The sequence below is a fragment of the Ruditapes philippinarum genome, unplaced genomic scaffold (assembly GCF_026571515.1).
Source record: "Ruditapes philippinarum isolate M1 unplaced genomic scaffold, ASM2657151v2 ctg1674_1_1_1_1, whole genome shotgun sequence".
Lineage (NCBI taxonomy): Eukaryota > Metazoa > Mollusca > Bivalvia > Venerida > Veneridae > Ruditapes > Ruditapes philippinarum.
In genome coordinates, this window is record NW_026863016.1 from 311,623 (window position 1) to 383,711 (window position 72,089).

General features: G+C 31.8%; 1 long non-coding RNA gene across 1 annotated transcript; it reads right to left on the reverse strand.

Moving 5' to 3' along the window:
* Nucleotides 1-35,641: 35,641 nt before the first annotated feature.
* On the reverse strand, nt 35,642-52,716 carry LOC132720879 (uncharacterized). The gene is made up of 3 exons (XR_009624395.1): nt 52,550-52,716; nt 36,114-36,543; nt 35,642-35,713 (listed from the first exon to the last, which is right to left on the reverse strand). It is a non-coding gene; the product is annotated as an uncharacterized LOC132720879 (long non-coding RNA).
* Between the last annotated feature and the right edge of the window lie 19,373 nt (nt 52,717-72,089).

Genomic DNA, 72,089 nt, shown 5'->3' on the forward strand with positions numbered 1-72,089 from the left:
CTATGTCACCTCTGTGCCACCGTATTTTTTTCTCTATTAACAATTCATATGTAATATACTTTACTTTATTAGTTTATTTAAATCTCATCCATTACATGTACATATAATACAAATATACATTCAATAAAACTTAAAATACATGTAAATGGTCATTCTTATAAAGAATTGTAAGAGTCTATATGCACGTTGTTACAATATGATAAACAAGATCAACAAGGAAAGGTGGCGTTCAATGAACGCAACCCCCAAGTTGAGCTATATTTTTGTAGCTGGAATTTTTTTCTCAGTTTATTTTTCTGCTGTTAATAAGAGTTAAGGATTGTCAATCAAAAGTATGTGTATCCATCTTGTATACTATAAATAGTACCAATATATTTACTTATGCAAGTATATGTATACATGTTATACTAAGTAAAATTGTGAAACAAAAAGTTACGCTAATGAGTAAACATGTACATATATATTAGTGATCCCGAAGGACCAAAAAATATAACAACACTGAAGTAAAGTACGGGGCAACTTTTTACAGCTGCCACGCATCACTTGACACCAGCTGTTGTAAAAATCTTGAAACAAAGTGATCCCTCGGATGCATTAGTCACAACAAAATTACAGATCCTTGAAGATCGTTCAGCACGACATTATTGTTGTGCTTGTGGTATTTTTAGTTTAAACTTTTCGGCATTTTCTATTTGGGTGGTTCCAATATTCCTACTTGAATAATGTTGAATCACCCTTAGGATATGTTGCCTGCTTTTTAAATTTGTCTTTTGACGTCTTATCTGTGATATGCAGGCTTCATAACCTCTGATCCCCTTTCAAAATTCCATTCTAATTAGTTCCGCCCATTGTTTTCTCGTTTAGGGCACACGTTTTTTATTACTTGGGGACCATACGCCGCTTTTCATGGAATGGCACGGAAGTGTCACATTGAAGGTTCCATGATAACCGCCTTATGAACACATCTGCGGATGTTTTTTAATTAAACATTTTACTATTTCATGTTTAAATGTTGAATTCTGCTTAAGCCGGTGCAAGGGGGCGTGGACGGTAACTTGCACTTTCCAGTACGGTCCATGAACAGTCTCAATCAAACCGAGCCTGCAACATTTTCAATTTTGTCGTGTTGGGCTTTCTTTAGGGATTCTGTATTTATCTATTTTATGGTCACATCTGTGTTATTTGTGCCGTGTGGCAACTGTAAAAAGTCTCCCCGTACATTAAATCAATGATGTTATATTTTCGATCCTTGAAGAACGTTCAGCACGACATTATTCTTGTGCTTGTGGTATTTTTAGTTTAAACTTTTCGGCATTTTCTAGTTGGGTGGTTCCAATATTCCTACTTGAATAATGTTGAATCACCCTTAGGATATGTTGCCTGCTTTTTAAATTTGTCTTTTGACGTCTTATCTGTGATATGCAGGCTTCATAACCTCTGACCCCCTTTCAAAATTCCGTTTAATTAGTTCCGCCATTGTTTTCTCGTTTAGGGCACACGCTTTATACTACTTGGGGACCATACGCCGCTTTTCATGGAATGGCACGGAAGTGTCACATTGAAGGTTCCATGATAACCGCCGTATGAACACATCTGCTGCGGATGTTTCTTAATTCAAAATTTTACTACTTCTTGTTTAAATGTTAAATTCTGCTTAAGCCGGTGCTAGGGGGCGTGGACGGTAACTTGCTATTTCCAGTTTCGTCCATGAACAGGCTCAATCAAACCAAGCCTGCAACATTTTCAATTTTGTCGTGTTGGCCTTTCTTTAGGGATTCTGTATTTATCTATATTACAAGAGAATTGCAGACTGGATTGAATCTGTACATGATACACTATATAAGCTGGGTATTTTCTAATTGATGTGTTTTTTTTAGCTCGACTTTTTTTTTTTTGAAAAAAAAAGAGTTGAGGTATTGTTATAGTCGCGGCGGCGTTGCCGTTGCCGTCCGCACACTTGTACCTGGATCATAACTTTTTTTATTTCTTGGTGTATTGTCTTCATACTTGGCCATAAAAACCCCTGGGACAAGACCTTTCAGTAGACCACACTTACCTTGACCTTCATCCATAAATGACCTTGACCTTCAAGGTTAAAAGTTTAAATTTTGCTTGTTCATGCTGTTATTGGCTGTAACTTTATTTTGTAATGGATTGTCTTCAAACTTGCACATAATAATCTTCAAGGATATCCCTTAAAAATAACCAGACAGACCTTGACCTTCAATTATAAATGACCTTGACTTTGAAGGTCAAATAATTGAAATTTTCATTTTTTTTTTTTGGCTATTATTGGCTGTAACTTTGTTATTTTTAAATGGATTGTCTTCAAACTTGCACATGATAATCTTCAAGGATATCCCTTAACAATAACCAGACAGATCTTAACCTTCACTCATAAATGACCTTGACTTTGAAGGTCAAATAATTGAAATTTTCATTTTTTGGCTATTATTGGCTGTAACTTTGTTATTTATGAATGGATTGTCTTCAAACTTGAACATAATAATCTTCAGGGATATCCCTTAAAAATAATCAGAAAACCTTGACCTTCACTCATTAATGACATTGTCTTTGAAGGTCAAATTATTGAAATATTCATTTTTTTGGCTGTAACTTACTGTAACTTTGCTATTATTGAAGGGATCAACTTCATATTATAACAGAACATTTTTAAGGACCAGACCTTGTTGTTTATCAAACCCAAACATGCTTGGGCTCTTAAATGACCTAGACCTTGAAGGGTTAAATTACTGAATTTTCTCAGATTTGTGCATTAAATGACCATAATTATAAATTTATTTGTGTGTGTGTATATATATATATATATAATATATATATATATATATATATATATATATATATATATATATATCTATCATCCATCAAACAACAACAACAACAACAACGTATATTGGCGTGTTTCTATTTATAGAATTGCGTGTTTCTATTTATAGAATTGCGTGTCACTATTTATAGAATTGCATGTTACTATTTATAGAATTGCGTGTTTCTATTTTTAGAATTGCGTGTTTCTATTTTTAGAATTGCGCGTTGCTATATTTAGAATTGCCCGTTTCTATTTTTAGAATTGCGTGTTACTATTTATAGAATTAAGTGTTTCTATTTTTAGAAATTGCGTGGTACTATTTATAGAATTGCGTGTTACTATTTTTAGAATTGCGTGTTTCTATTTATAGAATTGCGCGTTTCTATTTTTAGAAATGCATGTTTCTATTTTTAGAATTGCGTGTTACTATTTATAGAATTGCGTGTTTCTATTTTTAGAATTGCGTGTTTCTTTATTTTAGAATTGCGTGTTTCTATTTTTAGAATTGCGTGTTTCTATTTATAGAATTGCGTGTCACTATTTATAGAATTGCATGTTACTATTTATAGAATTGCGTGTTTCTATTTTTAGAATTGCGTGTTTCTATTTTTAGAATTGCGCGTTGCTATATTTAAAATTGCCCGTTTCTATTTTTAGAATTGCGTGTTACTATTTATAGAATTAAGTTTAGTTTAAACATATTTTATTGCATTTAATACATGTTTACAAATATAGCATACAAATAAAGTATATATATATCAAAATGCAAATGGGTTGGGCAACAAGTTCTCACAACATTAGATTAAGCCCTTCCCAGAAATTAATTTTACAAAAGAAAATACTTTAAGGCAACAATGATTATTTAAACATGCATATAAACTTAAAAATATGTATTTCATTTTTGAACAGTTCATTTATTCATTAAGATTTAATGTACAGTTTTGATTTTAAAGTGCGATCCATCCACAGGTTGCCATCCCGATCTCACTGTAGTTGTTAAAATAGTTGAAGTTTGGTTTTTGGGGAAAGATTGGTAATGAATAATGTTATTTAAGAACGCTGGATTAGAACAAAAAAGCCAATGTAATTGACGAATTTTAGTATAAACACAAAATGAAAAGTCAGATATTATCAAAACGATGAGTTGTCTTGACAAATTTTTGAACTGATTCGAAAATGACAACGTTATCTTCGTATTCTAAATTTTCACGACCGAACAATAGTGTATCAATGTTTAATGGATGGTAAGATCGAGTTTCTCGAAAGAGTATTATTCGTTGTTCGACGTAACGATTACATTTGAAAAAGAAATGCTCGGCATTTTCAATCACAATATCACATTGACAAAAAGGGGTCTTCGCGCAAATGGTTATTATATAAATCGTTATTTAAATTACTACAATTATTTCTTAGACGTGTATGCAATATTGATAAGTATCTCTGGCCATAAAAATAGTGCTTCGGAACCGTTGGTGCTTTAAAAAGATTTTTTAGTCTAGATTTAAATATGTTGAGTGTCTGAGAGTTTCGTATATTTGGGTCGAGGTTATTCCATAATTCTAACGAGGATGGTAAAAACGATGCATTATATAACTGAGTGCGTCTAGCAATAGTAACATAGTCGTTATTATTTCGCAAAGGATAAGAAGAAATTTCTGACACAGTAGGCGGAAACAAAGAAGATAAATAGTCCGGTAGTAAACCTTTTTTAGCTTTGTAAACAATTACAAGTTTTTGAATTTTTCGCCTATCAGAGAGTGAGACCCAGCCAACTTCTTTGACCAAAAAATCTATCGATACTGACCGAGTTGCACCCGTAATAATTCTAGCGGCTTCGTATTGTAATTGCTCAAGTGATTGTTTTTCATATGCAGCACATCCATCCCAAACAATTGAGGCATACTCAAGTATCGGACGCATATAAGATATATAAATCTGGTTTAAAGTAGATCTTTTAAGTTGGAATTTTAAAGCACGCATAGAGCCTAATACTTTTGACGCAGAAGCTGAAATATTATAAATATGATCGTGCCATTTCAAGTCGCAAGAAAGAGTTAATCCTAAATGTTTGTGATTATCCACGAAATCTAGAGAGATATTATCAAAAAACTAAAGAGGGTTTGATTTCATGATTTTGAGAGAGAAGAACATAACTTCTGTTTTATTTGGGTTAAAATTAATCAACCATTGTTTAGACCATTTATTTATTTTTTCAAGGTCGGAGTTGAGAGTACTTTCAATGTAATTTAGATCGTTAGAGGAAACGGATAAAGAGCTATCGTCAGCAAAAAGTCTTGTTACGCTTAATAGATTTTCAGCAATATCGTTCACATATATAAGAAATAAAAGGGGACCAAGGGCCGAGCCCTGTGGGACACCCGCTGGTATATTTAGCACTTCCGAACATTCAGGACCAATAAAAACAGATTGTTTACGATTAGATAAATAATTTTCAATCCATGTAAGAAGTTCATTATTTATACCATATTGTTTCAGTTTGAAAAGTAAACCAGAATGCCACACCCTATCGAACGCTTTTGATATATCACAAAATACAATGCAAGTAGATTGTTTTTTGTCAAACGATTCGCAAATTTGATGATACATGTCGATTAGTTGGTAAACGGTCGAATGGCCCGGAAGAAACCCTGATTGTAACGGATATATCAATTTATTACAATGCAAATGGTTATATATATGCTTAAATACAATTCTTTCCATGACTTTCCCAATGCAGCTTATTAGTGATATAGGTCTATAATTGGAGGGAATATGGGGGTCACCCTTTTTAAAAAGGGGCATAACATTTGCAAGTTTCCAGGAACTGGATATGAGCCTTCATTGAGTGATCTATTAAAAAGTACACTAAGAGGATAACAAATACTGTTTCGCGTTTCTTTTAAAATTCGATGGCTAATTTCGTCCGGCCCTGTTGCTTTATTTAAAGTTAAATTTGCAAGAATATCTTTTACCTCTTGTGATTGGATAGTGAAATTGGGTAATATGCTCTCCGTTCTAGGAAAGAAAGGCGGTAATTGGGTATTTGATGCATCAACGGTAGAAACTGAGATAAAATATTCGTTTAAACAGTCAGCTTTTTCCTTATTAGAGCAATAACATATTTCGGCGTCATTAACTTCAGAAAATAAAACTGGAATGTTATTACAATGACATTGATCGTTATTATTTTAATTAACATTTTAACGGTTTTCCAATAAAATTTCGGGTTATCTGATTTGGCTTCCTCTAATGAAAATTCAAGGTTACTATAAAATAATTCTTTAGCGTGTTTTTTTAAATTATTAACTTTATTGCGTAAATGCTTGAATCGGCTCCAGTCATTAACAGATTTAGTTCTAATAGCGATTTTTTTCGTTCTATCTCTTTTTCTTGAAAATCGCCGTATTTCCGAGTCGTACCAAGGTCGATCATATTGACGAATAGTTACATAATTAGTTGGTATGCATTGTTTTACTAATTCAGTAAGTCCTGATGTAAAATTATCGCAAGCATCATCTACAGAACGTGACAAAAGAAAAGCCCAATCATAATAAAGAATTAAGTTATTAAGTTTGTCGAAATCCGCTCTTTTGTAATTCCAAACTCGACGTTTGTATGATTTAAAAGTCTCTTTTTCGAATTTGATAAAAATGTAAGTCCCGTAGTGGTCACTTATGTTGTTTGGTGTACATGAAATACCCGAATTATATATGCTTATAGAAGAGGAAACTGCGATCGGATCTAGAAGAGTTGAAGAGTTTACCGTAACACGAGTTGGTTCATTAATTACATTTTTCAGGTCATTAATCAGAAGAATATCTCTAAATTTGTGATTATTTCTATTAAGCTGGTCTTCATTAATGTCACCTACAATAATTATTCTTTCACTGATTTCAAAAGCTTTTTCAACGCTATTACTTAGTTCTAACCAAAAAGAAGTAGGACCACTCGGCTGCCTATAAACAGTACAAAGTAAGATATTTTCATTTTTGTGTCTAAGTTCGACCCAAAGACAATCATTTAGATAAAATTCAAGTTCATATTTATGCTTAGAAATTACTTCATCGGACACATATATCAGAATTCCCCCAGAATGACACGAGACATCTTTTCTATAAAAAGAATAATTGTCTATTTTTAAACTATTATCGGATACTGAACTATCAAGATGAGTTTCCGTAAAACAAAGTATGTCGAAGTCGAGCCAGTTGTCTTTAATGTATGAAATTCTGTTACGCACGCTTCTAATATTTTGACTGTATATTGATAAACAATTAAGTTGCGATTCACTGTTAGGACCGGGATTACTTTCAATGTCTCCACTAATTATCAGTAATTGTAACATGATAGTGCCCATTATAAAAATTAGACAGTTTAAGTCAAAATTGGAATCACAACCCTGAAAGTTTCCAAAATTGAATGATTTCTCATCATATACTGACCTGTACAAACAGGTAAATACAATCATATAAAAGTATAATAAAGCTATTTGCTTGAAGTTGCCTAAAAATAGTTTTCTTGGTGAATACATATATAATTTACACATTTTCATATATCCCTGCAAACCGATATAAAACAATCCTATCGCCACCCGCCATTCATTTAAACTATTACCTATTTGGGTAACACATACATACAACAATAAATTTGACGAGTGGCGACAGAAATATTATATAAACATTAACGACAGTTAACATACATGGATCGGGAAATATGGCAACCTGTAGAAAAATGAATCGCATAATAAGAATAGATTTTAAAAAGTAACAAGTAAAGAGTGTGGTTATGAAAATTATCATAGCGATATCTGTAACATAACGGGTAAGAAAAGCGACTCGTATTAACTGAGATAAATCATGCTTTACTATCATGTAAAAACACAAACTTACTGTTATATGACAATTGATTAAATTTGCAGAAGAGATACATAAAAACGGGGAAAAACGGAAAAAACGTGCCCTAAACATTTCTAAAGGTACGCGACCTAAATTTGTTCAATAACCTATGGTACAAAAAAGTAAACTTGACACATTTACAAAGTATAACTACAAAATGTATACATTTATTATTTTTGTACATGAAGTTATGGATGAAAAAATACATTTAATTGTTGTTGCAAAAAAAAAACAACAAAAAAAAAACAACAATAAAGATTGAATACAGTAGGAAATGCATTGCATCAACCGAAATGTGTAAAAAATGTGACAATATACTGGATTAGCGCCATTTTCTAACTTATCCGCGATATTAGAACGATTAACTTTGTTTAAATATAATTACCAAAATTGATCTTTCAAAAATATTGATCAGATTTATATTTTTTTTTTGTAAAATACTACAAGCTTTGCTTCGATTTGAGATTACAATGAGTATCTTCCTTTCAAGAAAGAAAACATTTACACTCCAGCATTTCGTGTATGGATTAAAATTAATTGTTATGAGGTTACATGTGTTATAAAGATGTTTGTGAAAAATATTACATAGGAATTTACAAAAGGGATTTTACTGTTGTCAAAAAACTATAGTGATTTAATAAGAACGAAGAATTCTTTAAATAGAATACTGGATTTAAAGAGGAATGTAATTCAACAGGTAAGACTTTCAAAAAATTATACATGTATATATATAAATATATATAATATGTAAACATAAAGGTCAAGGTCAAAGTGTATATAATCACTGAATGATATATTGATTTCAATATATGTGCATTTTGAAAAATTAGACACAATATACATACATAAATGTATACATAATTTCTAGATGTATTTGTTGAAAAGCGAAATATAGTTCATAATCACTGATCATCCTATTGTTAGAGATCATTAATTGTCAGGTAATAAGTGATCGATGTCATTCACGTCTCTTATGGATTTAACCTTGCTTGTAGGAGAAGATTTGTAAAGAATTCGACCGTCGCTGGTCCAAAAACTATCGATTTTGCTGGATTTTCTGGCAAATCCAAGCTGCTGAACGAGGAACTGCCTCTTTCTTGTTAGATCCTCTGTAATGAAAACATTGACTTTGGTTCCATTATGTTTTTTGATGTTTGATTTGTTCATGTACACGTGATGTTTAGTTTTCCATGCTTTGAATTTGCAAAGAATTTGTGAATAACCATCTTTCACAGGACCAATTGTGTGGGGGCGTTCAATGTCGTTTTACACTTAAAGGCGGGTCAACTTTCATTATGTTGTTGCAAATATTCACAACTATCTCATCAATATTAATTTCAAGATTCGCTGGGCGCTTTTGGTTATTTCTACTATTTGTTTTATCAATATTAGCCTCTGACGTTTCATTAGTTTCTGGTGTGTTAATATTGACAAGATGGAAACGGAGTGGTGTTCTTCTGTCGTACTGTTCTATGTCGTCCAGGCTTCGTTCAAGGGATTTCATTCGCTCTTCTGCATTTTGTAGATCTATTGCAAGCTTTTGATTTTCGTTTTGGACTTTTGAAACAAGCTGATTTTGATCATTTAATTGAGTTGTCATCTCTGAAATATGTTTGTTTTGGGCACCAACTTTTTTTTCATTTATGGGTCGAAGCATCGACTCAAAAACAACAGTAAGTGTTGGTACCAATGCATCTGAAATTGCTGCCATAACATCTGTGCTACAAGTAGCAGATTAAACTAGTTCTGCAAGATTAATATCTTTGTCTTGATGTTCAGAGTTAACATGGGATGGTACCTCAGGAGATGTATATTCTTTTCTGCGGGTGGGGTACGGTGAATTGGCATGGTCACCTTGAGGTCCATCATATGGACTAATTGTTTCAATAATATTACGTTTTTTGTTGAAATCTGGAGTTCTAAATTCACTATTTTTGGCAGCCATAATAACTAGCTACTTGATATATTTCATATGTCGTTGATTGTCAGCAAGTTATATAAGAATGTTTTTCACAAACAAAGAAAAAAAATGGCGCCTTTCATCAACTTTCTTCAACTAGATAAATATTTGAATATAACAATTTTAAATCACAAGAAGTCCAAACAAAATATTGCACATCAATTGCTTTGTGTTTAGATACCTGGTTTTATTCAATTAAACAGCATTGCTTCACATATATCGAATTTTATTTCGCTTTTTCCACCCGACACGCTAATATCAGCTTATCATTGACGCCATCTTGAATCAAACTCAATAGAATTAAGTGTTTCTATTTTTAGAAATTGCGTGGTACTATTTATAGAATTGCGTGTTACTATTTTTAGAATTGCGTGTTTCTATTTATAGAATTGCGCGTTTCTATTTTTAGAAATGCATGTTTCTATTTTTAGAATTGCGTGTTACTATTTATAGAATTGCGTGTTTCTATTTTTAGTATTGCGTGTTTCTTTATTTTAGAATTGCGTGTTTCTATTTTTAGAAGTGCTTGTTTCTATTTATAGAATTACGTGTTACTATTTATAGAATTGCGTGTAACTATTTTTAGAATTGCGTGTTGTTATTTATAGATTTGTGCTATTTATAGAATTTCGCGTTACTATTTATAGAATTGCGTTTCTATTTATAGAATTGCGTGTTACTATTTATAGAATTGCGTGTTACTATTTATAATATTGCGTGTTATTATTTATAGAATTGCGTGTTTATATTTATAGAATTGCGTCTTTCTATTTATTGAATTTGCGTGTTTCTATTTATAGAATTGCGTGTTTCTATTCATATTATATATATATATGTATATATATATATATATATATATATATAGTATATATATATATATATATATATATACAAAATAGATAAACAAAACTAATGTGACAAGACAGACCAACTAAATTTATATAAAGCAAACGTTAACATATGTTCAAACCTTTCTATGTTTGCGTTTAGAAAAAGTAAAAAGTCGAGCGTTGCCCCCGCCCGGCGGTGGCTCTTGTTTAGTTTTGCAGTTGAAAAGTTGTTGTTGAGTTGAGTGGTTGCAGTTTAAGTTTAATTTTGTTTTTAGACTGTTGTTAAAATATAGTTATGATGCAAAATTTAATTTTAATTGATTAAAATATCACTCTTTCACTTGCAAATCTTAATAAAATAAGCATAAAGGTATAAATGATAGACATCTGTTTTTAGCTCACCTGTCACAAAGTGACAGGCTGAGCTTTTGTGATCGCTTTTCGTCCGGCGTCCGTCCGTCCGTCCGTAAACTTTTACTTTAAATGACATCTCCTCATAAACCACTAAGCCAATTTCATCCAAACTTCACAGGAATGTTCCTTTGGTGGTTACCTTTAAAAATTGTTCAAAGAATTTAATTCCATGCAGAACTCTGGTTGCCATGGCAACCGAAAGAAAAAACTTTAAATATCTTCTTTTAAAAAACCATAAGAGCTAGAGCTTAGATATTTGGCATGAAACATTTCTAGTGAGTGTCTACCAAGTTTGTTCAAATAAAAGCCCTGGGGTCAAAATTGGCCCCGCCCCGGGGGGTCATTGATTTTCCCTATATGCATATAGTAAAAACTTAAAAAATCTTCTTTTATAGAACCCAAAGAGCTAGAGCTAAGATATTTAGCATGAAACATGTTCTAATGGGTGTCTACCAAGTTTGTTCAAATAAGAGCCCTGGGGTCAAAATTGGCCCCGCCACGGGGGTCATTGATTTTCCCTGTATGCATATAGTAAAAACTTAAAAAATCTTCTTTTAAAGAACCCAAAGAGCTAGAGCTAAGATATTTAGCATGAAACATGTTCTAATGGGTGTCTACCAAGTTTGTTCAAATAAAAGCCCTGGGGTCAAAATTGGCCCCGCCCCGGGGGGTCATTGATTTTCCCTATATGCATATAGTAAAAACTTAAAAAATCTTCTTTTAAAGAACTCAAAGAGCTATGGCTAAGATATTGAGCATCAAACATGTTCTAATGGGTGTCTACCAAGTTTGTTCAATTAAAAGCCCTGGGATCAAAATTGGCCCCGCCCCAGGGGGTCATTGATTTTCCCTATATGCATATAGTAAAAACTTAAAAAATCTTCTTTTAAAGAACCAAAAGAGTTAGAGCTAAGATATTTAGCATGAAACATGTTCTAATAAGTGTCTACCAAGTTTGTTCAAATAAAAGCCCTGGGGTCAAAATTGGCCCCGTCCCTGGGGGTCATTGATTTTCCCTATATGCATATAGTAAAAACTTAAAAAATCTTCTTTTAAAGAACTCAAAGAGCTATGGCTAAGATATTTAGCATCAAACATGTTCTAATAAGTGTCTACCAAGTTTGTTCAAATAAAAGCCCTGGGGTCAAAATTGGCCCCGCCCCAGGGGTCATTGATTTTCCTTATATGTGTATAGCAAAAACTTAAAAAATCTTCTTTGAAAAAACCCAAATAGCTCGAGTTAAGACATTAAGCATGAAACATCTTTTAGTGAGTGTCTACAAAGTTTGTTCAAATAAAAGACCTGGGGTCAAAACTGGCCCGGCCTCAGGGGTGTCATTGTTTTTAACTATATGTGTATAGTAAAAACTTTTAAAAAATCTTCTTTTAAAAAGCTCAATGAGCTAGAGCTTAGATGTTTAGCATGAAACATCTTCTTATGGGTGTCTACCAAGTTTGTGCAAGTAAAAGCCCTTGGGTTAAATTGGCCCTGCAACGTTGGGGGGGGGGGAGGTTGTGGGGGGCCTTAGTAATACAGGTGAGCGATATCAGGGCCATCAAGGCCCTCTTGTTTGTTTTGTTTTGGTTTTCTGTGTGTTTTTTTCTTTTCTTTATCTTAACAGGGTAATTTTGTAACAAAATATGATAAACAAGATCAACAAGGAAAGGCGGCGTTCAATGAACGCAACCCACATACTACCCAGCAACAAGAACCAGTGGCAAAGAGCCCAGGCGGACCCCAAACAAAAAGGACAGGGCACAAGACAGAGCACGGACAGGTTAATCACTAAATGATAAATAATGAAAAAGTGATTAGGAATTCATAGAAAATAAAAAAAAATGATTGACTAATAGGCCCACAAGGTCAAAGGGCACAGGAATAGGAGACCGGGGGAAGGGGGGAGGGGGGTAATCAAGGAAATAAAAACCAGGGGTAAAGGGGGAAGATACTTACCGTAGACGGGAAAACAACAAAGGACACAAGCAAATGTGTCACCAAAACATTATGAAACAACATAAACATACATCTGAGGATCACAGAGGGGCGCCGCCTGGGAATGGTCAGCAGCATAATAATGACTGCCGGGGAGTTTAAACCGGTTAATGGTGAACCAAACCTCGCTCTTTGCCCCACCATGTTCCTATAAACGAGACAGTGTAAATAAAATGAATCCCCGCTAAGTGAAATTCTAACAGTTGTTAAATAAGTTAAAACACCAAAATGATCATGTAAAACATATAAAAGCAAACCCAATGACCATAACAAAAGTACTCAATGTCCTAAAGGAAGACAGAGCAACAAGAAAATCACCTACAAGGGCCCGACGAAGCAAGGCAATATCACCTAGTACTATTTTTTGACCCAGTGAACGGTGTGCAAATTTTGCTGTTCCTTTAACATCAGAATCCCTTATTTGAGCTTACCCTGAGACTGACTGAAACAGCCGATATGTTTCTATTGTTCGCAGATGCAATTCGACCAATCAGAAGTTCTTACTTTACCGCCATTTGAACAATTAAACAAATATTCAACGGATGCAAAAAGAATTCTCGCAACCTTCTTTTTAGAGAATCAAACTTGTTTTCTGCTCCCGTTAAAATTGCCTCCGCCTTTAATCTTAGTCTATTTCCGTGATAATGCCATACATAGAAAATTCTGGAAACAAAGTGATCCCTCGGAAGCATTAATCACAACAAAATAAGATAAGAATTGCAGACTCGGTTTGATTGAGTCTGTACATGAGGGATAATGAATAAGAGCAACATCCCTCACGCCACCTAGCACCGGCTTGAGCGGTACTCAATTCTCAACACTTAATAGTGTTGGCATCAATGAAAACCGAAGGACCAGAAAATATAACAACACTGAAGTGAAGTACGGGGCAACTTTTTACGGCTGCCACACGGCACTTGACACCTGTTGTTGTGAAGTACAAAATTCTGGAAACAAAGTGATCCATCGGAAGCATTAATCACAACAAAATAACATAAGAATTGCAGACTCGGTTTGATTGAGTCTGTACATGAGGGATAATGAATAAGTGCAACATCCCTCACGCCCCCTAGTACCGGCTTGAGCGGTACTCAATTCTCAACACTTAATAGTGTTAATCTCTCATGTACAGACTCAATCAAACCGAGTCTGCAATTCTTATGTAATTTTGTTTGGGTTTATGCTTCCGAGGGATCACTTTGTTTCCAGAATTTTGGCATCAATGATCCCGAAAAATGCAATATAGTTCACAAAATTAATGTAAAATAGATAAATACAGAATCCCTAAAGAAAACCCAACACGGCAAAATTGAAAATGTTGCAGGCGCGGTTTGATTGAGCCTGTTCATGGACCGTACTGGAAAGTGCAAGTTACCGTCCACGCCCCCTAGCACCGGCTTAAGCAGAATTCAACATTTAAACATGAGATAGTAAAATTTTGAATTTAGAAACATCCGCAGATGTGTTCATACGGCGGTTATCATGGAACCTTCAATGTGACACTTCCGTACCGTTCCATGAAAAGCGGCGTATGGTCCCCAAGTAATAAAAAGCGTGTGCCCTAAACGAGAAAACAATGGGCGGAACTAAATAAAATGGAATTTTGAAAGGGGATCAGACGTTATGATTCCTGCGTATCACAGATAAGACGTCAAAAGACAAATTTAAAAAGCAGGCAACATATCCTAAGGGTGATTCAACATTATTCTTCAAGTAGGAATATTGGAACCACCTAACTAGAAAAGGATCGGAAATATAACGTCATTTCACGGCGTCTCAACGCCGTGATATTGTGATGGGTAGTTTTCGGTAGCATGGGCAAAAGTCACGTGACAAAATTCCTTTCGATTTCTACAGCCGACATTTTATTGGCTTTTTACGCAATCATTGTACAGCCCATTTTCGTGAAAAGTTACATTGAAACATTTTCCTTTCAAATCATATACATTACAGTATTTTTATCAACACGCGAAATATCCGCGTGATATATTTACACAATTTCGCAAATCCTTTCGACACTTGAGAAATTTGAATACTAAAACCCGGATTTCGAATATCGTTGTGGTCTACATTGATGCCGTAAATGTATCCATTCGTTCATTCATTTATATATTTTCAAAATTTTCCTACAAGAAGAAAGTTCACCTGCCAATTAGTATAAGGATAGGTAATGGACTGTTATAAACGATTATCCTATTATTTTAATATATTACCTATATCTGTTGCACAGAATGGTTGTTTTTACAAGGTGTACCAGTATCCGGATGTTGAAAGCTATCCGATTTTCTGCAAAAACTGCTGTAACATGGCCATCTATTTTTTTATGAATACTTTACCATGAATTTGCATGGCTTAATAAAACTGAGCCTGCAACATTTCTTAATTTTGATGTTTGGGGTGTTCTTTTGGGTTTCAGGTTTTCTCTATTTTAAGGGGAAGTAACTCATGTTTACTTAATTATCTGTTCTTTTCTGTCTATCTTAGGTTGAAGTTAGGTATTACTTACTATTTTTGTTTCATAAATTTACCAGTTGTAAGGTATTAATCAAAAGCATAGAGGCCATGATGAGTGAATATTGATATATATTTTTTTACTGGCTTTTTAGTGTTTTACTTATTTAACCTTTTGTAACCATGACAACTGTTAGAATTTCACTTGGCGGGGATTAATTTTATTTACACTGTCTCGTTTAAAGGAACATGGTGGGGCTAAGAGCGAGGTTTGGTGCACCATTAACCGGTTTAAACTCCCCAGCAGTCATTATTATGCTGCTGACCGTTCCAAGGCGGCGCCCCACTGTGTTCCTCAGATGTATGTCTATGTTGTTTCATACTGTTTTGGTGACACTTTTGCTTGTGTCCCTTGTTGTTTTCTCGTCTACGGTAAGTATCTTCCCCATTGCCTCTAGTTTTTATTTCTTTGATTATCCCTCCCCCCTTCCCCCGGTCCCCTTCCCCTTTGTGGGCCTATTATTATTTTCTTTGAATTCTTAATCAGTTACAAATTATTTATCATTTAATGATTAACGTGTCGTTGCCCTGTCCTTTTTTTGTTTGGGGTCCGCCTGGGCTCCTTGCCATTGGTTCTTGTTGCTGGGTCATATGGGGGTTGCGTTCATTGAACGCCGCCTTTCCTTGTTGATCTTGTTTTTCATATTTTATATACCTTAGACCAGATTTTTCTAGTTTGTTCATTTAGCACATATACTATAGGTATTCTGCTAGAGGAATATTCTAATCCATATGTGAAATTATTATTTTCTATGTGTTTGTATGTAAATTGCTCATAAAATAACCTTTGGTAAAAATGAAAAGGTAGAATATTTAAGCTATACATATGGGTGCTCATTTTAAACACTTGATATATATACAGTTAGTTTTATAGTAAAGTCTAATGAGGGACAGTATTTGTTACTGTAAGAGATATGCATTTAATGTTTAGAAACTCACACAACTTAATCTTTATTATATAATTTTTATTGAGATTTTTTTTTTACTTTTATACTATACAATATCATGTATATTATAGTTTTCTTTCTACAAGATTATGAATTCCACCAAAACACCAATGTTAATAGGATGTTATATTTATTTTTAATGGAACCTGAGAATTATTTATGTAATGTTCATACTAGTGTATCATAGTATATGGATATAATGTGTATTTCTGTATTTAAAGACTTACAGTTATGATGGATGAGACTTGCATTTAAATTTATAAATGATAATACATGATCAGTCTACAGGTTAAAGATGTTTATACCCAGTGTTAGCTGGCTAATAATAGTATCTATAACAGAGTTTATATATTATAGTTTTCTTTCTACTAGATTTTGAATTCCATCCATTAGTACCAATGTTAATGTTAGGATTTCATATTTATTTAATAGAAACTGGGAATTATTAATGTTATGTGCATACATGTATATCTTAGTATATTGATATGATGAGATTTATAATATTTCTGAATTTAAAGAGTTACAGTTATGTCATTATTATTAAAGGGATGAGACTTTCATTTAAAGTTATAAATGATAATACATGCATTAATTGAAAATGTCCTGAATCTTGGATCCAGCAATATAATTGATAAAGTCTCAAAACAAATCATATTCTGAATAGTTACATTCTATTTTTTTTTAACATGTGCATAGTTTGAAATGGACAGCTTCTGCCTTATCTATTTGTAATGGAGGGACACTGGTCTCAATCTCCAGGTCTCCTGAGTCAACCCGACAACATACTTTTCATAGAGTAGATTGTTACTTGCCCTTGAATAAATTTGTACACTAGATTTTATAGTGGGTGATTTAATGTGCCACATGAAAACCAACAAAGTACAAAAAGTAACCAGGCGCCAGATGAAAACATGAAAATACAATCTACCACGAAGTGGTTCGTTGGTTGCATAATTTTCATGTTTTCGCCCGGTGCCCTCAATGATGCAAAATACAAATCAGTCTTCATAAAATTTCTTATCATAGAAAAAGGTTAGTTTTTTATCAGTACAAAAAATAGATATTGTACATGAATTAGCACAGTTATGTTCACTTTTAAATTGACCTGTTATAAATAATGGCACAACCAATAACTGTCTAAGCCCTTTTTAGTAAAAATAATTATACAATGGTATATGAAATTGTTATCTTAATTAAGACTATATGAGTATATAAGGGTTTTTTTCTTTATAATTTATTAATTAAGAATTATTTATCTGTTAATTTGAAAATCTAAATATCTGTCATGGTTTAGAACTGTTCACTATTTAGGGGAGAAAATGTGTAAGTGGCCAGATAGCTCAGTACATTATTCTGTGGGTCACATGTTTGAGTTATGGTGAAGCTGAAAGTTTTTATCATCCTGTGACTGCATATTGCCCGTACGAAAAAAACTCCTTTAAAAAACTCCTGTTTTACAACTGTAAGACGACTGAAAAGCACCTGTTTTTGTAAAAATACAGGTCTTAGGGACCTGTGTTTGCTGAATTTGACATTTTGACTAAGAAATACAGGTGTATTTTAACAATTTTACAGGTGTATTTTTGGGACAAGACCTGTGTTTTAGATGTACACATGTAATTCTGATACTTAAAAAATATTGAGCTGATATTTTGTGCTGAAAATAATCTAAGTCCAAAACTACTACTGTATTTTCAATGATACAGATGTACAATTAGGCCTACACACTTAGAAAATCTTTTTAAGAAATTGTTCTTATTTAAATACTTTAATATCTTTGATGCAATTGTACAGACTGCATGCACATTATTTACACTTAGGATTAACAACAAAAACTATAACAACAACAAACTGGTACATGTTCTTATTCAAGACTTCAAATTTGTAGACATTATGAGTTATTCTTCACTCTGTAAAGTTAATTGTGTATGAAATAAACTCATACATTAAGCTCTCTCAATCTAGTTTGTAATATAAATGACCTGTTTAAGTAGGATAAATAAATAAATTTGCCTCTACTACTCTACAATGATTTTACACAACTGACTGATTTGACCAGTCTGATAATGGTAACCACCTGTTTTCCCACCATAAATTCTGCTACAGTCCAGACTCTTCCATTTGATTTTTTCTGGGGGGAAACAACTTTAAAGATTTTAAATGAAGTCTGTTTAGAAGGACATTGCAAAGTTATCTTTAAAAACTTATTATGAATTTGAAATTCTACATTACACTTTTTTTCTCATATGTCTATATATGATTGTGAAAGTAAAATGATAGGTGCTTTGATTTAAGGAATATCCCTGTTTAACATTATGCATGATGAATCAGTCCAGTTCTACAGCTGTAAAAATTGAAATCTGAGGTATTTGTGGAAATAGTGCTCATGTATCCCCAAAGATCTTATTGATAATTAAGAAATTGTGGAGATATAAGCAATTTTCTAGGCAATATTTTGTATAAAATGTTTGGGTGTAAATTCTTTAACTTTTCAAAGTAAAAAATCAAGGCTACAGTCTTGTTAATGAAAATGACAATATTCTGGATTATGGGATATGCTGGTTGTAAATGAAATTTGAACTTTGGACAAGAAGATGAAAACCAGAATCATAAAAAAAATCAGGTATTACCCTTTGGATACATTTATGCAAAAAACAAGTATTATTTTAGGTCTGCTAGCAATTATTTTTATCAACTTTATTCTGAAAAAAAAAATTACATTCTATTTACTCAGTTGGAAAATAATTTTAAAATGTAAATTTTGTCACCAATAGCATTTAATTAGATACTACAATATACTTAACTTCTAATTTAAAAAGGGGCATAAATTTTTTTTATTTTCTTTAAAAAATGAACTATGAATTTTTTTCTTAAAAAGGGCACAGTAAAAACCCCCGAAACGTTTATTTTACCCTGAAACAAAGGGAAAAGGACTAAAAAAGACATTTGGGAAAACGAAATTGTAGTTTTAACTAATTAGAATGTTTTTTACAGAAATTCATGGGTTTTAAAAAAAAATAAGGGCTCTTTAAAAGTTGCAAACCCTTTAAAATTTAATGTTTTTAAATTTTACCATTTCCACTTTAAAAGAAACAGCCAGTAAAAATTTTTTTAACAAGCAATGCATTTAAAAGGAAAATTTAAATTTTCATTGTATTCATTAAAATTTCAAAATAAAATTTTAAAAGGTTGAAATTAAATTGGGGGAAAAATTTTTAAAAAAAAAGAATTTGGTTTTTGGGAAATGAAATATGTGCATTGATGACATTAGTACAAAATGCAAAGCATTGAAAGTTGCATGATTATCATTTAGTATTCATTTAATGATAAATTTTTGATGTTTTATTTGATTCAGGTGAAGCTGCTTTAAACAGGATCTTAAATCACAATGACAGGGACCAGTTAAGAAGAGAAAACACTTGCAAAGGATTTATTTCAAGTACCTATATATGTAGACATTAATTTGGCAAATACTGGCAATAAATTTTTACAAGAAAAAAAACTTATTAGCAATTTGTGAATTTTTCTTCAAATGAAAGGATATGCCTGCAGTGTTATTCATGACATGGTTTTATTGATGCAGTATCAGTAGTGTAAGACTGTAACAGAATGTAATAAAATATAGTAATCCATTTAAGAACAAGTGAAAATTTGTTTATACTTATCCCCATCTTTAGTGATAGTGATTCTAGTTCAGTGTATTTTCCGCTCACCTTAGCACAGAGTGTCATTGTGAAACTATTGTGATTGTATAATGTCTGCTATTTGTAACCTAAAATCTTGTAAAAAGATATTTTCTCCTCAACCTTTTCTTATTTTTAAAGATTGAGTAGCAACAAATGCACAAAATTTCTGACCAAAGTGTATTTATCCCAATGAAAAAAGATATTTGCACCAAAACATGCCAAATATGTTTGCATTTATGTGTGGTTTTCATCCTTTAAACAATAAGGGCACCTGTATTTTATTTTTGACCTGTAAAATTTTACACCTGTATTTTTGAGCTGAAAAAATTTTACACCTGTATTTTTTAGACCTGTTAAAATTTTACACCTGTATTTTAAACAGCTGTAAACAGTACAACTGTATTTTCGACCCGTAAAAAAAAACGGTTAATTTACATATTTCGTTCATAGTACAGGTGTAAAACAGGTGTTATTTTTGAAAAAACAGGTGTAATTTGCTCTATGTTTATCAAAACTGAAGAAAAATACAGCTGTAAATTTTTAAGCGAGAAAAACTAGGTGTATTTTAGGCAAAATTACAGGAGTAAAATTTCGTACAGGAACCATGAGTTTAATTCACTATGCTCTGTTTACATCCAGAAATTCAAGGACATTAATCAATATAGTGGAGAAAATATGTTGTGGTTTTTTTAGAACTGTTTCATTATTAAAGAGAAAATGTGTAGCCGGCCAGATAAGCTCTAGTTTGGTCGTCTGAAAGTCATGTGTTCGAGTCATTGGTCAGGCAGTTCAGTCAGGGTTTAGAAGTGGGTTTGCGACTGGCACATGTTTTTATTCATTTAATAAAGTGCATTTAATTTGAAATGGACAAGGCAGTATTGCAATGATACTGTTTAAGATCTAACAAAAAGCATTTGATATTAGTTGATCACACTTATACTGTCTACATGAAGAAAGTTCTTTTTCTTCTTCTTTAATGGAACTTCAAGCATCTGCCATATGTAATGACATTCTTATTTCATGGTTTTCAAGTTTTATCTCTGATAGCAGCTGATTGATGTGGCTTGGTACTTTCCTTCTACTTCTGCCTCTGAGTACCTATGGTGTCCCCCTGATGTTTCATTTTAGGTCCTCTTTTATGTCTAAAATAATTGTCAATGACATGTCTGCAACCCTAAGCAATCTAAGCTTTATTATATGCAAAGGTACAAGTTTCAGACCCCTGGGAAGAAAAAATATGATAGAGGTTCTCTTCCCAGGTTTCGATACTCATGCATGTGATTATATTGATGATGACTTTTAGGTATTCCTTGTATTCTGGTAAATTAAATCTTAAGATTGGTTAATTGACTATATAATTGTTTTTTGCATTCTTGGCAAGACAGTGTCTATTTTTTTTGGTTTAAGTTTCAACTTAAACTGGGCCTAGCCTCCCAGGTCACAATGAAAATGGTACAGCTATAAAGTACACATCTTTTTGTTAAGTATTTAGGTCAAATTTTTGGCGTTGCCCTTTGATGCTTTCATCAATGCTTTTCTTGTTGTCTTTTTTTGAATAATTTCATTTTTGCGCAATAAAACATTTTTTCCCCTAAAATGAGACTTCGTTTCCCATATGCGTTTCACAGTAAGCATTTACCATACCAAAGGTTGTACAATAACTTAATTTGGTCCGTAAATCAGTCTTTTACACAAAGTCTTCTGAACATTCAGAATTCATGTGTCTCATTATTGTGAAGCAAATTCCTGAGTTTCCTTTAGCTATAAGCTGGAAAAATTTTTAATTATCCCCCGCGAAAAAGGCGGTTGGGGATATATAAAATTAGTTCTCCGTCCGTCCGCCTGTCCTTACCTTCAGTCTGTCCTTCCGTCCTCATTTTAGTCCGGACCATAATCTGAGTATTTGAAAGGTATCAACTTGAAACTTCAATAGTGGATAAATCATATTTAGGAGAAGTGCAGTGCACAACAATGATGATTCTTACCCTACATAATTTTTCAGTTATTGCCCTTTGTTATTTTTCAAACTCATAATTTTTGTCCAGAGCAAAACTCAAAAAAGCCTTTAAGATGGATAGATCTCACTCAGGAGGTGTGCAGTGCAAAAAAGTGATAACTCTACCCCTTCATAGTTTTTGAGTAATTGCCCTTTGTAATTTTGCAATACTTTTTTTTCCACCTGAGTGGAGCTATAACTAAAAAAACAATCATTGAGATGTCAACATGAACTTCATCGGTGGATTTTGATCTTATTGAGGAGGAATGTTGTGGAGAAAGAATGATAACTGTACTGATTATAATTTTTTTAGTTATTGACATTTGTTATTTTTCATTAACTTTTTGTCCGGAGCATATCTCAAAAAGTGTAAAGGTAGATCTTACTCAGGAGGTGATAACTCTACCTTCATACATGTATTTTTTGAGTTATTGCCCTTTGTATTTTTTCATACTAAATTTTTCACCTGAGTGGAGCATATCTCAAAAAGTGTTAGAGGTAACACCTTGAAACTTCAAAGGTGGATAAGACCTCATTGAGGAGGAGTTGCTGCAAACACAAGAGTGATAATCGAGCGTGCATTACTTTTCAGTTATTGCCCTTTGTTATTTTTTCAATACAAATTTTTTGTCCAGAAGTAAATTAAACTACAAAAAAGCCTTTGAGAATATCAACATGAAACTTCATATATAGATTAGATCTCATCTCAGGAGGTTGTTCAAGTGCATAAGGGTGATAACTCTACCCCATTTCATATTTTTTTTGAGTTATTGCCCTTTTTTATTTTTCATACTAAAATTTTTTCCACCTGAGTGGAGGCATATTCTAAAAAAAGGCTTTTGGAAATGTCAAATATTGAAAACTTCCATAGGTGGATATTATTCTTTATTAAGGAGGGGAATGTTGTGGCACAAGAATGTTAACTCTTAACCCTTTATAAATTTTTGAGTTATTTGACATTTGTTATTTTTCATACTTTTTGTCCGGACTCATCCTCAAAAGTGTAAGAGGGGGAATAACTTGAAAACTTCAATAGGTGGAATAGATCTCATTGAGGAGGATTGCAGCACGCAAAAAATGATAACCTACTGTGCATTGTTTTTCAGTAATTGCCCTTTTGTTATTTTTCATACTAAATTTTTTAAAACTGAGTGGAGCAATATCTCTTAAAAAAAAGCTTTTGAAAATGTCAATATGAAACTTCATAGGTGGATATATCTTAAATTAAAGGAGGAATGTTTTGTGCACAAGAATGTTAACTCTAACCCCTTTATAATTTTGAGTTATTGGACATTTGTTATTTTTTCATAACTTTTTGTCCGGAGGCCATCTCAAAAGTGTAAGAGGGAATAACTTGAAACTTCCATAGGTGGAATAGATCTCATTGAGGAGGATTGCAGCAACGCAAAGAAGATAACCTACTGTGCATTGTTTTTTCAGTAATTGCCCTTTGTTTATTTTTCCATACTTAATTTTTTGGTCCCAGAGTAATAAACTTACAAAGGCCCTTTGCTGAGATAATAACATGAAACCATTCAATTAGGTGGATAGATCTTACTCAAGGAGGTGGAAACTCTAACCCTTCATATTTTTGAGTTATGCCCTTTGTTATTTTCATACTAAATTTTTCACCTGAGTGGAGCATATTTCTAAAAAAAGCTTGTGAAATGTCAACATGAAAAACTTCATAGGTGGATAAATCTTATTAAGGAGGAATGTTGTGACAAAAATGATAACTTTACCCATTATAATTTTTGGGGGGGGGAAGTTATAGCCCCTCTGTTTATGATAAACTTTAACCCATTATAATTTTTGAGTTTCTAGCCCTCTGTTATTTTTCATACTTTTTGTCCGGAGCTTATTTCAAAAAATTGTTAGAGGTTACAACTTCATTGCTAAAAAGCCATTGAAATATCAACATGAAACTTCATAGGTAGATAGATCTCACCTCAGGATGGTGTGCAGTGCAAAAAGAGTGATGACTATCCTTCATAGTTTTTGAGTAATTGCCCTTTGTACTTTTTCATACTTAATTTTTCAGTGAGTGGAGCATAACTCAAAAGGGTCTTTGAGATGTCAACCATGAAACTTTCATTGGTGGATTGTTCTTATTGGTGAGGAATGTTGTGCGCAAGAATGATACCCTTTATAATTTTTGAGTTATTGCCCTTTGTTATTTTTTTCAAACTTTTTGTCCCGGAACTTTATCTCAAACAGTGTTAAAGGTATTTAACGTGAAAAACTTCATTAGGTGGATAAATCTCATTGAGAGGAGTGCGGCACACACCTAACCGGGCATTTATTTTTCAGGTATTTGCCCTTTGTTACTTTTCCATACTTAAATTTCCCGTCCAGAAGCAATTTAACTACAAAAAGCCTTTGAGATAATCAACATGAAAGTTTCATATGTATGTGGATTAGATCTCACTCAAAGAGGTGTGCAGTACACAAAGAATGATAAATTATTTCTGCTCTACTACATATGCATGGCTCTTGTAACAAGTTACATTACAATACTTAAAAACCTTCTTAACAAGTTTACCTGTCAAACTCAATGCTATTTGGAGATACCTTAACATTATACTTATAACTGTTTATTTTTTGTATTTTTTCTTTTTTTTCGCCGTGACAATCACATTGCTGCATTTCCCAGCAATTTTTTACTTGTTGATTAAATGTACGGGGAGACTTTTTACAGTCGCCACACGGCACAAATAACACGGGTGTGATCATAAAATAGATAAATACAGAATACCTTAAGAAAGCCCAACACGGCAAAATGGAAAATGTTGCAGGCTCGGTTTGATTGAGCCTGTTCATGGACGGTACCGGAAAGTGCATGTTACCGTCTACGCCCCCTAGCACCGGCTTAAGCAGAATTCAACATTTAAACATGAGATAGTAAAATTTTGAATTTAGAAACATCCGCAGATGTGTTCATACGCGTGTAAATCGCGTTAGATTGTTAAAGATAAGTGTGGTGTTGTCAACCTGAGAGTGTTTACTTATGTTTCTCAACGCCATGATGTGCGGCATAAAACGTGTTGTTTACGTTCTATCGTTTATATTTCTACATGTGGCAAATTTGAAGTTATACATTTCTAAAAACAGTTTGATAAATATTTCTTTAGTTTGCAATTCATCTAAGTAGCATGTTACCAGCAATCGAGATAATCAAAACGCTTAATAACAGTGGAATATACAACTCTCGGATCGACAATTAGATTTTTACTAATCTGTTAAGCAGAACCGAAGTATGAATTGTCAAGTTCAAACGCTGGATTGTTGGCAAAGAATAGACGCCATTAATTTAATACCTATTTTACTTGAAAAGTATTTTAATAACCCCGCAGCAGACTGTGTGTTTATAATTGTAAAATATGATAAACAAGATCATCAGGGAAAGGCGGCGTTCAATGAACACAGCCCCCACCCGACCCAGCAACAAAAGTCAGCGAGGACCCAAACAAAAACAGGACAGGGCACAAGACAAACGGACAGGTCAATCACTAAAAGATAAATATTTGTAACTGATAAGGAATTCAAAGAAAACAAATAAATGATTGAACAACAGGCCCACAAAGTCAAAGGGCACAGGGGAAGGGGACCGGGGGAAGGGTGTGGGGGGTAGGTTAATCAAAGAAATAAAAACTAGGGGTAAAGGGGAAGATGTAAGGCTATTCAATGATTAAAATAGATAAATACAGAATCCCTAAAGGCTCGGTTTGATTGAGCCTGTTCATTGAAACTTAAGTGTTTCAAGCTGCTTTCAGAGTAAATCTATTCTTACAAAATGGCACTGTTAAGCTTACGAACTGACAAAGTTTAATGTAGAAATTACTAAAAGTTCTTGTAATGAAAAATCCGAACAAAATCATAAATTTTGACAGCCCAATCAGCTTTATTCATCTCTTAATCTAAACAAGAATTATGTTTTATTTTCTGCAGATGAAATCTAGGCATGAAACTTATTTGCTGGACAACAATTGTATGAAATGCAACATGAAAAATAATTCTGCATTACTGACTGTGCACTAGTGACAAGACAACTTGATGAAGTTCAATGTCATACAATATTCTATATTCATTATGTTGTTGTTTTTTTTCATGTAACAGAAGAGTAAGCAACGTTATATGCCAAATAAGACAATGAAGCGTAAACTTGAAGGTTATGCAGTTTTATTAAGACTGGGGCGGTACCTTGGCTTATTTTGAGTATACGCCGAGTTCAGGTCTTTGGTCGAGACTTATATCAAAGATAGCTCTTTGCTATTACCAGGGATTGTACTACTTAAAAATTGTCTTTATCTATAGTTATGAAAGTAACATCAAGTACATGTATTGAATGTAAGACAAAATGCACAGTCTAGCTTGTACACTGGCTTAAATGATTCATAAAAAAGTTATTTAATACCGTGTATCAGAAAAAAACTAAACATAGCCAGGTGTCTCTATTGTTATAAAGATGGGTCTAAGAAGTCTTTTTCCTTGTTAATTTTCTTTAGTTTCACCATACCGTAACATGATATATAATCAAGGAAAATATTATTTAAAATGATCTGTATAACGATAATACAAACACAATAGCTTAAATGTTTTTGATCGTATTCACATCTAAATTGTAGTATTGCGTGATCATTTAAGTCCTTTAAAAGTGTTTCCAAATGCGCATTATGTCAATGTTAAAGAAAATAATTTTTATCTTTAACAGTGTTCTTAACTATTTTGTTTCCATTTTCATCCGAAATGTTTAAATTAGTTCAGTACATTGTTAAATGACTAACGCACATAAAAGCATGTTGGTATATAATCAGAAGTCGGTGAAAATAAAAGAATCTGGACTTGACGTGTCTTATTATCTCCTATATAGGTATACATTGTTCTCATTGTATATTTATCTATGTTTTATATGTATAGATGAGACTATGTACTAGGGGTTATCCAACAATTCGTGGACTTTCATTGTTGCGTAAAATATATTTGAGATATGATTTACAATTCTTACATTACTTAGAAGAATAAATAACAAATAAACAAAGAAAAACTCATGTTAATAGCTTCTTATATGACAACAATATTTAATTCTACATCAACAGCGGCGCACACCAAATGTTATTGACGTTTACGTCATAATAACGTACTGTGCAACTTGTGCTTTAATATGTATAGATGAGACTATATATATCATTGTTTACAGTAGGTTGCAATTTATTTCTATAGTCAATAAAATAAGACGGTAGAAATAACTTTATTTATTGATATTTTTTAGGTCAAAAAATATAAGTTGACTATGGTTTGGGACGATAGATGTGGGCAATGGTTTTGAATAAAATTGATATAAGATGAAAGAATGTTACTAACTTAGAAATGATATACATGTAATAACTTATAACTATAAGGTAAAATATAAAAAAAGAATTACATATGGTCAACTCCCTTCCATTGTGTTACAGATGTCAAGTTGCAGACAAGACTTAATTTTGCATATAAATGTAAAATAATGAATTAAATGTTCAGTTTTCATTGATTTTGATTCTGCGGGAAAGATGATTGTAAATGAATTTGACTTTTTATTATCATTATTTGGGTTAATTTGCATTATAACATTGATTATTTTAATAACTCAATGTGCAGAAAGAGAAATTTCCAAAGAAATTATTCATATCATATTTTTTTACATTGTGTACGTCATTCCGTGGCTCTGTAGAAAGGCCGAACATTTTTGTTTTCGGAGTCCTTAATAGAATCCGCATACAGTAGGATGTTATAAATTAAAATCTTAAGATAATTTGAACGATACCTCCATAAAAACTTTTATTACAGGGATTCCAGACTGAAACAGCGATAGATCAATTCTCACTAAAATTGTGTATACACATTATCAAAATAGGTAACACATATTCGAATTGGGAAACATCCTCATCATACCTAAAGAATCAATTAGGAGCTACAGATATGTTGATCGATCTATGCCCGATTTGAAATTTTCTTTTTTTTTTCGTTTCATACGCCCTAGCGTATTTGGCGTATCGGTAGGTACGCCACTGTAATAAAGATAATGTAAAAATCAAAATTTGCAATTGCTAAGGATGACCTTTTTGACAGTGCATATTTCAGTCCTATTATCATCATATTAAAATCATATTTCCACTAGCGATACACCTGCACGGGGACCTCATGAGCGTGTACTTAAGTTATCGATTTGTCATGTACACCTTGCACGATAATCACGTTGAAAAGCATACCCATGAAAATTTGGTGTTTTATGGCAATGGGCTTTCACTTAAACGTGTACAAGCAGCAAGACTTCTCTCTTTTTATTGTAAAACTGTGTTCGAAATTAACCAACTATGGCAAATCGACAGGTTAGACGTCGTCTTAGTTAAGATGAGTTGAACAGGGGTATTGGAATGTTGGAGACTGGCCGTTCACAATGGCACGTTGTCCATGCCCTTGGGTATCCTAAAGGGGTTGTCTCCAGGATGTGGAACCGATTCCAAATGACTGAAAATGTCTTGCATGGCCATGCCGGAGGTCTGGAACGTTCAACGACTCAAGCCCAGGACCGATTTATTATTCTTCAGGCCAGTCGTCAACGGTTCCCGAACGCTAAAACATTACATAACGACTTCCAGTATGCAACTGGTGTGCGTGTAAGCACACAAACTATTAGAAACAGGTTGCATGATGCTGGGTTGAGGTCACGGAGGCCAGCAATTCGCATTCCTTTGACACAACGCCATATTCAAAAGCGTTTGCAATGGGCGCATACTCATGTCACATGGACAGTTAATGATTGGACCTTGGTCCTCTTCACAGAATGAGTCAAGGTTTTGTGTGGACTTCACGGACAGACGGGCTAGGGTTTTGAGAAGTCCAAATGAACGCTTAGCCCAAGCATGCATTGTAGAACAACACCGTTATGGCGGGAGTTCAGTCATGGGTAAGCGGAAATAAAAGCTCAGCGGAAAAACGGACCTACACATCATTGAATATGGTACCCTGACGGCAGTTAGGTACGTCAATGAAATCTTAGACGTCCATGTACGCATGTACGCTGGCGCAGTCGGCCATGATTTCATTCGCATGGATGACAACGCCTGTGCACACAGAACCCACATCACAAACCGATGAGGTGGCAACTATAGTCCGCATGGATTTGCCACCAAGGTCCCCGGATTTAAAACCAATTGAGCATGCTTGGGATATGCAGCAGAAAGCCATTTCTTCACGTCACGTCCAACGAACAACAAATCAGGAGCTAAGACATCCAATCATAAAGGAATGGGTCGATATTCCTCATCATAAGGCGATGATTGGCCGTAATAAATGCCCGCGGACACCATACTATGTATCAAACCCCGCACGCCAACCATTTCCTGAGTTGCAAGATTTTTTTATTCCACTATGTGATCTCAAAAATGTTGATTCTCGTCAAGCACACACTTTCCGCAACAGGCACACGTCAAGGAAAACTTTCATTGTCATTATTTTCATAAAAAACAATTCCTAACTAATTATATTTAATTCCTTTTAAACAATATTCACATTAATTACAAATACACAAATGTAACGCTCTGTAGAAAAAGTGATCCGTAGCAAATTTTGAGTAGTATAGCTGATGTGCTGTATTGAAAATGAGGTGTGATTAATTGAATTTTAGACAAACTGAATTCATATTATTCAAGGTAAAATGGCCCTAACAGTCACTGCAAGAAACTGAAAAATGACAACATAGGTCAGATATATACCTTAAATGTTACCTGTAAACAATCTTTACCATACGGACATCGAGATATGGCCACTTTTCTGAACTTAAGCTAGGATGTTGGAAGGGTTCTTTTTAGGTAATAAAGCACATTTAAATAATCTACAATATCATCTTATGAAATAAATCCCAATAATATACAAGAAAAGCATTGATGCAAAGCATCAAAAGGCGTCCAAGCAAGAAATGCAGAAAGTGAAAATGAACTAGTAGACATATGATGTCAAGATATTCTTATAAACTTTTCAATGGTTAATTGGTTTTTACCAGAATGAACGGACGGAAGACATTGTTCATTATGAACTTTGATAGGCATGCTAGAGATTAGAATATTACTTGTTATTTCTTTATGATCGTGATTATTAATAGCAACGGATATACATGTATACAATCATTTATAATCCATATTTGTAACGCATGATCAACACCACACTTGTGGAATTGTCCCTTATTATGTAATCGCTATTAGCGAAGACACCCTCTTAAGGTATCTGTTCACACTTAGTAAAAATATGACACTGGTTATATTACCATGTCATGTTGAGCATTATTGTTTATTATACAATAATTGTAATATCTATTTTAATAACTAAAATACAGATTTTATGAATATTGTTTTCCTCTCTTTTTTGTGTTTTATATGTGCTATTTTAATACTGAGTTTTTACGTTTACTACTTTTTATATTAAAATTGTAAAATAATTTTAAGAATTCAATTGTCATATTGACCGACGATTATAAGTCAAAACTTAACTGGAAAAAGTCAGTAAATTATGGTTAATCTTTCAATATACAATATTGTTTATTCTTAAACCATGTACATGTACATTGTATTTTTTATTTATCATTTTTAAATTATCAATCAATTAAATAATTAATAAAATCTAATTTGTAACTTTGAATAATTCCTCGGCATCTTTACTAAACACGAATAACAAATTAAATAAAATGTTCAAAGTTGATAGTGTCATATTAAAACCATAAAAATGTACCTTTTTTCACAATTATTGTACATATTTATTGTTTTTATCTCATATAGATAAAATGAAACATGCTATTGTTGTTGTTGTTGTTGTTGGGTTTTTTTCGAATTGTATGTTTATGTATAATAATAATCAATAAATTTGAGAGTTGTCTGTCCCATTAAAAATGGAAATGAACTTTTGCCTGGTATGAATTAATAAAAACACGTTGAATAAAAATTAAAACTTTTTTGTAAACTAAAAAAAAGTCACCCTCGAGATTTTTCAGGATTTTTCTCTAAAGTGTCTAATTTTTTTGTAAAAGCAAAGTTTCATTTCTCTACGGCAAATCTCTGTTGTTTATTTTCCGTAGCCATTGCCGAAGTACTCTTCATTTGAAGATGAACGGGAGAAAGCACGTGTCATGTTTCTAAAATGTACATGATGTTCTCGGGGTTGTTTCATGATTATTTTACAAAGCTGTATCTACAAGATGTAACAGTTTCGTTCCAATGCATGATAGAAAACTTTAAAAAATGAATAACAAGCAACAACTTGAACAAGATCATCGAGTCTGTGGAGTAGATCTAGAAATAGCACTTACTTTTAAGCTGAATAGAATCCCTATGAGTTTCGAAATAGATCTTTATAAACGTCACGACAAATTCGCATTCTGAAGATCACTTCATTGCCAGTTTATATCCAGTTCCGTAGACTTTGAAACTCCTGAATGGCATGACATTTACACTTATGATGATCCAGATTTTTTCATAATCCGTCTCATTATTAAAACATAATGTTCCATTTGTGAAGATATCTGGGTTAGCAAATGAAATATGTAAATGAAACACATCATAATCCAGTATGTTCCAAATCCATAATTCAAGAACGGCCCATAAATTTAGTTCGACAGCACAATGTTTATAACTTTTAAAAATGGATTCCTGACGAAAAAACATTATTACGTCACCAATAATTTACGAAATATATGACGTAACAAAAATGCCTCGCGCTTTTTATGGATGATTCCAGTTGCGGCATTGGCAGAGGGCGGTTAGGCATATGTAACCTCATAAAGATAATTTTAAGCGAGATAAATTTGTCTTGATGGCATTTAAAATAATTTGTGTATACAGTACCCAGATTTTGCAGTAATTGTTAAAAGTACACCTTCAATTCATATATTAACAATAAAATTTTGATAACATTTAAATAATTTTAAACACACTTAATGGCATGAATCTATATGACAGAATACAGGTCTTCCATTAATTCACATATAACCTTCGTTTTGACTTTTATGTTTTTTAAACTATTTTATATTTTCTCAGAAATAATTTCCCTACAAATTATCACGTTATTCAAGAGTTCTGTAAATCCTACTCTTTTAGCTACAAAATATACCCTATGCGGTGTTATTTTTCTCTCGCGAAAAGTATAGCTATTGTTTTTTCACTGAATATTTTCAAATTTTAGGAAGGCTATAATTATTTAGGACATCACTCTGTGTTTCTCTTTGACTCGATATCCACTTCATATTAACATAGTATGTAACACTTTGAGTCTACAAAAAAAACACTTATTGTCCCTGATTAAACGCTCCAATTCAATCTTATTCTTAATAATATCAAACACTGCCGGTATTTCTGGACATTTTGTTAAATTATGAGACGGAAAATTAATCTGTATTTACAAGCTTAAAGTGTATAGGCCAACGTTTGGTTGCTCAAACTAGAAAGCATTTTTATATTCTAATAATTTACATTTTTCCTCGCACGCGAGTTTGTGTTCTCTCATTAGCAAATGAGCTAGTTAAAGTAGACACTGTGCACAACAAAACTAAACATATAGTGAATCAGTTCCTTTTTATATATTTCTTGTCATATTTGCATGCTAATGTTATATTTGTTGGTGATTTATATACGTCAGGTTTCTGTTGTGAAAGTTAAAACCTACGAAAAGTTTTAACGCACGAACATCGCACCCGAAATAAGAAGGGTAACATATTTTTGTATCCCATCGAACCTGGTTAATTTAATTATTTTTAAATAGACGTGATACATACTAATGGACAGTATTCAGACAACTACAGAATTATGTTAATTAAACATTAGCGAAGAACCATTTTTTCAGTCTTCTAGCTAACTGTTCCCGTTCCCTTACGACGCGTTGCGGTATTCAACATACGCGCTTGATTGAAAAGCTATCTAATCAAATCACTTCATAATATTGCTCTTTTTCTCTTAAAAAGAATATTAAATATGGTAATTATATAATTATGTAAATCTTTGTGTGTTATAATTTATAAAGCGGATCAGTAAGTAAATAAGAATAATCAATTTTTTATAATTACCGAGTACATTTCTCCGAGTACATAATTGTGAGACGAACCCTAAATGACGTCTGTATGGGCGCCGCCATTTTGAAATGGACGTCACGTCAGGTTACAACGTAAGTCAATGGGAAAAAATATAATTTTAACATTTTGACCATATTACTGACTTTATGGAAAAAATGAAAAACATGCCTAGAGATATTGATGTCAGGATTAACAAGACATTAATTTAAATGATTTCACTATTATATTTAATAAAAAATGGAATGTTCAAATTTGGTGGGACAGACTATAGTATCCCGGTCAAAATAGACCGGGAGAGACCGGAATTACCGATAGGAGTACATCCCTCTATAAATAGATTTTCGGAATATTTACGTCATCAACTCATCATTCTATTTTAACATACATTTGTACCATGATAATCCACTGTGTACTACAAAATGATAAATAAAAAAAACCGAAGAGACGGAAAAGGTTATTGCATTTGAAAATGTTTGCATTGCGAAATCCTCCAGTTCGCTATTCATTGTACATATCGCGACATTTCGGAATGATCGGCTTTTATTATGACCGACTAAAAGGCTCGAGAAGTTGCTGTCGCCCTTTCACAAAATCTGATTTCATTCCATAAAGGGGCGCCGCGCTTCGGCGCGGACGCCAATTAAGGTGAGAAACAAAAAGTTCCATTCATCTAACAATTCACATAAGCAAAATAATTATTTCTACTCAAAATATATGAAATATGTATAAAATTGTTACCCTAACCCACCCATTTTTAACACGTGTTTGACCATTTTCCTACATGATGAATCTAATTACAACAATTAGTTTCTCTTTTAATAGTTTCCGAAATTTTCTCAGAAATATATGAGATGATTTTGTAAAATATTTAAAACTTTTATCGTGCAGTTTTGATTCTTGAAAAAATCAGGTACATGTACCATATTTGTTATTAGATTTAGATGTTTAGATACAAAAATAATATTGAAAGTAAAAAATAAGAAAAAACCCCTTCTGGGGTTTGAACCCACGGATCTTAGTTTCAATGTACTGTAGTTTACGGTAGTTTTAGCCTATCTAGATACTCTTTAAAGCGGAGATAATACAATGACAATAGAATGTTCATACCTTAAACTTGAATAACATGTATATATGACTCTTAAATACATTTTTATTAAAGTTTTGTTACGAATCACATTAGATTTGCAACTAAAGACACATTTTGGGGCAAGGATCTGTTGTTAGGTCAATGATATCTTGTGTATGGCTGATTCTTATATAAAATCAAATTTTGTAGTTCCTCTTTTGTGGAAATACACATCTAATCGTCAAAATTGTTTGAGTGACACACATAGGATGTGGACAAAACCGTGCACATTAAGCTACATTAAGATGAAGACATCATCAAAATAATTTGTATTGAAAACATATCACATAAAACAATAATCTGTCATCAATTGTGGCACAAAGATGAAGGCGCAGTATTTCAATATAAGTTTATAAGCTCTAAAATTGTAAAACTGATTTACGAATTAATTAAGGATAATGAAAGTAAATACAAGCACCCAGTTTAATTTCGTCGGGGTTCTCAGAACGTGCAGTATCAGGTCACCATTGTGTCACCAGTGCCGGACTCACATGACAGTAAAAAGTCAAGGTTTTCAAATCTTGAATTCACGAAGGCATAATCGTATTGTAATAAACATGAATTTCACAGTGTCGAAATAGTAAATACCTGAAGTTGATATCGTGCAGTTCAAAACGTGACGTGAATTCGTGATTTTTAGAAAAATTATGATTTCATGAAATTAAAATCAGAAAACGTGAAGTTCAAAACGTGATTTCAAAGAGTTGAATACATGAAGTTGAACTCATGGAATTAGTGAAGTTGATATCGTGAATATAAAAAGTTGAAACGTAATTTCTTGAAGTTGAATTCCTAATGTACATGTATATGAATTAAGTACGTTGAAATCGTAGATTATCAAAGTTGGAATTATCATAAATTCAGAAAGATTTAATGAAATCATGAAGTTGAAATGTTACAAGCCGTCTTGTATATATATATATACACCGACAAAACCTGGATTCATTGACAGACAATCAAACAAACAGGAGCGTATTTAGAAAAAAAGTGATGAAAAGTAAATTTTAATATATATTTTTAAAACTTTAATAATCGTTTAAACGCTTTTGTTTTCTGAAATGTTATTTGAAGTTTCTATTAGGAACCTATTATTTACATGCTTTCTGCGATGTATTATATAACAAAGAGAACGAAAGCGACCAAACGCACTGAACGAGCAGATAAGTTGTTTGTAATTTCATATGAAATAAACATATGACGTAAGGAAACACTGAATTCCAATTTTTTTATTCATTTCTAAAGGATTTAAAATATAATCACCTACTTTATTTCAAATGGAAAATAATAATTTTGGACAAATTTTAAGGGGATATGAATTGAAAGATTATACAGATAAACACTTTTCTCAAAAGCATTGAGCTCACCTGCTCGATGTCATTCCACCAATTGACAAAAACATTTGGTTGTATTTCAGTTGTTGTCTTGATATGACTTATCTGAAATGAGAATTTGCACTACAAGTTTTGTAGAAAATTCATCCCCGCATGTGTCTGTGTTATGCAGGTCATGATACATTTGAACATGTTTGAAGGAAATGCGAAGAAAATTATAAACAAAGAGAAAAATTCTGTTTATATAGCGATATCAAAGTATGTGTTTGAAAAGAACTCATAGATGCAATGAACTACACTGCAAAATATTGTTCCTGAGAATGCAATTCGACTCAAGAAAAAGTGTTTTTAATCAATGCACTTTGTCCCGATGAGATTAAATTATGAAATAATTTTTGTCAGTACCTTTAAAATAGTCGACTTGCTTTCCAGAATATATATGTTAATATACTATTTTCACAATGAAAACTTTCATATAGTAACTACTTTTTCAAAAAGAACTTACTTCATTTCGGTAATCTTTTAACCGATATAAATCTGCCTCAACTGATAGATCGGTTGATTTTGGTTTTGCTCTCCAGTCAAATTTGCCATTCAGTCGAAAACACTTCAGAGACCTTAGAAGACAAATGATAAGTGTGGTGTCCATATCTGTCGTATTTGGAATTTTCCCACCGGTTGGAAAAAATATGTCATATTGTTTCGATGAAATAATTCTTTGACTTTTCAAATATATAATTTTTGTTTTCTCTTGATTCAAACATGCATTTAGAGTTGTGCCTTGCGCAATAAGTGTCTTGTCAACAATATCTCTCAAAACAGACTGGCCTCCATCAATAATTAACATCTGCAAACGAATTAAATTGACCCGATTTTCTGGCACCTGTGTCATTTTCGTTCCTTCTTCTTTTGTCAATAATTTGTTATAGCAGCATCTGTTAATAAACAAGCAATTATCATAGTATTGCAAGCAATCCATAAGTCCCCTGCCGGTTAGAACCCCATCAACATTCTGAAGGGCCATTGGCCATTCACTAATGTTTCAATTTTTCTCTATTTTAAGTAAATTTGTCGGAAAAGTTCTTTAAAAGTGATCACAGGGAACAGTCTTTATGAACAGATAGACAGACAGACAGACGGACTGAAGGACTCTCTAAAGTTAATATTTGAAATATCCTTGTTACCAAAATATAACATTTTTAAAAGCAAAATTCTTAAAGAGGAGATAACTCTTGAATTAAAGATGCAATTTCATAAAAAAATTCAGCTCTTTTTTACTAATCACATAATATTATATTGTTATATTTGCCATGTTTTAAGCCTATTTGTTGCCAAGGCAACCAATATTTTTTCAAAATAGGAAGAAAAGATAAGACATGCATAATCTCAAGACTGCCATCTACCCATATGTCAAGTTTCATAAAAATATTTCCAGTCCTTTTTGCGTTATCACTGGATCCAGTTTATGTGTAAAGTTTGCCATATTTTCAGCCTATTTGTTGCCATAGCAACCAGAATTTTCAACATAGGAAGAAAAGAAAAAGACGTGCATAATTTCCATACTGCCATCTATCTATATATCAAGTTTCATAAAAATATTTTAAGTACTTTTCAAGTTATCGCGGGATTCAGTTTTGTGGACGGACTGACAGACAGACGGACGGAGGGTAAACCTAAAGTCCCCTCCGGTAAACCGGTAGGGGACTAATAAACATAACAATTCTCTAAAAATATTGGACAATTTGTCTACAAATTTAATAAAATATGATGCTTTGAGACAGTAGAAATCTTTAAGATAACGAACATTTAAACATGGCTATCTTAACATCGTTTTGGAAAGTAATATTAAACATCATTCACATACAATAAATGGGCATTATTAAGACGATGTAAGATATTTGGATGATATTTGGATCGATAAAAAAGAACAGCAAATCTGGATACTTATTTCTTTTTCCCCGGCAGTATCCTATTTATACTGTCCTATAAATGGTGTCACAATGAAATATAAGAAAAGGTAGCGATAAACATGGACGTTAATCAACTTTTGATTTAAATATATTTATTAATTAAATCTTCGTGACTACTAGTATTTTGCAAGGATAGCATGAAAATATAAAACAAATTTCATCAAGGAAAAGCAACTTTTACAAAATGCCAATCCCATAATGTCAGAAACAAAGGTACCAAAAGGACACTTAACGGACAGGGGAAAGCAATTGGTGCGGTTGATGGATCAAATGTGAGATGAAGTATGACCATAAGTGGAGGAATGAGTATATGGTTGGGATAGCCGAAAATATATGTGAACGCCTATACAAAATGGTTAGAATTAGTTAAGATTTAAAAAGGATCAAGATGGGCACTGCCTTAGAAAGTTTAATAGCAAAATATAACTAGGGAGTTTTAGACGGGTTGTGGCCTATCAAACCACACTCTTAGCCCCACCACGTACCTTAATACGAGCCTGTGTAAACCCCTCCAAGTGAAAGAATTACTATGGATACAGAATGCTGACACATAAAATACATAAATGATCATAATAAAAAAACCTTAAAACCACAACAGAATTTCTCAGTGGCGGAAATTGTGCAAATGTCGATTCAAGCATGAAACTTTCAAAAAATTATCTTTAGATCATGTAGATTTCAAAAATGAAGTGGGCCAAAAGATATCTATGCTCATTCAAGATGACCGATATCTTCAAAATCGCATTCATATAAATTTGACATACATTAATAACTCATTCATTTTGTAGACCAGAAATTTACATCGCATGTTAAGTGTGTCTCCTTTACAAAAATTTTAATCTTAGACTAACAAAATTCCACTTACATACCTCTTCACAATCAAAGATGGCGTCCATTGGGCCGTCGATTTTATGCAAACCTGTTACATCATATTTATAGAAAAATGTGTAGCACAAATTATGTTAATTTCGATAAAAAGGTGTTTAAACATATTTAGAAATTATCAAATTGTGTGTACCTTGTAATGAAAGTAAAGATTTTTAAGTTTATGTCTAAAAATATCTTTAAAGATATCAACAAAAATCTTATTTTTTGCATATTTCTCTATATTGATTTTCTAAATCTGTATACAAAATTTAAAAAAAATACTTTATTCCTTATTTGACATTCAATTAACAGTAGTGTTTTGTTGTAAAAATGTTATCTGTAGATTTTATATTTTGTCAAAGTGGGTGGGGTAAATTTATCCCATAATTATAAAAGAAAAACAAGAAAATTGACACTGGTCAGTTGATTACATTTCTTCTCTTTTTTCTGTGATTTCTTATGTCTAGTATGTCTATTAAAAAGTATTCTTTATTGAACAAAGGTTTTTTTGTCATCCTTTGGGTCAAGTTGGTGAATTAAATTATCAATAAATGCACATGCAATCAAATGTGTATAAACATGGTTGTGTGATAATACTTGTTTCATTATCTTTGATATTATTTATAAATTGTTTGCAGAAGAATATAAATCAACAAACATGCTTTAAATAGCAAACCTGTACATGAATGAATAGTATAAAGGTTGTACATTAACGCATATAATTACCTCCTTCACATTTTTTTTTTATGAAAATATAAAAATGGCTTTATAGCTGACCAAATGAGAAAATGATATCTGCATTCGATATCTAAATATAGTAAATATAAGGCTACTGTCACATCATCTCATCTATGCAAAGTGAAACAACTATATCAATGATATTACCTGACCTACATACAGTTTTGATGAGTTAAAAATATAAAATGACTGTATTTTTAGTTATGATTTATATCTCTTTATATAATTCATTCAGTTAGAGAACAATGATGACCCTAGATCACGCAACTAAGATTCATTGTTGGAAAAAAGTCACAATTCTTCATATAGGTAAGTAATAAGATATTAAGTGTATCAGTTTTGTCATTACATGTGATTTGTGAAATATTTGTATTCGGATGTTTTAAAAGAAACAGCTCAATATCTAGTTTCTCAGAATTGTTCCACAAATCACATGACTTAAATACCTATATTCCTATATGAGTGCATATAAACTAAGTGAGCCCTGGTGCACGATGAATTTTGACCATCTTGTTCATGATTGATAAAATATGTTAAAGACACAAGATGATGATACGTGCTGAGTATCTATGCTCTGTGCATTCTGATTTTTGCGAAAAATTCTTTAAATATTTTATTTTGTAAAATCTATCTACACTACGTGACGCAAATAGCGTTTTATGTAACTTTTAAAAAGGTATATTCTACTTGCCAATGTTATACCGGTATGTTGAATATCTAAGCTCTAAGCATTGTAGTCCTTCAAAAAGGACTGAAATATGATTCCTTATAGTCTTTCAAAATTAAGTGCTCATTGGTGCAGGCTTTTAAATCATGCTCCTGCAGTCTAAATGTTTTTTCCTGGGATGTTACTTCTGTTTTCATAGACTTAAAACTGTCTTAAAATCTTCAAAGAAATATAGTGTTAATTGAATATTCAATACATTTTAAGAGACGAAAGAACTTTTTGAGTTTTGTACATAGTCCTATTAGAAAGCCATGTTCAAGAAATAGGCAAATATTGGCTCTTTTTCTTTAATATTCATAAAGATTTTTTTTTTTTTGAAAAAAACTTAAAAAGCTTCAATTACATTGTAGTTTACATTGTAGATGACTATTTCTAATATGTTTAAACACGTTTTGTTTTTTATAAAAATATGCATCATATGTGATACAAATTAGGCTAAAAAGAGATATATCAGTTTTGCATTCAATTGACGGCCATTTTGGACGCCATCTTTAATCCTGAAGAGGTATAAAAGTGGATTTTTTAAAAGGATTTGAAATTTTATATAGTAGCAACTTTATACATGCTTTAGTGTAAGTTTCAGGTCTGTACACAAAAATTCACTGAATGAGCTATTATATACGTCGGTATTATATGGCGTCATTTTGAAAATGGCAGCCATTTTGTATGAGCAAAAGTATTTAAAGCCCACTTCACTTTTGAAATCTCCATTGTCTAAAGCTCATTTCCTAAAAGTTTCATACTTGTATCAACATTTGCACTTTTTTGACAGCAGTTACCTTATTTCCCGCCCCACTTATAAATGGAAGGCAGAGAAACATTTAAATTACCAACAAACAAAACAGAAGACAACAAATTACTTCCGGTATGTTTACAAACTACCAATCATAGTTTCCATCTTGATCTTTCATATGTTTTATCAAGGGGAAAACGTGACGTCCAACTGTAAATGGATTGAATACTAGGCATGTAGTTTGTTTAAAAATAGTTGAGTCATAATCTCTTTTACCACTAGAGATTTGTACGTCCATCATTTAGTCTAAAGGTACCATTTTTATCTTGGTGTTTCGCAAGACACACCTTCTGAACCTGTAGAAGTCATCTGCCATATACTTTGATAAAACATGAAGGAATAAAACAATAATTATAATAAACCAAAATGAAAAATGGACAAATCGAATCGAATTTGACGTTGATTCTCAAAGTCCAATTTGCAGACATAAGTCCTAAGCATGTCACATCGTCCATTATAAAAAGCAGACAGATGCCAAATAGTTTGACAAATAACAAAGTAATGACAGAGATAGAAAGCAAACAGGTTTCGAACACTGTTCTCCCAAACAGACTTTTACTTTCTAGATTCGGAGTTTGCCTTGCGACACTGAAATTGTGAAGGCATGTGTGAAATATTTTGACAGTCCGTCAAGTAATGACAGTCATAAAGCGGACAGGATTTGACCATTTACTTTTTAGATATAATTTGATTTATTTCAATTTAGATCTTGATACAGTTCTTGAGTGATAGAATACAATCCAAAAATAAATTGATACTTTCAGTTTTAATGAAAAAAAATTTATCATAGATTTAGATGTAGATTAAGTTCTTTGGATTTTATTTTTGTTAATTAAAATGTTGAAACTAATAAATCAGTTTTTTTTCAGCTACATTAAACAGTTTGATTTAACAAAAGCTAATAGTGGCATGAAGATTTTAATTTCTAATACCGAACCTATGCCAAATACATTATATTATATATCATTCATTTTAGTTAGCTTCATTTTTTAATTAAAGAGAACAGGACAGACAGTAAATGACAAAAACACGAAGTTCTATCCTTTGTTGTAAACTTGGCCGATAAGCTAGCGACCTTTTGATCCATGTCAGTCGTCTACGTATGATGATATTATGTGCCAATTTATTTTGAGGTCCCGAACCTAAATAACACTTCAGACTGTACAGAAAATACACCAAGAACCAATTCCTGCTGTGACCTTAACCATAAGGCAACGGACCTTGGTCTTTCGCGCGACACATTGTCTACTCAATGTGGCAATTAATTGGTCATTTTAAAATTACAACTAAAATCGGTGACTCTTTTTGGGCATTCTTAAATAAAATGTAAAGGATAGTTCCAACCATTCTAAAATAACATTTTAAGGATATCTCTTAAATAAAACATGTAAAATATAAGGGATATTTCTTGCCATTATAAAATAAAATGTTAAGAAAATTTTTATAATAAAATGTACAGGAATGACGATATTTCTTTCACTTCAGGTTAATCTGAAAATGATCACAAAAAAGTCAAAAATTAAAAAAAAAGTCAAGCGTAAAAGAAACAAATAATAGGGCACATTGATCGAAGTATCTGTAAATAAAAGTGATCCTGCTATGTAAAATCATCAATATCATTATGCTATAATTTAATACACTGTTTAAAAAGGGGTTGTTTGGTCTGTTATATGAGAAAAAATTATTATGTCATTGTTACGCAAAAACTTGCTAATATTTCTTTTTGTATTTCTATTTGTATTGAAAACTTAGAAACAACATTTAACTCGATATATTCCCTCTTACCCATAATATCGATCTAATTGCTGAATGATTGCATTTAATTCATTATCATATTGTTGTATCTGTTTTGATAAGGGGGAACGGTCCCACATTAGAAAATGTGTTAGAGATAAGTCTTTTTTTCTTTTACATATTATTTATTTTAGGAGAGAATGGTTCCCTATTATTCATAACATGGCTATTATTTCTAAATTTTTGCATTTTATTCAATCAAATTGCTTTAACTGTTTTGTTAAGGGGACGGTTCCACTTTAAATGTGTTAAAACTAGTTAACTGTTTTGATGAGGGAACGGTTCCCACTTACCCGTAACATGGCTCTAATTTCAAAATTATTGCATTTTTTTAATCAAACAGTATTATTTTTTTGGGGTTTTGGTTCCAGCTCGGATAATTTGCTGTATGCAAGTTTTTATGTTTTATTTGAATGAGGGAACGGTAACCTTATCCGTAACGTTTCTCATTCCAACATTATTGCATTTTATTAAATCGAATTGTTATCTATGATTTGAAGGGGGAACGGATCAACCTTAGAAAATTTGTTATAGATAAATTTTGATTTTTTTTTTTTTTTTTTGTTATTTTAATGAGAGAACGGTTTCCTCGTACCTGTAACAGGGCACTAATAATTGTATTGCATTCTATAAAGTTGTTTTTTCTGTTTCATTAGGGGGGAGGTTTCTTTTGAAAAAAATTTTTAAAGATAAGTTTTAAGGCTTATTTTTAAGCAAAATTACCTGATATTTCAGAATTATTGCAATTTATTTTAATATGTAAACACTATATATTCTTTACCAGGCTTTTGCTTTTAAGTAGAACGGTTACCCAAAAACATTTGCCAAAAAAAAAAAAAGAAAATAAAGTTAGGTTTTTACTTTGGCTGTCTGTCTTTTACTTTTCGTGAAACAATACCATTACTTAAGCTAAGAAAAGTGTAAAAATGTATGTATTTCCCCTTTTTAAAAATATCGAGTTATATTAAGTTAACCTGTTTTACTTTGACCGTGTTTTTTTAATATAAGTAAAGCAATCGTTTGAACAATTAAATATATCTTTAAAATTTATTTTTTTTCATTAAGAAAACTTTACATGTTCCTATTCTTGTGCTCCATATAAATAATTTTAACAATATCGGTAATTTATCTAATTCTTTTCAACAAGTATCTTACATTTACATAATTTTATATATATTCAATTTATTATTCAAATATATATATTCAATTTATTATTCAAGAATGAGTAAAAAGTTTATCAGCTTTTATAAAATTTTCATATTTGTAAATACAAGATCATACTCTCTGTCCTCTGGATATGAGAATTATTCAATATTTTATTACTTTTTTTAAAGACATCTCTGAACATTCTACAATTTATACCTGTGTTTTTCCAACTCCAAACTGCTCAGCCAATTGACGCTGACTTTTGCCATTACTTTCACTTATTAATTTTACCTTTTCTTGCAAAGTCAATTCTTTTCTTTTTCGTTTTTTCCATGGTTTATGTTACTTAGAAATAATTTTCAGTGAATTGTTTTGTCTAATAAATGTATGAAATGTGCAAAGGAAACAATGAATGTAACATATCATGCTAAACTTTTCATTAAATAAGCTCTAAAGAATTTACACAAAACATAATTTGTTTAATTACATACCAATCCGAAATACGTAAACAATAACAAATTGCTGTTACTCCAGTTATCTATCAATTTGCACCTGTGCCGATTCAATACATTACACAGCTCCCTTTGATTTTCCAATAATTTAATTCACATTAAACGAATAATCGATAGCAATTAAATTGTAAGTGTGCAAATTGTCAAAATTGTTATTCACATATTCTCTTTCGGGTGTCGTAAACCGATCGTAAAATATAACGGTCGGTGTTTATCACTCGACGCGTGGTCGCATTTACGGGACATTAATCAACAATATTTAACCTGTCGGTTCTTAAGAAAGTGGTCGTTATACGGAATAGCAGACCGGTCGTATAATCGGACCTTCCGGCCATTGAAATATGTAGAGAAAAAATTGGTTCTTTCAAAAACTGCCCGTATTATCGGATTGGTCTTATTTTCGGACAGGTCGTTAAGCGGAACTTTACTGTACTTATTATTGAAATGAAATTTGAGAGAATATGAAAAAAACAATCAAATTGATGTCTTACATTATTTAGTTTAATCTATTTGCTTCTTCTGTACGATTTTTGGTACAAAGTAAAGTTGAAAAATATTGCCTATACCGTTCGACCGTTTTAGCAGTCGATTTGTTGTAATTTTTTATAAAGATTACAGCTTATAATTTGAAAACCAGCAGTAATATTCAAACTTTACAGGAAAAAAAAACTTATTTGATACTTCATTACAGATACAACATTTCTGTTTTGCTTAGCTACAAGTAGTATTTCATGAAAATAATGGTCATTACTTTAATGAATATAATGATTAAAAGTTCAAATATATACGGTATTAACAAAAGTTTTTTTTTTAATTTACAATGCTTCATTTCCCACATGAGTATTTCTATTAAAAAGATGTCATGCAGAAGTTGTGTGAAACATTTAAGATTTATTACCTACTGGCATTTTGAAGGATAATTTGTGTCTAGTTTTGTAAATATATACCCAACTTAAACAACCACAGATACGTTAACTAAACTACATTCAATTGACACGAATGAGACATGACATGAATGAGACAATCACTGTTACGATCACTACCCCACGTTCAATCATTATATGTACAAAAATCGGTTTTTATTAAATTTGCATTCGTGATAGCAAACTATAGAAGGAATCGTGAGATTTAATGTGAACAGTTTTAAGTGTAAGAAATCTTATATAAAGTATGAAATAGATAAAACAGATCAAAGCAAACATTCTTATTCCGATATCAAATTTATTCTTGTTCTTCTTATTGCTGATCTTAATAATTATGTCAATATTGAACAATGTCACTGAAACAAAGACATTTAGCACAAATAGTTTATCAACTATTTCAATGCAAATTGAGGGGTTTGTTAAAGACTAGTTTCGATATTTGAATAAATTAAACGACTTATAACCATAAAATCTGTACTAGATTATTGTTCGTTTAAAGAATTAAGACGGCTTAGCACAATCAAATCATAACATGATCAATTACAGTAAAGTATAGGTTATATTTGTCGAATTACATACATTTATGCATCCGTTCCTTAATTACGACATAAATATGAAATATTATATAAAAGGAGTGTTATCGGCAATAATTCAATTCTAAACAAGAACGGCGAAATTATGATAAAAGTTTCTATATATGTTAATATGGCTGGTATTGTTACACTATCTTATGTCAAAACATATTAATGACTGAAGCTTTTGCCTTGCGCAAGACTCTTGTTAATTGGTGATACAATGCAGTATATTTTACAAAGTTTTTGTTGAATATATTTTCGTTTTTGTATTTCAATATATTCTTGCAGAATTATAATAATCTATTGTAAACTCTTTAACTCTACAACTTAACTAAAAAGCAAACTTAATTAAATATATGATATTATTGCAATTCTGTATGTACTGTACGATGGATGGAATTTATATATACAATGTGTAACCTCCATTTAACACTCGTGGAGCGACAATAATCAATATTTCTTTTTCTTTTTTTATATTTTTTTTTTATTTTACACTTCTACTTTCACGTATACATGTATGTCAATGGAATTTGTATGATGATGATCTGCAACTGGTCAAATCAAAAAACGTATTATTGTTGTTGTTGTTGTTGGTAAAGTTTAAGACAGAAATTCGGTGTATAACTTGTTTGCGGGCACGAATGTCAAAATTTCAAACGGGTCATAAAGACGCTATTGTGACTTTATTCTTTTATATTGAAGGACATGATGTGTTTATAATTAAGCATTTATACCCCCACTGAGAGAACCACAGTATTCTTAACACTACGTTCTATAGGTATACATTTCTAAAGAAATCAATCTTTATTCCATTTTGTAAGCCTTAAAATATATGACAGGAGGATTTGTGAGATTTAAAGCGTTAACAATAAGAAATATAAGGAGTCTCATATTAAATTTTTAATAGATAAAATGAATTAAAGCAATTTATCTTATTTCTATATCACAGTAACACTGTCCTTATACTTGTTATATTATTTTTTTATATCGAATGCATCAAAACAATATTGAACTGTGATTAAAGCAATTATTATGGTAAAGACACACATCGGGCAATCATTAGTTTAAAAATTCAGCACAATAGAAAAATGATAAACGTTTTCAAATGCAAATTGTTTTGGTGAATTACCATTTAGAATATTAATTACGATATTTGAACAACCACAGCATGAATTAAACGACTAAAAATCCATAAATAGCTACACGATTATTTTTTAAAATTTACGAAAGACTGGCTTCAGTCCGAGCAAGTCACTAAGTGTTTAAAAATTATTCGAATAAAATTCATTTATTCATCCGATTATAAAATAACGACATAAATATGACAAAAGTACAGAAAGGTTAATGGCAATAATACAGTGGGAGTTAGCGCAAAAATGGTAGTTGTTTCACTGTTTAAGTACTTTTCATGTAAAATGATTATGCTATTATATGAGACCTTAATTATGTCGATTTTATCTGCTGCTTTAGCCGAAAAGATAACAATGTAAACCATTATATATAGTTTGGTAAATAATGGTATGATATTGAACTACTTTTACAGTTTTAGATCTATAAAGTATTTCTTTCCTGATATAACTTTCATCATGTAATTGTTTAATCCTCTTAAAAACCACATAAAATTACTAACTGAATAAATAAACATTATTAAGTATGCTTAAAATAACGTTAGCGCTTTATAACAGTCATATGATGACACACCGGGAACATCAGTCTATCATATTTGATTGGTTTCGTCCGTTCGTGGTAATCACTTCATGCACGCAACTGAAATGGTAAGGGTTAACCCTCGCCATTGATTATGGCAAAATAGCATTCATAATATGTTGCCTGTTTTTCGCTTTGGTTTCCTAACAGCTAGACAGCTCCATACGTCTCGATAAAGAAACATATGTGGTTGACTTATTCAAGTTAGTTATGGTATTCAAGAACATTAAAATATGAAATTGAATCAACGTATATTTCCTTGCTAGTTAAATACCATCCATGTACATTGTACTTTAGAATGTCAAAGTCAAAGAATGATAATTCGTATATATTGGTTTTTCTTGTCCTGTTTTAGCACTAAATCTACATGCTTCTTATTAATCATGTATTGTAGGACTCAGTTAAAACCTGTCCGAGCTATATTAATGTAATGAGCTTAATTGACACTCAAATTATTCCGAAGAGAATATCCAAGATTTGTTGCTAAAGGTTTACTGCTAAGACACTGAATGAAAAGGATTTAATCGAACAGCAGACTTGAAAATGATACATGTCTGTTTAATTGAGAATGTTCCTGAAAAGTACTTGTAATTGCAAGCTACGAATCACGCCCTTTCCTTTCACCCGCTTAAGCAGACCTCGGCATTTAAATAAGTAATTGATACAGTTTGAGTTAAATAAATCAACTGCAGATGTGTTTCTCTGGCGCTTATCTGTGACCAGTTCGTACATTCGAGGAAAGCTAACAACACAACCTAAGAATAGTCAGGCAATATCAAAGGATGAATACTGGAATCATCCAACTATAAAAAAACCACTAAAATACCGCTAAACAACAAAAGTATTGTTATTGACGATCATATGAAACTTTGATTGAATTTACGGGTCGACCGCTCACAACTGTGGATTCGAATCTTGGCGCGCGACTCAAAGAATATTGATGTGACGATATTATAGGGGAAAAACAAAATCCATTAAGAAAGCCTTAAACGTAACACTAACATGTGGCTGTATTAGCTTGACAAGTATTTTCATAAACGGTACAAGATACAATCTACAAAAATGCCCTAAAGACACTGGAGTTAGCAGAACTCAACATTCAAGTATAATCTGGTTATAATTTTAAATTAGAAACATCAGTAGATGTGTTTATATGGCGTTATTACATCTATGTATTTTAAAAATGATGTTATTTTGTTCTCAAACTTCTGCATAATCGTTATATATGATAGTGATCTAGAATTTGTTGGTATGAAATTGATAATTTTCATTAAAATTCTGATGATTAAATAAAAATTTCTGAAGCTTATTTTGCATGTTAGAGTTCAATCAAAAATAACTCTTATTGTCTTGTGGATTTAAAGTATCGGATTAAGAACTTTTGATCATGTAAGCAGACCGAAATTGTCACAACATGCTGGCTATAAGCTTTCATCAAATAATTAGTTGTGTCATTGATACTTCAATCATCAAATGTTTCAAAGCTTTGGCACTTTTCTTTGATTGGAAGTTTGTTTAGGTTGCCGTTTTACCAACGGTCGTGCGCCCGTTTGGTCGAAGGACCAATCTGACACTTATGTCGCGTTTTATCAACATGCTGGCAACAAGACGTCGTATATTGACGTCGTAACTCTACAACCCCTCCAGACCAGTCGTAATTAGACTTAAGATCTTAAATATGGCGGCAATTTAAGTATTATTCCAAGTAAGGACTTTCAAATACAAATAGTTGAATATTTGAAGTTTTCAACTAACGTACGTTTTTCGTGTACATCTTTATGTACAGTGCTTCGTCTATTTCAGCATATAAGGGACGCAACTATCGTTTTCAGTTTAATCTCTCAAATTTTAGTACACCGGACATATAAACACACTTATCAAATCTGTAGCCATCTTCGCGAATGAGTCTTACACTGTTCTATACCGTGTCCTATTTTCCTTAATACACTTGTTACAATAAATAGTAACAAAATTGCCTATGATTTCAACTGATTATGAGTGTCACGTGACCTATTATGAGTTTGCGGCCCGGGGCTGAGAACTAGTTATCAGCCCGCAGAACATGTGCACGTGCACAAACTGAAACAATGACGTCATATTTTACGTAATCAAACAGATAACTGTAAAAGTGAAAGTAAGTTATCAGCACGAATCGCTTTATTTTATTATGAGAGCTTGAGCGTTTTTCGTACAAAAACATTTTTGTTAACTTACTATTGAAATTTGTATAAATAATACGAAAAATTAAGTCCGAAAAAAAATGAAAATAAAACTTGCTTCTAGACACACAAACAGTAAACATCTCTACAGTACAGGACAGTAGAAGTGTAGACAAGAATTTCAACGAAAGAACTTCAAAGTATTTGGGGTTTTTTTTCTTTCTTTTTTTCTTTAATGCTACTAGATCTATTAGATCTACCAAGTGTATTAAAGAGATTAATACACGGCAAAGTAGGGCCGGAAGGAGATAAACAACCCTGAAATGAATAATGCCCTCGACTGAAGCCCTTGGGGCCATTATTCATTTTGCGGGCCGATTATCACCTTCCGGCCCTACTCTGCCGTGTATTAATCTCTTATTATCAAATTTGTAGCCATATTCGCGAATGAGTCTTAAAATGCTCTATACCGTGTCCTATTTTCCTTATCGAAATAGTTCAGTACAGAAATTTCGGACTGTACAGATTTCGGACAGAGCATATTCAACAATTTTCAATTAATATTTGCCAAGTATGATTATGTTTATTATCAACCTATAAAACCAATATTATTGTCAAAATTAGTTATATTTGTTCCTTTGTAGACATTTCACGAAAGTTGCTCAAGTATCTAGGCGGGAGACAAGTATCAACATGTTGTCAATGACTGTAAGGAATACCACAGAAACTTAAAAATATATCAATTTATACGATAATAGTCAAAATAAAACCCCTATATAATATATAGTTTTTATGCTATATAGGGGGTATTTTTTGAATATACTCGTTCATATTGATAGAATTTTAAGTTCCTGTGGGAATACAAATGAAGCAGCAGCACTGTTGTTGAGTAAAGCATGTCTGCGAAACAAGCACCTATAGCTCCAATTTTGTGTATCTTATGAAAGATGTTGTAAAGAAAGAAGAAGTAACTTTTGTGCAGACAAGTGAAATTGAAATACAGACAGATTAACTTATAGAGTTTACCCCTAAAACACATCGCCCAAACCATTTTTGCCGACATTTTACAGGGATGACTCCCTTTTTTATCAGATTGACACACTTCACCTCCCTTTTTGTTACATGTTTTACACAAATTAATGTAGAACATGTGAAATGTAATCAATGGTGATTCAACTATTTTTTGTTTTAAAATATTTATTGTTATGTAACAAATATTGATATATTGTGTTTTTTCTTAATGGAGGTGACTGATTCGTGGCGCAAAACATGCATGATATGACATATCCAAGGAATAGATAAGAACCTAGCTATAGACAGGGCTAGAGAGAATATGATTTTTTGAGTTCCTCATATTTTCCATTTTTAAAAAGTCCCTCTTCATATTGATACAAAGTTTAATCTTTGTCCTAGCGGCCTACCTTTTGGGTCGTCGGCAGTAAAGATTAAATTTCAACATATAATTGGGTTTTTTTTTTCAACGTTTAATGTTCATATTTGTAACTTTGTTCAGAAATTTTAAATACTCTAAAAAGTCAAATTAAATTGAAAGCAGGTAAAATTGAAAATGGAAAGTGCCAAGTTACCGTCAACGCACCATAGCACCGACTTGACCAGTAGTCAACAGTTAACATGACATGGTAAAATTTGGAATTTTGAAACATACTTAATGTGTTCATACGGCGGTTATTATGGAACCTTCAATGTTGACACGTTAATGTCATTCCATGAAAAGCAGCGAATTGTCCCAAAGTAAAAAAAATGTGTGTGCCCTAAACGACAAAAAATGGGCGAAACTAAAGAAAATGGAATTTTGAAAGGGGATCAAAGGCTATGAAGCCTGAAAATCACAGATAGGCTGTCTATACTCAGAAAACATCGCAGTTCGCACCAGAAATTTTGATTTTTTTTTTTTTGGTCATTTCATAGATTTTGGACTTTTTTGTACCCATGTCATTGAAATGTTTAATAAGTGATTATAACTATGTGACTTGAAGTACTGGTAAAAACTTACAATTATCTTAGAAGTTTACATATCAAATTGTTAATGTTTGCTTTTCATTGATCTTATAATAAATATACAGATTCGTTGTTAAAATTAGTGAGATTTTAAAAGGAAAAATTAAGAGTTCACTCTTTAATAAAGGTCATTAGTTTTGATGCATACTTTAATATCATAATTATTATTGGTGCCTGTTGCGAAATATTTAGCAAAACAGTTTTGTTTTTGTCGTAATCCGCAACTTTGTGTAATCTGGGATGCATTTTGACTCATCGAAGTCGTTATAAATAAATAACACGTTAACATTTTAGTGTCATCAGGTCTATATTAGTGTTTTTTTAATGATACCCTTCTTTGTTCTTTGTATAAACAGTAGGTCCTCTTATCCACTGAATAGATATCGGGTTAATATCATAATTATATAAATACTGTTTTGCTTAAACCTATGTATTGAATATTGTCACGAACCTTTCAAATAAATATACTATAATTATGTGTAATCAAATATTCCACAGTATCAAGTTTGCACCCGTCAAATCCCCATGGCAATAAAGGCCTATATTGTTTATACGCGTTATGATCTCTGTAATTGGTTTGTAAGGTAGGGTTCGGCTTTTTTGTTGTATAGCGTCTTCTATCGTGTATTGATTTTTAAAATGTATAAATTAAAAACAAATTGGCTTTTTTATATAGATAACAAATCTTGAATATTCGTCTGGCAAAAACATTCATTTCCAGTATTACATTTCATCGCCAGGTTTTAACCAAAAGAGTTTTTACGCACATAGACGCTAATTGATGAAAGGCTTCTACACAAAAGTTGATTTAAACTTTGGGGTAAAAAGTGATTGGAAACATATAGTTAAATATTCCAATGACATATGTTTAAAAAGAAAACCCAAAACAAAAGACATATTTTTGTTTCATGATGACACACATGATGTCTGCTATAAATGTGAAAATACAGAATACATCCAGATAATTGATACACAAAGTTAAATGTTAGATTATTAAAATATATTACTTACTGTAAAGTGTCGTCTTTAATCCATTTATGGTGTTTTGAATCAAGTGGTATTGAAAATGTGCACAAGGTTCATCTTTAAAATGTTTTCATTTCCAATGTATTAAACGGATCACAATACTATATTTGATCACATAATATATATAACATTGATGTCCTGAAGAATTAAGTACAATGTAATGCCGCCCTTGCTTGAATTAAAATAGTTTGAATCTAATGTTTCATTGCAAGTATATTCGTGTTTGTTTCGGTTGAAGAAGCCGATTGACTCTAAGCCAATGGAAATTTAACAACTTATACAAAAATAATATCAAATGGTTTATTTTAAGAAATTACGTATGAATGAATTTGATGTTATTGAATGACGAATATCAATTTTCTGTTTGGCTTGATAAAATCATTCAAAGAGTGTATTCACAAGGTTGATTATTAAATAAATTGGTTATGTTATCATACTTGTATGCGATAAATCTTCCATATGTAAAGAAATTTTATAAAGCGTGTTATGCTTGCTATCTATGTATTGTATTGTTTTGCAGACATTATCGTTTTAATGTATAGTTCGGTTATAATTTAAACAATAAGTAAACCAAAGAAATATTCAAAATAAACTTTTCGCGGGTCGCATATCTATCTATCTATTTATTAATTTGTTTTAACTATGGTAGCTTTACAATAAAAAAGAAATAGGGGCGAACTCGCATTAATATAGCTTTATGACAGCATCAAACAATAGCAAACAAAATATTGAGATTTCGAAATATAACCGACATCATGTTTATGACTTCAGTTTTTGTATATATTCGTTTTTGTTGTAATTCATTTCACTTATATAAGCTAATAATGCTTAAATAATACATGTAAGAGTATTATTATAAAATATTAGAAGAAAAATTAGAATAATCGTTTCTCCTTCTTAAGTCAGCAGTTAAAAAGTTATTTTCCATTTATAAACTGCTGTGTTGCGCCTGATAAAGCCCTCGGCGAATATAGGTATCCTAAGAGTTTTATCTGTTGCCCTCTAACAAATATAGTTCTTACTTGTCAGCAAAATACATCGACTTTAAAAGAAATAAAGCTCCCGTCACAACATTTGTTAAAAATAAACACTATCGTCACCGTGTCAAAATGTTAACATGTATCACCATTATCATAATAAGCATCATCAAAGTAAAAAAACAAAAAACATACTAACTCTATCGTCATCAACATCATGATCATTTAACTCATCATCACACCCATCATCATCTAATCCATCATAGTCGTCACTAAAATCATTATAACCATGTTTTCATAATAGTTATAATAATAATTATAAAGATAGTCACCGTGATAATAATAATCAGCATCATTATCATAATCATCACCACCACCATCTGCTCCATCATAGTCGTTAGCACTTACATCAAATTGATAGTTATCATTTAGTTATTAACTTATTATAAGCATATCTTCATAATTCTACCTGCAATTACTGCTAATACTACTGTCACTACTCATTATCATCAACATCATTATGTCCATCATTATTTAAATCATGATTATCACCAACATCATCACATATCATCATCATAATCTTTCCGGATAGCCGTACATGTACCAGCGCCACATTTCACTTTATTTGCTATTATACGTCTATAAACATGAACAAATATATGGTATAAAATAGAAAATTGACGGACTACGTCTATGCGAATGCTCTGATCCCCAAATATATAGGTGAAAGGAAAATATAATAACATTAAAAAATGAATGTGAAATAATAAATAATATAATAATTGGAAAGATGGATCATAGATATATCAAAAGAATGTAGCAAAACATGAGGGATTGCAAATAAGTTCCTCATTTTACATACTTTATATATATTTTTATATTTTTCCAATTTACGTATACATTTTGTAATTTGCAATGAACATACATTAAAAAACGTGCATTTTATTCAATCAATTTAGTTACAGTGTAAATAGAATAATATTTTGTTAAATTACAGTCGCTTGATATTAACAAAATCGTCTGCTATAGTATGTGCTTACTGGTTGTAAATGGTCCTTAAAATTGAATGTAACAGTAAAAAACTTATCAATCAAAAGTTCAATTCAGAATAAAACATGTATATGATGTGACTTTCACTGTAACATTGCAATATAGAATGGTAAAATACAGAACCCCGAATAATAAACGAAAATGCAAACATGAAAAATGTTGCAGATTCGGTTATATTGAGAGTAGTTAAGCTAGTGTATACGCCCCATAACACCAGCTTGAGCAGAATTAAACATTTAATATAAACAAATTTAGATCATCAGACGATGTTCACATTCAACTGTGATATAAGAACCTTATTATGTAGGTAATGGTCATTAATGAAATGAAATTTCGAAAGAGTATCAGAAGATAAAAGCCTTCAAAACTTCTACAATGGCGAGAAAGAGATGTAAGTAAATGTAATCACATTGAACTAATTAACCACCATTTAAAGTTCTATACCGTCTTCTCAGTACAGAGTAACATTACGCCGTCATCAATGTTCATTTTGTCCTCCGTTTCTTTTCAATCTCAATATGAGTTTTCAAGTTAATTAAAATTATTCCTTTTGCCAATCACACACATAGCACGGACCTTACAAATATTTGTACAACTCTTTATCGTGTTTTCGAACACTGACATGTTAAATGTTTTTTTAATCTAATTTACAAATTGTATGCAATAAATTTTAAACATGCACTATATAATCTAACATGTCACAGTTGTTCTTCAATATCACGTGTTTCACTTTTCGCGAATGTAGTCAGTAGACAGAGATTTCATAAAACGGATTTTTTTTTAAGTTCCATTCCATTTTTTTTAAATATTATTAAGTGTTTAGATAGTCAATCTACAATCGATATGCTGTCCCTAAAAGTGATAATATTTAACTTCTTGAACAGCTCCCTTTTAGAAGGAAAATGACTTTTAGATGTTTTAGTTGAGCTGTGTGTCAAACACAAACGATTTAAAACTATTACATTTAATCATTTTAACTACTTATGGTTCTATTTAATTAAACGTTTTGCACTCGTCCAAATTCATCATAATATTCTTTTTCTTTTGTAGTGTTTAGCATTGAATTACAAGTCATCAGTTCAATCTGATAAAATATTTAAATCTGATAAGAAAAAAATATCCATGTACTGTATTTGTTTATGATTATTGAGTCGTTTGACAAGTATTTTATCTGTATTGCCATGCGATATCATATAGTGACACTTTAGCCATTAATCTATAGTTTTATTTTTATTTAATGTTTTTAAGATGCTAAATGTGTCCTCTCGAAAGATTTACGACATAACCACATTGATCTTTGAACAGCGAGTACTAGAGACAGCATTTGTCGTTGCAATGTTGGTTCTTTTTAAATCACTGTATGCTCCTATAACAACTTGAAATCATAATAAACAATTGTTTTAGAATCAACCTTTTTTTTCAGGTAAAAAGTTTTTGAAGGAAAACAATTTTGATACTTAATCAAAATCATTTTACTGTACTCGCTTTACTGGCAATAGGTCGTCATGATTTTTTTCTGATACATTTCTCTTATCATTTTACCTATTAAGTTTAAGTGATTCAATATCCCTGCTCCGAATAATTTTCTTTACATTATGGCTTGTTCTACATTAAACTTCAATTAAAGTTGATCAATCTTTGATTTTGTTTCGTTTTGTTATCATGCTTATAGCATCTGACGACTTAATCTTAATCTTAGATATGTAAGCGATTTAGATATCTATGCTATATAAAACGCATTTGAAAAATGATTTTAAATTATTATTTTGTCTCCTGTTGAAAGTTAAATCATTCAATTTGCTATTTTGTAATAGTTTTATATGACCCTTTGTGGTTCATTTATTATAATAGCTGAATAGCCTCGCCTAAATACTACCGAATGTCAAATTTGTAAATAACTGATATGAAATTTATGTAATGCATGAGTCAAATTTTTCATGTTACAGTCAAAGAAGATAATTATTCGCCACCCCTGACGTTCTCGTTACGCACCATATACATGTACCCACGCGCTATAAATAACCGATAATATTATTCATGTCAACAGGGCAAAGTTCAATTCGTCTTTGAAGACGTAATATACAGCTCAATTATTCGTCTGCATTGTTTACAAGTTTATTTTATGGGCGTTTTTAAAAATGGTCACTAAAACAAAAGGATTAAGTAGGGATGTACGAGAATTGATTCTAAATTGTTATAAGGAGAATAAAAATCATTTAGAATTGTCAAGATTATTGGGTTTTTACTAGATCGACAATTAAAAGTGTAATAAAAGATATCAACAGTATGGAAGTGTTGAAAATCGTAGTGGGAGGGGTAGGAAAAAAATATTTACGGCACAAGACAGAACAAAACTTTCTAGGATTATAAAATGTTACAGGAAAAGGACTTGTTACGGATATGATGAATACATGTATGGATCGAACTTCTTGTGATTAAACTATTGAAAAAAAAATCAGGAGTTGGGGTATAAAAGGAGGGCTGTTCAGAAGAGGATGTTTTTGTTGCTTAAGATTGCGTAATTGGCCGCCATTTTAAAAGTGGCGAATAATTATGTCCTTTGACTGTATAATCGTAATTGAACGATCAGTGTACACGCATTTAACTTTCAAAATGCTAACATTCTAAGCGGTTTGTATAGAAAATCCCCATTTACGTCACATCTGGTAAGGGAAGTCACTTTTCCCCGACGCTTATCGCTTTAATAATACGGTCTATAAAACAATGTGTATTACCGTTTAAAGGGGATAATACATTTATTATATAAATTTAACATTTGGATAGTTTTTAATAAACATTCTATTGCATATGTATGTCATATGTACAGTAGTTAGTATCATTTAAAGCAGCACGCCTCCAGATTCATCATAATTTTCATAAAAATTTGAAAACGTATTTAAAGGTAAAATATGGTGAAATGAACAAAGAAAGTACTTGACACATAACAATCGGCACTTAAAAACCACGTAAATTACCAAAAAGAGGTCAAAATATGCATAAATAGCCCCTACTGCGTTAGTAACGCAGTAGAAATATGGTGATAAATACTACAAAATACAGTCATTAATTGCACATAAGATATAAATTATCACTTGAATCTTTAATTTGTTTACTTTTCTCAAACTTTGAGTATGGTTTTTCCAAGTTTTTTATTTTCTTAAAATAGTTTGGGTCATCTGGAGGCATGCAGCTTTAAAGGGACACTATGGAATTATTGTATCAATTTTACATTTGAAGAGTTATTCAAAAAGTTATTTCACAAAACTTCTATTGTATATGTACATGTATAACTAAGGAATATGCATATGCATGATTTGGTGTCTTTTTATATAATTTGTTTCGATTTAAGAAAAATGAAATGTTGTTAATTCAAATACAGTGAAATTTTACATGATACGCTGTTCATATGTAGCACGCTTTTTGTAAAGTTGTTGTCGAAATTTTCTTTTAAAGGTTTTTGATTATATATATTTGAAATTATGATAAAAATACATATTTAGCCTGTTGTCGATGATTTGTTTTATATTGTTTTATTGCTCTGCCAATATTTGATCATGGAAAAGTCCGTTCATTTCATTATCAAAATACTTGAGCAGTAATATAGAGCGCTTCAAACAGAAAATAGCCCTGTCAGTCTGCAAAAAAGACCCTGTTTTAACTGTTATTAGCTCGTGGCAAAATCTTTATTACTTTTGTTCCAAACAGGAAAGGGTTTATGGTAAAATAATAATTATTGTGTTTAATCTCTACATTGTAGCTAAGTTATATATCTGTTCGAGTACCTCTCTGGCAAGTCAACTGCTACAGATGAAAGTGTCCTCATTCACTGTCTACTACCGTGGATAGTTTTTATTTGATATTTTGGAAATAATGGTTAAATGTGTAACCAAAAGAAAAAAGCTTTTACAAGTGTTTAATTAAATGGAAAGGAGTTACTGTGCAGAGGTTATACCGTATTCATTGTCTTATCATATCCAAAACATTTTACAAAACATCAAAAATAGCAAAATTTATCCAGGTAAATGATGCAATAACATTATCGTGTAGTGTACGAAATGATAAATGTATACATTTTAAGAATTATGTAATGTTGTTTTACCAACCACATACTTGTAAATGTATTATGCACATCACGTGAATCCAATAAGTGATATACGGGGTCCATGAAAAGGAAGAATTTTCATGAATAGAACAATTCTTGATCGGAGCATGCAATAATGAAATGTGCTAAATATTGATTAATGTCAACTTGTGAAATGAAAAATAGATATCTAACAGTTTTCAGAGATGAGGATAACAGAGAAAAGCAGCTCCTAGATACTCCATTCAAATATCACTCATGCCTATCAAAAAGTAAAAAAGGCATTTTATAGCAATTAAATCTTTAAATTAATGGATATAGGTTTGATCCTTGTTTTGTATATACCATTTGAAAGTTAATTTTCTTCTCTTTTCTTTTGCTGCATGTTAAAATATTGGTAACTTTCTATACATTTCACTGAAAAGAAATGTAGCAGAGCATACCTCTGAGCCAGTTTATCGTCAAAGACAAAGTTTTGTAACAACAATAATAAGTAGTTCTCGTCAAAAACTGATGTATCAGTTATTTCAATGGGAACTGTAAATGTTTACCTGCAGCCATAGAAAAATGTATCAGCTTTCAGAAAATGTATTATTTTACTTTTCTTGATGTCTGGTCAACAAGTTTTACTTGTTACAAGTTTTAACTTTAGCAAGCAAGGGTGATATCAATCAAGTCATATACAAACATATCAACATACATATCAATCAAATCATATACATAGTATCATCGTATCACATTGCATAATGATTTACATTTAACACATATACGTGTAATTAATAAGATTTATAATTGTATCATTTATTTATGTACTACATGTATATAAAAGGAAGAAAGAACAGCAAAAATAACATCTGAAATAAATACCTTGAATGTGTTGAAGTTGTTTTCTTTAATATAGTAGAATTATCAAATTTTGATGTAGTTATATCAGTTATACAATAAGAGATTTAACAATTGCCCATCTATTGAGTTCTTCTTTCGTCAAATTAATATTTTTATAAATATTCCAAGCTACTTTCAAGCTATTTTTAAAACCAGTGCAAGTAGGTTACAATGTTTGTCGCTAAGACAAAAGCATATATATCTTTTTACTTCTTAAAACAAGATATCATATCTATAATCATTTAGTTCACAGCCACAATTAAAGATTTACAATTAAAAAAAGGCATCAAAATTATGTATATTTTCTTTCAAAAACTTAAATGTTGGCTGAATCTTGTTGCATTCCTAAAATAAATGTAAAGTGTTTTTTCTTGACATTCATAAAGGTGCACATTTTAGAATTAACTATTTTCATTTTAAATAAAATTGAGTTTAACTTTGAAGAATGTAGATAAAAAACCATTTTGTATAGCACAAGTTTCAGTATTGTATAAAAATAATGATGATATCCATTTCCTTAACATAGGATGATCAAAAGCTTTTTCGAAATCGATCATCATAATTAAACCTGGTATATATATCTTCAGTAAATTTCATTTTATCATACAATAATCTAGTATTCTCTCCAATATCTATTTTTAACAAATCCTGTTTGATCTTTTGACACTAAAATATCTAAAACACCTTTAATTCTATTTGCTATACTACCAGAGGCCAATCAATCAACAACATTTAGTTATTGGTCGCAGTTTTTCAAAAAATTGTTTAGGGGAATACATGTGATTGTTCCTAATTTTTGACTTCTTGATAAAGTTTTTACATTATTTACATTATAAGCATAATTAATAGCCCTAACTACAAAATGTCCAATTCTGTTCCAAAACGTTTTTAAAAAAATTGTTGTAAACCCATCACAACCCGGGATTTTATCATGTTTTCATATTCTTTAATGTTACTTCATCATATGAGAGTAAACCTTCAAATTTTAGGGATTCATCATTTGCCAACTTAGTAACTACACAATTTCTCAGTTCTCTATCAATGTTTGACTCTGCAGCCAAATTTACCTCTTAATATAAATTTTCATAATAGCAACAACTATTTTCTAATATATCCTTTTGTTTGTAAATAAATGTTCCATTATCCATTTCTATAAAAGTTTTGACTTTTCTGAGCAATGTGATTCCTCTAAACTTAAAAAATAAAAAGATGGTTTTTCTCCAGATTATATCCATTTTTACCTTGACCTAATCATAGCTCCTCTTATTTTGTAGGATCATAACTCATTTAGCTCACTCTGTAAATTTAAAAGCCTTTCTGTATTGTCATTTGTCATTTTTTGCTCTATAAAAATAATTTCATCCATAAGTTGTTTTTCAAAAATATTTCTTTCTTTGACCTTAAAAGAGCTATAAGAAATGGTTTTCTATTTCTATAAGAAGTGTTTCTAAAAACAGCTCATCAGAAATAACAAACTCTATATCTTTATTTTTTTATATTTTTTAACACATAATCAATATTATGTGCCCGGTAAACAATATTGTAATTTAACTTCATTTATTTTCTCATTAATAATTTTAACAAAATCAATATCCTGTAAAGGAGCCTTGTTAAATTTCCATAAACCTTTTCCATTATTCACAGGAACAAAACAAATATCTAAATAAATTATTGAATGGTCAGACTTATAGCTAATATCAATATCACATTTTCTTACATATTGATACAAATCTCTTGATAAGAGAACAAAAATCTAGTCTACCTTGTTGTATAGGATTTGTGCGTCGACATGTATATTTTTTGATATCACCATGCAACTCTCTAAATGGCTCAACAAGCTTTAATATTGTTAGTTCTTGACTTATAATTAAAATAATCTAATTCAGGATTTTGTACAAGATCAGAGTCTCAACAAATAATTAGAGAGTCATTCTCATTAAAGGTATCAATATCATTATAAATACTCAAAAAAATGTATTACCTATGTTAGGTGTATAACTATTGACTTAAAATAAAAAAATTGAAGAGTCAAACAATACCTGTAGAATTAATATACATCCATTATCATCAGTTTTAACTGAATTAATTTCGATATTTAAATTCTTTCTAAATAAAATTGCTACCATCTTGGCATTTGATTGTCCATTGCTAAAATAACCATTCCACTTAGAATACATTTTCTTTTCTATATCTTTTAAATCAGCTTCTTTAGTTTGAAAAAGATTTAACACATCACGTTTTTTAATACTGTCATATATAGGTTTTCGTTATATGTATATAGAAAACTCTTTTTTAAACAAGAACCGGTTGATGCTCCCCGAGAAGGTTCTGGACACAGGAAAGTATAAAAAAAAATGAACAAAGGGCAAAAACTCCAAAATTAAGCAAGGCAGAGTTATGTTTTTGCACTGCACTTCAATTCAATGAGATCTATCTATCTATAAAAGTTCCTGATAATATCAGAGTTATGTCAAGGGCAATAACTCCAAAATTAGACCAGGCTTTGTTTAGGTTCTTTAAGCATTGCAGTTCTTCTATCCAATTACATCTAGCTACCTACAAAGTTTCATGTTGATATCTCTAATAGTTTTAAAGTTATGTCCCGGACAAAAGTCAAAAAGTAAAAATAAATAAAGGGGCAATAACTTCAAAATAAGGCAAGGCAGAGTAATGATTCTTAAGCATTGCACTTTCACCCAATGAGGCCTATCTATCTACAAAGTTTCATGTTGATATTTCTTATAATTTTAGAGTAATGTCTATGACACAGTGAAAAGTGTCAAAATGAACAAAGGGCAATAACTCCAAAAGTAGGCAAGACAGTGTTTCAGTTATTTTACACACCTACTAAATGAGATCTATCTACCTACAAAGTTTCATGTTGATACCTCTTATAGTTTTAGAGTTATGTCCTGGACAAAGTTCAAGGTGAAAAAAATAAACAAAGGGGAATAATTAAAAATTAGGCAAGGTAGAGTTACGGTTCTTATGCACTGCACACCTACTCAATGAGATCTATCTACCTACAAAGTTTCATGTTGATACCTCTTATACATTTAGAGTTATGTCCCGGAAAAAGTTCAAAGTGTAAAAATAAACAAAGGGAGATAATTCAAAAATTAAGCAAGGCAGAGTTACGGTTCTTGTTCTTGTTCACCGCACACCTACTTAATGAGATCTATCTACCTACAAAGTTTCATGTTGATACCTATTATAGTTTTAGAGTTATGTCCCGGACAAAGTTCAAAGATAAATAAACAAAGGGGGATAATTCAAAATTAGGCAAGGCAGAGTTACGGTTCTTGTGCACTGCACACCTACTCATTGAGATATATCTACCTACAAAGTTTCATGTTGATACCTCTTGTTGTTTCAAAGTTATGTCCCGGCCAAGAAAAGGGGACGGACGGACGGACGGAAAGACGGACGGACGGACAAGGCGGCGACTATATGCTCCCCCGAAAATTTTCGGGGAGCATAAAAATCATCTTCTCTGAAGGTTTAAGGATTAGAGCTTAGATACTTGATATGTAATATCATCAGTAGGTTGTTCAAATGTTGCCTTTAGTGAATTGGCCCTAAGGTGTCATAGGTTTTCTTTTTATGTATATATAGTAAAAACCTTTAAAAAAATATGCAAAGGCCATACGTTAGATATTTGAAATGAAACCTTCACTTGTGTAGTAGACCTGTATCAAGATTGTTCAAATTATAGCCCTGTGGTCAAAATTGGATCCGCCAGGGGGTCATTGGTTTTTCTTATTTGTATATAGTAAAAACAAGGTCGTGCATTTTCTCTAGTGTGTTTGTTTGGCAAGGAAACGCAAATGTTCACGCAACTTTTAGTCTTGCTGGATGATTCAATTCCACATTTTTATAGACTACAAGCCTGCAACAGGTCATGTTTTTATAGTAATAGAAAGTAACACCGAAGACTCCATTTTACTATTTCAATATTGTATACTGTAGATAATAAACAGGGGTTTCACAAACTGATTTCTGTATTGATCTACAGTTTTGGAAACCATATAGTCTAGTATCTTGCCTGGCAAAACACAGCTCTAGTTTCTAGGAACGAAACCTCTTCCTTGTCCAAATAATAACTTGAAAAAAGTAATAAGCCTAGGTTTGTGTAACTTGTAAGAGACATTGACAGTAGCCAGTAGACGGCCTATATTGATGTTGTGGTCAGTAGATTAAAATCAACATGCCCTTGATGACACAGAAAGAAACCGTATTGTCAAGCAATGTATACCTCAGTGCTTGCAGTGCTTTGATTAACTAAGTCAAGGGCAATAACTATGACAAAACAGAATTAATTCACAAGCGAAACCTAAGGTGCACAACTTAACAGGCTGATCAACATTTCTCTAAAGTTTCATGGTCTTAGGTTAAATACTTTGAGCTGCGTGCGACACAAGTTTAAAAGTGCACATTTTTTACTAAGTCAAGGGCAATAACTCTGACAAAACAGAGTAAATCCACAAGCAAAACCCTAGGTGCACAACTTCACATAATGAGCAACATTTCTGTAAAGTTTCATGACTCTTGGTTAAAAACTGTTTGACCTATGTGGGACACAAGTTGAAAATTGCAATTTTTTACTACTGCAACATTCACTTTCTTTATTCTGGCAATAGTGATGATTTAAAAACTCGAAATGTGTCCATAGGACACGGGTGCCCCCACCACGCCACTGTTCTGTCAATATTATGACTGTAGGTCAAATATTTTTTGAAAACTTAAAATCTTTTACTAAAGTACAGGGCAAGAACTTTACAAATACTGAAAAAATCCACAAGCAAACCCCAAGGTGCATAAGTACACATGCTGACCAACATTCTTGAAAACTTTTAGGCCTACAAGTGAAACACTTTTTGAGCTATGCATGAACAAGTTGAAAATTGCAAATTTATACTACTGTAAGTCAAGGGCAATCACTCTAACAAAACTGAAAAAAATCCACATGCAAAATTCCAGGTGCATAGCTTCACAGTGATGTGAATCATTATTTCTTTATTTTAGTGATGTTGATCATTATTCCTGTAAAGTTGGTTGATTCTAACTCAAGCACTCAAGGAACAAATAACAACATAATGAAACAGTTTTTACTAAGTCAAGGGAAATAACTCTACAAATACTGGATAAATCCACAAGCGAAACCCCAGGTGCAAAACTAAATATGCTGAGCAACCTTCCTGTGTGATTTAATGACTCTATGTCAAATCCTTACATGCGACACAAAATAAAAGTTGCAAAAAAAATTCAAAGTCAAGGGCAATAACTCTAAAAATACTAATTAAATCCAAACGATAATACCCAGGTGCACAACTACACATGCTGATCAATATTCCTATAAAGTTTCATGACTCTAGGTCAAATCCTTTTTGAGTTACATTCGACACGAGTTGAAAATTGCAAAATTTTACTTAGTCAAGGGCAATAACTCTAAAAATACTAATAAATCCAGACGAAAATACCCATGTGCACAACTACACATGCTGATCAACATTCCTGTAAAATGTCATGATTCTAGGTCAAATACTTTTTGAGTTACATGCGACACAAGTTGAAAATTGCAAAATTTTACTAAGTCAATGCCAGAACTCTAAAAATACTAAAAATATCCAGACGAAAATATCCAGGTGCACAACTACACATGCTGCTGATCAACATTCCTGTAAAGTTTCATGACTCTAGGTCAAATACTTTTTGAGTTACATGCGACACAAGTTGAAAATTGCAAAATTTTACTAACTTAAGTCAAGGGCAATAACTCTAGAAATACTAAAAATATTCAGACGAAAATACACAGGTGCACAACTACACATGCTGATCAACATTCCTGTAAAATTTCATGACTCTAGGTCAAATACTTTTTGAGTTACGTGCGACACAAAAGTGAACAAACGGACGGACGGAAGGACGGACGGACAAGGGTAAATCTAAATGCCCGCCACTAAAGTGGGGGCACAAAAATCAATATATTGAAACATGCCACGAATAATTTCAGATGCCCGAAGGCGCAGGTCTTTCTTAGAATGATATTGTATCTTTATGCACAAGCTGACTTATGTCCCCATATCAACCAATAAAATGTACGCTTATGTATTTTGTCATATTTGTTTTTTTTTTATTTTACCGAAAACTACCTGAAGAGAAAACGTAAGCTACAAATTCAAAAGGGTTCACTGCTCTGATTGACACAAACTTTATAGATGAACTGAATGATAACATAATTGTCAAAGAAAAAGCCATATCAAAGGCGTGTTGTCTGGATAATGTAAGATAAAACATTGCAATGACTTAAAGGTAACGTCTAATGAACTTATTTTTATACATTTCAGTTAGATATCTATTTCTTAAATTCTTTTATTTTGCTTTCATTTTAGACAAGCAAATACCGGCAAGAGTTGTGCTAATCTGGAAAGCTCAGAAATATAGGAGGAAGATGTGTGTATATGAACAAAATGTGGTACAATCAAAACGTTTGCGTTAATATTGTTACGCGCTAGCGGTCCTGGCGTCCGGATGGTCTTGGTATTGTAAAATACAATATGCTATAGACAATGTAGTGTCCGGATGACTGGGTGTGAGTGCTCGACCTTGATAACAGCTCCAATAATACCGTTCGGTTTACCAGACTGGTTATCCCAATGCTCTGGGTCCTTCATAATATTGTCAGGATATACAGGACTTAGGCCTTAGGGTGACGGACAAATGGGATATGGACTTCAGTTTTCAATAAAGGGGGTCTCAACCAGTATGGGTAAATAAGAATTAAAATCTATCCCACCTCTGACACCAAAAATATGTTACGCGCTAGAGGATGTGGCATCCGGATGGCCTTGGTATTGTAAAATACAATATGCTATAGACAATGTAGTGTCCGGATGACTGAGTGTGAGTGCTCGACCTTAATAACAGCTCCACTAATACTGCTCGGTTCACCAGACTGGTTATCCCAATGCTCCGAGTCCTTCACAATATTATCAGGATATACAGGACTTAGGCCTTAGGGTGACGGAAAAATGGGCTATGGACTTCAGTACTCAATAAAGGCGGTCTCAACTAGTGTGGGTAAATAAGAATTAAAATATATCTTTTTACACTATTACAAAAGACAAGTGATAAAGTATAATCAATACAATTCATAAATTAATAACAAAGTTTCATGTTAAAACAACTTAATAATCACTCATTAAATTATCTACCAACCTATAGCTAACCACTATATTTACTGAATGCTAAACCCTTGTGCAAGTATATGTATAACTTAAAATTTACTGTTCACTGTATATAGAACTTACAAGACTCAAACTTATATGGCAATGTAATAAATGATTTAAAATGCACAAGTTATTTAAAGCTATTTAGTAAAACTATTATAACTTATCAATGAGAAATCTACAAAATATTATTAGATTTCTCTTACCCTTACCAAAATATTTCTTTGAAGATATTAAATCTTTTATTAAACCAAGAAAAATGTACTATTGATGATTTTTGTCTGGTGTCTATTCGATATTTTGTAAAGTCACACTAACCTTTTAGAAAAATAAATGCTTTAATTGTTCTTGAAATATAGCTACTAGAGTAACGGGTGCCCAGGCCGAAAAAATATCTGAAGTCCCCGAACGCAGCAAGACGTCTGGTATTTATACAAAATTGAGTGCTACCGATGTAGCCTGCAACAAACATGAACATAATTATATTAAAATCTGGAAACGAAAAGATCCCTCGGAAGCATTAATCACAACAAAATTACAGGAGAATTGCAGACTCGGTTTGATTGAACAGCTGCTCCAAGATCATTGTGACGTTAATTACTAAATTTTCCAAAATCTGCTTATGCTCATGTCATTTTAATTGGCCCCTTCTAGGGATCAGCAGAGCTAAAAATAAAAATACCTTTAAACCTCTATTTCTACAGAACTTATTGATAAATGATCACCAAACTTTTGTCTGTAGCAGTTTTAGGTAGTCTTTTATCAACCTTTAAACGTCTTCTTCTACAGAACTAATGGATGGATGATCACTTAACTTTGTCGGTAGCATTCCTTGGGTAGTCTTTTATCAAGTTTGCTCATATTAATTTGATTGGCTCCTTTCAGGGGCGGCTAAAGCTAAAAATAGAAATATCTTGATCATCATTTCCTACTGAAATAATTGATAGATGATCACCTAACCTTGTAGCATTATTAGGTAGTCTTTCACCAAGTTTGCTCATATTAATTTGATTGGCCACGTTTATGTTAAAGCTTAAATGCCCCAGGTCATGGCATTTCTTCAAATTATTGTTTAAACATATTCTTTGCTCATATTTAATATTAAAAAATACTGACTATGGATAATTTCCAACACTGAAAAGCAGTTGTTTCTGGTGAGCGACTCAGGGCCATCATGGCCCTCTCGTTTTGAATTTACCCTTAAATTCCCATTTAGTATCATCCACATGGATAACAAAATGCTAGTCTTTAAAATCAGGGCGGTGAAATATTTATAAAGATTATTCAATTGTTAAACACAGCTTCGGGTGCGTTTATTTCGCCGAACGTTTCAACAGAACAGAAATTGACCATATAATTGAATTTACTGATTGTGAAGAAGGGTTAGGCCGCTATTCCATTTATACGTGATCAGTGGTCCGCGTCCGTCATCCGCATCCGTTACCGATTCGCTAATCAAAGAATACGTTGAATCTATTCCTTTTGTCAGTTTACCATCCGCTTCCGCGACGGCATCCGCGACGTTTCGCAGGCTGAGCGATTCTTTACGGACGCGGACAGTCATTGACATGTCTCATCCCTACAAAATGTCTCGAACGAAATTAAATACTTTATCGATTTCGAAAGAAAATACTAAATAAGTCACCAAAATAGTGTAGGAGAACATATAAGTTTATGATGCAGCAATGACAGATTAAAAAAAAAACATCTGGTCATCGGTTGCTAAAGAGGTGTTATTTGAAAACCGAACTGATATTCAATGTTTGTTACCTAATTCTTTGATGTTACAACTGTTTTTGGTATTAGAATGAAATTATATCATATTCTACAAATAATTATCCTCTGTTCGCTATACTTCAATTAAAAGTATATAGAAAATAACGTACATATGGAATAATACCCACGGACATGCCCGGACACGGATCACTGACGCGGACCACTGATCACGTATAAATGGAATAGCGGCCTAACACTTTCTATAAACGGAGGGGCACTTTAAGCCTATACTGGCATTTAAATGGAATTAACGGAAAAGGAATACATAACAAACAGCTTCGTAATTAGAATATTACATTGGAACAGACGGGTCATGTATAGCATGAAAAAAACTTCATTTTGAATGAATAAATAACAACAATGTCAGTGGCAAAATAGACAGCAATAAGTCTTATACTTCAAGACAATATATAAACATTCAGCTTTCTCTTTCAAAACAGTAAAGCATCCGTATTTCTCTGAAATCAGGGTATGTGGAGTGTCTATACACCGTGATTATAAGAAATCTACCTTAATCTCAATAACAATCAATGGCGTGATGGACAAGTTGGATGCCAGACTTCCAGATATATATATATATATATATATATATATATATATATATATATATATATATATATATATATATATATATATATATATATATATATATATATATATATATATATATATATATATATATAATTCTCCTTCACCTTAGGTATTTAGACGTAATTATATATTGTTGAAGAAAATCACTTATCACCTAAAGTTAATATAAGAAAAGAAAAATGATAAAAGTGTGTATTTGTGCATAATAAGGACAATATACGCTAAAACCAACAAACTTTCCTTTCAGCAAAAGAAAAAATACAATGAAAGATGTATATATACATAATGATTATTATTACAACTTAGTTAAATAATATTTTAAAATATTACAACATTTTATGTCCTAAGGAAAGATTTCAATAATGATTATACATTTTTTAAAGAAAATTCGCTGAGGTCAAAAACCAAAAACACAACAAATATTAAAATTCTTGTTTTGATCAAGTGAAGTACTCAATTGTGAAAGTATTTAAAAGACAATAAAGAAATATGAGTTAAATAAAATGGAAATTAAAAGGAAAATCGGATTTTTTTGGTGCGATTCTTAGCTCGATATCGGTTAAAATAGTGGAAAAAAGGAATCCTTAAAGAAAGCCCAACACGCAATATTGTAAAATGTTGCAGGCTCGGTTTGATTGAGCCTGTTCATGGACGGTACTGGAAAGTGCAAGTTACCGTCCACGCTCGCTAGCACCGGCTTAAGCAGAATTCAACATTTAAACACTAAAATGGTTAATTTTGAATTTAGAACCACCCGCAGATGTGTTCATACGGCGGTTATCATGGAACCTTCAATGTGACACAGTAGTGTCATTCCATGAAAAGCGGCGTATGGTCCCCAAGTAAAATAATGCGTGTGCCCTAAACGAGAAAACAATGGGCGGAACTGAATAAAATGGAATTTTGAAAGGGAATCTGAGGTTATGAAGCCTGCATATCACAGACAAGACGTCAAAAGACAAATTTAAAAAGCAGGCAAAATACCCAAAGGGTGATTATACAGTATTCAAGTAGGAATACGGGAACCACCCAAGTTAAAAAAGGTCAAATACAAGAAACTAAAAAAACCATCTAATATGTATACACAACAATGATGTCGTGCTGAACAATCTTCAAGGATCGAACATATAACATCATTGATAAAAGCCTCGCTTTTTAGGTTTTTTAGTGCAATATAAATGATTATTCTGGAAAAAAAGTAATGAAGAGATGATCTGAAAATTTGCATAGTAAATAATTGTGAAAAAAGTCTGCAAATCTTAATTATTCTTGTGTTCAAATTACTTGTTTTTATGTATTTTCACCTATAACTTTGACTGAATTACTTCATTTGATGGCGGAAAATATTAGGTTCTTATCAGAAAGCAAGCTACAAGTCGCCACGAAGAAAAAACAGCAACACTAGATTTGATTGAATGAGATTGATTATACATAATTATGCTATTATTAGTCACGTTCTATTTAACTTTATTCAGAATGGCACATTTTATGTCACATATTATGGCTGCGAGCTTGATTCTATATAGTATCATTTAGGTCAAGATCAATTCAATAAAACATGTTCGATTTGATTAAACCTGCGAATAGACGGTACCGGAGATTGCAATAACATTGCCTGCCTATGCAGTGTTGAACATTTTATAAATAATAGTTTGAAATGTTGAATATATTGATTCATTGCAAGGGACAAGATAATGATTAAATTGTAATCGAAACAAACGTTACGACAGCTACAAAAAGTATATTTCTTGTGTGGATTCGTTTATTTATAGAAAATGTTATGGCCATCAATAACATTTAACTTTTAAGGTTGTTATTTTGTTGTTTATATTTTTTGTTTGTTTTTTCTTTAAATCTTAAATTTAAATAATGTATACATAGAAATATATTTTGCGACCGTAACTTTGTATGTGATGATTCATATTTTTTTTTAATTTTCAGTCTACATTGCTTACATGCAGCAATTATAAAACACGATGCGATTTATAAGATAATACCAGTTTCAGAATTACTTTTATATAATCACTGTTCACACGTATTATGCTCATTGTTATTCATCATAAAAAGAAAGATATACAAGAAATACTTTTTATATAAAAACTGATAAAGCAGTCCATTACAATATGATGCGTAATTTGAAACTGAAATCTAACACCACTTGGGTATCCAGTAAAGCTTTCACACAAAGGTGCAGCTCTTGTTTTATTTCCTGTTTTACAAGGAAAATGAAAATTTTATGAAACATTCCTACTTATGAACGAGCTTGACAAAAAAGATAATGATGTTAAAAAGATCACTTATCTTAATATTTTATGCCGTTACAAATATTACTCTCAATAATGTCATAAAAATAAAGGATGGTTTCATATGCAGTTTTAGAATCAAGTTAAAAACAAAAATAAAACTGCTCATCCGGAGCAACTGCCTCTTTGTCAAAGCCTAATTCAATATGCAAATAGATTTATAAGCAGAAATATATTTCATCATAGAAAGTTTACAATATCACATGGTGGTCAGTCGCCATTTTAACAATCTTGTTATTTATAAAGTCTATTCAGCTGAACTTTACAATGAGAAAATAAGCAAAGTGTCACTTTAGTTTACTCAATATCGTACCATTTTCACAGATAAGTTGACGTGCTTTTTATCTCTCGCAATAGAAACCATGTAAAGAAATTAAAATGTCTTTTCATCTTAAATTAACTTGAGATTGATTAATTAGTAGACATATGAATGCTTTTGTATAAGTATAAAAACTACAATGAAATTGCTTGAAATACAAATCATGCTTTTGCCAAATAAGAATGATAAAACACTACAATAAAAAGTTTAAATATTGACACCGAAGTTAACAAAATTAAAACAATATAAGCGAAAAAAAATCAAATCTGAAACGTAATGCGCTGTTTTACATATTTCGAACTTTAAAAAAAAAA